This window comes from Nicrophorus vespilloides, unplaced genomic scaffold (assembly GCF_001412225.1).
Source record: "Nicrophorus vespilloides isolate i.1.1-1 unplaced genomic scaffold, Nicve_v1.0, whole genome shotgun sequence".
NCBI classification, from domain to species: Eukaryota; Metazoa; Arthropoda; class Insecta; order Coleoptera; family Silphidae; genus Nicrophorus; species Nicrophorus vespilloides.
Window position 1 is genome coordinate 1 of NW_017096282.1, and position 72089 is coordinate 72089.

Below are 72089 nucleotides of genomic sequence, written 5' to 3' on the forward strand. Positions count from 1 at the left end.
TATATATATATATATTAAATAAATTATTAGTAAATATTTGCATATTTATCTTTAATGAATGGTAATATTTGAAACGTTTTCTTACAAAATTCGATAAACGTTAATTGGTTCAAGCATTCTTTGGTTCTTAATAAAAATAAATGGTATGTAAATATCCAAATATAAATAAATGGTAATATTTTACAAAATTAGTAATAGTCCAAAAAGCTTTGTTAATTTTTCAGAAAAAAAGGTAATATTTAATACGTATTCTTTACAAACTGCGAAATGTTAATAGCATTCTTTGGTTCTTAAAATAAAATAAATGGCTAATAAAATAAAACTAAAAAAGAGAACTCAAAAACCAAAAAAAAGACTAATAACAGAATAACATTTTATTTGTTTCCTGTCTTTTTTATGTGCGTTTCGAAAAATCAATTTTAAAATATTCACGAAACGAATGTGCAATAAAACTTTTTCTTCGGTTGTGCTTCGGATTAACGGTTACAGACGGGAAGCGCAACTCTTCCTCTACCTTTAGTGGCCTTTAAAAATAAATTACTTTTTGCAAATTAACAGATATATTCGAAACGGACATAAACCATAAATGTAAATATTAATAAATAAAACTCAAATTTCGACCTTTTAATCGATTTTTTTTGCCGGTGTAACTCCCAATTAAAATGTAAATTTAGCGGAATTAAATGAAACTTAATCTAAATTCATTAATAAACATTTGAAATGTTGTTTTTCTAAATAAATATTTTTAATCGTCTTATTTCTATTATGTAATGTATTGACGGTTTTGATTTATAGTGAAACCTAAAGTTTAATCCGTTCCAAAATTTCTGAATGTTTTGAAACATATTCAAAAATACATATAATATGTGTGTATAAGTTTTAATAAAGATGAAGCAGACGCGCAATCCGTCACTCGTTATGTAAAACGTCGCTCGTTAAGCGAGGTTCAACTGTAATAGTAAACTGAGAATTTCAAAATTTTAGTGTTTTCTAGATAAGTTCTAGATAGATCTAAGCTACACTTTAAATGTAGATTGTAAATTTTCAACATAAATCGAATTATAATTAATCAAAAAAAAATAACACTAATAAATTTAAATAATTATACTTATTGAAAAAAAAGGAATTGTGTAAAAAGAAGTCGCCCAACGTGGGGCTCGAACCCACGACCCTGAGATTAAGAGTCTCATGCTCTACCGACTGAGCTAGCCGGGCTTGTATTATACTTAGTTCTAAACACCATTAAACCACACATGCATATTTATAAATAATATTTAAATTTGTGTTATATACGCGTTTGTGACAAAAAAAAAGATAATTTAAATAAACTCGCTAATTATAATAACAGCTAGAAAATTCCACCGCATTTTAAAATTCAACAACATCCTATTGCGAAATATGTGTTAACTTGCTAAAATATGTTTTTTCAATGATCTTTATTTATACATCTCATAATTAGTATTAAAAAAATTATAGAAATAAACAATATAAAAAATTGATCGCAGTCGGTAGGATTCGAACCTACGCTCCCAGAGGGAATCTGATTTCTAGTCAGACGCCTTAACCGCTCGGCCACGACTGCTTATATAATTATGTCAGATTTTCTAAAGAAAAACGAACGGACTTTTAAAGAAACACTGACATGGTAAAAAATGAAATTACATAATTTGTGTTAATAATAACTATTAGACTAGTCATTATTATTGCTGTTTAAATATTTAGAATTTAATTAAAATTATCTATCATAATATTGGTTACATATGACAGTCTAATGTCAATTTCTTAAATGTTAATTTTTAATTATGATTGAAGTTTGACGTTGTCAACTCGCAGTTATATGAAGATTTATACTTGTTACAAAGAATAAATATGTTTATTTATAATTCGTAAAGTCACTGACAATTGAATATACCTTGACCTATTTAACTATAAGTTACGGTTAAGAGTTTAAAAGTATAGTACTTAATGTCATTGTTATATTTCTTTATGACAACTCGTGTTTATGGTAGTTCGTGGTACCAACTTTAATTTGTAAATTAATGTACTAAATATGTTACTTGGTAAGTAATGCGTAACAGTGACAATTGAATATACCTAGACATAATTAACAATAAGTTAAGGTTAAGAGTTTAAAAGTATAGAATTTAATTTATAATTCTTTATAATATCTCATGGCACCAACTTAAATTTCCAAATTGATGTACTAAATATGTTACTTGGTAAGTAACGCGTAAGTGACAATTGAATATATGTTGACCTATTTAACTGTAAGTTAAGGTTAAAAGTTTAAATTATCTACATTTTAATGGTACATATACATTATTGGATAACAACAATAATAAAGACCAGTGGAAAAAGTGTCGACACTTTTTGATCGGTCTTTTTAATTGATTTGAATTGGTTTGCGCGACGTCGAGTTAAACGAACTTAGTCAATTGAGATTGATATTTTTTAATAAGGCAAAACGACGAGTCATCGATTTAGGATGCACAATGGGTGTCGGACCACACGGGTAGAAGCCATCATCCATGGAAATGAGGAACAATGAACGTAGGAACGAGCAAGCAAGACCAAACGAGAAATCAAATGTGAATAATCTTTTGGAATGATAAGTGAAAAAGAGATGGTATCACATGTATAAAGTTGATTTACGTTACAGCCAATTACTTTTATTGCCGCAGACATCGAGCGCTCTCTTTATGATTGCCCGAAGCCTCCGGCTCTGTGAGGTAACAACACCAGGTTCGCATAATTGAATTGACAACTAAAACAAATAAATTTAATTGGTTTTATTTGTTTTTATCGCCTTATTTGTGCCTATTTCTCTTTGCTATATTTAGATATGATGCAGACAATAGGTAGCCAGCATGCACATAAATAGAATCAATTAAATATTTTAATATTCACTTAAACAGATTTAATTTTATATAGACAGTGCTCACGTTATGTAACGTTTTAAACATATGTTCAGTCATACGTACTTTTCACACTAGCGTACATATATCCGTATGAACGTACTTTCTATGAAAACAAAAAGAAATGGAATAAAATAGTGAAAAACGTATACAATAATATCAAAATATAATTGTAGGGTTACACTGCAAAGTGTACGTCCATGCGAACGACAAGATACGTGTGTACCACAAAATCATAAATACGTTCATTCATAGAGGAATTGACAGTACGATTAACAAACAAAGATAGTTAGCCGAATACACTTTGTATTTACCAATTTATTATGTTATATAATATAAAAAAAAACTACAGAAAAACAAAATAATAACGTATGATCGAATACACGTAAATACTACCTAGTTGGCGACGTGCACCTGAAATTTCAAAAATTATAATTAGATTTATGATCGGTTCGAACTAATTTTAACGGCCGTTTGTTACGCAACAACGAGTATGTAGTCGAAGATCGTTAAAATTCCCTTATCTAACGGACCATAAATTCGAAGATTTTTTCTCTTGTCCTGTCACTCCTTTCCTCCCCCAAGATTGGAATGCACAATCATGTTTTGTCCCCGGATACACCAAATTAGAATTCTTCATTTGGTCCCAGGATGTTCTAGTTTCAGAAAACGAAAAATGTTATTTGCTAGAAAAGAAAATTCGACTATTCATTAGAAATTTACAAAGACTGTCCATTCATTCGGACCCTGCTTATTTCAAACACCGATGATGCAATGAAATCTAATATTGGTGTGCATCTTATATGCATTTTTTATACCATTATATAAATAAATTTTGAACAATTTCAGTACTATTTTGTAAAGAAGACACAAAACTTATGTATATTTATATTTTTGGTATATTTTAATCTATTATATTTAGAACTCGATAATTTGTAATAAAACATTTAGTGCAACTGTTTTTTGTCATTTCTTTAGAAAATAATTGTAAATATGTTGAATCATGTTAATTTATTACAATTCATTAATTTATACCAATAAATAATAATTTTCAAATATTGAGAAAAAAAATCTACTTATAAATCATCCACTTTCCTATTAAGTAATAGATTGCTATAAAATAAATTTGTAAAGTAAATTAAAGACAAAATTATTACGTTATTTTTATAAATTGAAAATAAGCTAGTATTTCCAGATTGCACCATTAATGCTAATTTAATCTAATCTTTGGGACAGTGAATTAGGTCGTTCCACATTTGTGTTTACCTAACTAATTCTTTGTTTACTTTATTTAATTGATCAATGAGAAGCACAAAATATAGAAAAAAAAACAAATATTAGTTGTTATAAAATGTTTAGAAAAATAATATATAATTTAATAACTACTTTTTACGAAGAAATTTCTGTTAATTAAATAAATTCAAATAAAAAAAAACATTACTAGAAAATTTTGCACTATTGAGAAAAAACTTCATTGGAATAAATAGACTTAAGATTATGAAATTTCCATAAACATTTTATACAATAATTAAGAAATTAATTTATCTAAAGACAATTTTAAGAAATTGTCACATAAATTACAAACGTTCTTGAGATTCTTTCATTATATGTAAAAGCTGTTAAATATACGATCAGCAATTTTACCAAATTGCATTCACGTTACCTAATTAATTATTTGTTTACTTTATTTAATTGATCGATGAGAAACACCAAATATAGAAAAAAAAAACATTGGTTTTTGTAAAATGCTTGAAATGTATAGAATATTAATATATAATTTGGTAATTACATTTTACAAATAAATTTCTGTTAATTAAAAAAAATACAATTAATAAAATATTTCCTTTAATAGAAAATTTTGCACGATTGAGAAGAAACTTGTTTGGAAGAGAAGCGTCTTAAGATTATGACATTTCCATGAAAATTTTAAACGATTTAGAACTTCTAAAGACATCATTGGAAGAGAGGGACTTAGTATTATGAAATTCAAATGAACATTTTAAACATTAAACAATTTAGATCTTTTTTGGAAGAGAAGAGGCTGATAAGTAAGAAATTATTGTATCTAAAAAGAATTTTAAGAAACTGTCACATGAATAACAGACGTTCTTCAGATTATTTCAATTTATGCAAGAGGTGTAGAATGTACGATCAGCAATTTCACCAAATTGCATACACATTAGCATAAAGCAGTTCGCATTTATTACGCGTCGCTCGTACGCATCGATGCCCATCAATTACAACCATATGATATAATCAATGTGCATACGATTACAATATTAATAGATTTCGAGTTGTGTTGTAATTTGCGAGGATTCCGTTGCACATAATGTTTGTGTGTCGAGACATTCCGATGCGTTCAAGGCCGGAATCAAGGCCGGATCTCCCTATAACATCCCAAAAGTTGCAAAGATTACGATAATAATCTCTCGAGATGATGATGAAGAGGAAAAGGAAAAACAACAAACAAAGCATAGACGTCCCCGAAACTACGGTCGATCTATAAATAAGTTTGTCGGTAAATATAAATATACATTTTTTTCTCTGACTTCAATTGAGTCGGATAGAAATAGAGATCAGCCGCAGTCGAGCGAATTACAGAATACACCTTGCCGTAATAATACACACTACGCACTCTTTTATTTTTCCTCATTTTCAATTTTTTTTGGCCGTGGCTTAAGCACATGTTGTTTGTTACGTGTTTGTTTAAAAATGCTCGATGACTTAATGGATTCGTCGCCAAAAAAAATACACCATAACGAATATTATTATTGCGGTTCATTTCGTATGCAAGACAACATAATTTCACTCTTTGAATCGATTCGCAGACGTTCAATTTCGGTCTGCTAATATTCTATTGTGTTAACGACACTCCTGCATTCTAATATACTTTTAGAAGTTCTACTAATAAATATTTACAACAAAACAACAAACATATCAGTTTATTAGTTAAGTACGAAAGGTATGCAAAGAATAAATAAACAGGCAATAGAATTATGTATACTATTACCATCAAAATATTTGTATATACAACACCTTTATAAAGTTTATTTAATATTTCTGTAAATATACTTCTTAATGATAACTGTTTACTCTACAAAGGCTTAAGTTCATAATAATATATTTGTATTTACTTATTAATAGAAATTGACTTAAGAATTAACAACTATATAAGTTATAAAATGAATACGATTCATGTCTTCTATAATCAATTTCATTAATATCTCATATTAATAATCATAACTTTATTTTTAATTCGCAGAAAGTATTTCATGGATTATTTTCTTTGTATTTTGTGATGGAGTTTTAAAATATAAAAAGTAAAACATAAAATATCTATAAAATAAATCATAATCTATTCCAAAAAAGTTTTTCAAAATCTTTTAAAATTGAAGATTTCCATTGATATTTGAAAATAATTATCTACAAGATTTTGACATAGTTTTCCCAAATTCCTCTTTTGATGCAATCCTTTCAAATCGTCAGTCTCTTCTTTTCCAAATAAGTTGAAGGAATGTCTTCATTTCATGTTTTAATCGAATGAGAATTATTTAAAATTGAAATATCGTGTTATTTGAGTCTTCGTGCAACTCAAATATCGTGTTATTCGAGGGTTGCTTTTATATAAATATTAAACTTACCAATATTAATCCCATTAAGATATATATAACACAAAAATGTCAATAAAATTGTAAAAATGCGAAATTTTCTGTCAATTTTCTATATATAAAAATATATTTCTACAAGATAAATCGAAACGACATAATCATTTAAAATATATTAAAAATATAAATAAATAATCTATGAATATCATTTTTTATGAGTAAGTAATTGATGTCTTCTCAGGTGACGAAATTTATCTTAAAATGAGTGACATAATGCTAACAGAAAAACCACAAGGAATGTATAGATAGTATAGGCGCTACATCACTATAAATACTGAACTAAAAATATATCACAAATTTATAAATAAAATACAGATACTAGAATAAATATAAATATCATTTATGCTTCAGTGATAATAATATTAGTATTTTTTTAATATAAAAAAATGAAAAATAAATTTAGTTTATTTTATACAACAAACATAAATAAATTTATTATAAATTTAAGAACTTGCTTCTAGTTGCTTTCATATAAATTTTATTACACCATATTTCCTTATTTCACAGTTGAAAAGTATTTTAATTAAGTTCATAATAATTTCTAATCTAATAGAAATTTTGATTCTTGTATTAATATGCGATGATTATATATAATATTATATAATTTTAATATACAAGACAAGCATAATTTATTTTATGCTAAATTAAAATGCAATAGTTTTATATGTAAATGAAAGTATTAGCGAAGATTTCCGTGTTTTCAAGTCATAAATAATAAACGAAATTACAATAAATATGTTTTTAAAAATTATGTTAATGACTGATAATATAACATCATCGCTATATTTAATTTATTTCTCAACTACTAAACGAAGTTGCTATTATTTTAATGATAAATTATATAATCACTTGACACGAAATTATGCTGTAATTAAATAATAATTAATAACAGGAAACGTACAAATTTTTATATATATATTTTTTTAATATTCATTAAAGTAAATAATAAGCAAAATGTATTGTACAAAGGACTATTAACTTTCCGCCTAAATAAAGTAAAGCTATGTTAGTAGTTAATGTAATATAATCATTGCTATTATTAATTACTTTATTTTAGCTTCATTTTTTTTTTCATGCATTAAAATATACATTGGAAGTTTATAAATTGTACTGTAATTAAATAATAATTAACAACAAGGAATGCAATGTATACTTTTTTTAAAGTAATAATTAAAATAATTAACTTAATTATTCTCAGGATAAAAATAACAAAATTAATTTTTGATAAATAATATTATTACATCATCGTTATATTAATCCACTACGAGATTTTATAATTATTTTTGAAATTACTTAATATAAGCGTTTAAAATGTTTGTAAAGAAAAGATTGAAAAAATATACTACAATTAAATAATAATTAACAAGTAATGTAACATTAAGTATGTAACTTAATTGATTAAATTAACACTTTGTTACCTGAACATAGTTAATTTTTTTTTTAACTTTTATTATATATTCACAACCTGCCAACATCTCTGGCTATAAGTTGAATGTTTATAGTTAAAATAAAAAAAAATATCTGGATTTTTTTTAAAACACATTAAAATTAAGTTCCCTTTTTTGTTAAAGTCAGGCAATTTTCATATATTTAATTAGTAACAATATTAGTTTATAAACTTATTTCATGGTATTCTCCTATACAATTTTTCTTTTCGTTACAATATAAAAACAATAACTTATACAGAAGTGATAAAGATTACATTAAAGTATCAACAAGTATTTAGGTCTGTTTCACGTCTCTTTATAAGTTAAATAGTGACATAAATGTGCCGGGACTTATAAGTATCGTCAGACGACAAAGGGTTAAAAATAAGAAATGATTTTGTAAAATATTGTTTGTTTCGTTAAATTAATATACTATTTCATATTAATTTGATTTACTTATTTTGTAAATTGATTTTCAAATGAAACGAGAATTGATAGTTAATATCAATCGCAGCCTTGAATATCTTAGAAAATAGTATTTATGATCAAATTGGAACGGTGTGCATTTAAAATCGCACTCTTCTGACAATTTGACATTAAGAATTCCTGCGGCATGTGATAAACATTAGCATAGCTCGAAACATAAATAATGATTCAAGTCTGCAAGTTCTTCCTATGATGCAATAACTTACGTGTAGAAGCGTTGCCAAAAGTCTTTTTGTTTAATGAATATTAATCGTTTGTGATGAATAAATGCTATCGTCTTTTTTCATTAACAGTTCAACAACACATATTTATTTCTCTTTTTTTTTTATTATTATTCTATAAAGATTATTGGTTTAACTAGAAGGTTAAGTGTCGTGGGTGTAAATCAGTCAGGGTTGCCGATAGCCTCGTAACCCATAAAAAGTCCGATATTTAAAACGCTGACGATTCCTTCGCTCGTTTAAATGCCTCATTTTTACACATTCACACCGTTTGTGTTTTATTCATAGGTTCACTTTCCACATTGAATACATTAAAACTACAGTGAGGAGATACGAACGACTCAATTATTTCGGCGCCGTTCCCTGTTCAGGTTTCTTTTTATGTATAGAATAATTTCTTGTCATCTTTCGGAACGCAACCTTAAGAATCTTAAGATTTATTGTTTCTAGTCTCGAGGGTAAAAGGCGAAATCTGTTGTTTGTTGTTTTCTATTATATATATTTTTTTAATTGGTATGCGATGACGTCTGGCCAACCTCGAATTGTCATCCTGCGGGAAACGCATAAATATTCCAATAGACTTTAAATACAAGAGTATATAAAAATTGTGTATAAAATAAAATAAAACTCGTGCCCTCGTCTTCCTGACCCAATTCATATTTTTACATGCAAGCACTTCGGAATTTAATGCTCGCTTTTCGTATTATTATTTTTACGCATCATTTCTCTCACTTCAATAACAAGGTGTCAAATGGGAAAAGAGTTCTTGCGTACTGTCTTTTTCATTTGAAATGTCTATAATTAGTAACACTGCATTTTCTTATTCCGTTTTATTTATATATGTTCTTATTTCGTTTTTCCAATTTTATAGTTTTTTTTTTATTTAAACAAAATAAACTTAATTCTATATTTAATGAAAACAATAGTGGATTTAATTTAATAAATTTAATTATATCGAAAAACATTTTATATTTTTTATGTTCTTCGTTAATTATTTTTATAAAATGTATGTTATTTCATACAATAGCTTGCTATTCTATACATTTCTTAGTTATTATATAAAATATCATTATTGTATAATAAATAGTATGAAATAAATAGGAAAAAGTCGAAATTGTTACTTGTTGAAAAGAATAAGAAATAATTATTCAAGTGTAATATTTCATTATCATTTTCACAGCTGCAAATATGGACACGAAACTTAAATATTTCCCCAATTATAAAATGCTCAGTTTTAGAAAAAGTTGTTTATTTTTTCAAATTTCGGGTTCTAAAATTAAGGTGCGTCTTATACATGAGAGCGTCTTATACTTATATAATATTTATTTTATTGTTGATAATATTGCTTTAATTGTTTGGTGTAAATATATGTACAAAACTTAGATAAGAAATATTTGCGTAAACTGACCTTACGTTTACATAATATGATAAATTAAATAAGCCTGATTTGTTGAAAATTTATTGTTATTGTGATAAATAAGATAAAAATATAATTAGTTTAGATATAAGTTTTAATAGGTAAAGTAACAAGAAATTAAGTAGGGTTTGTCGGTTTTTAAAACCGGTTTATTGAAGAAATTTATATAATTCGAATCCCGGGTTTTCTAACTTAAAAACCTAGTATAAAAATAAATTAATTATTTTATTAAAAACATAAACATTTTTACACAAAATCTCCTCTGCAATACAACGAGAATATTGTTAAATAGTAAGTTTCATGAAAATTGGAAAGGAATTAAGTCTTATTCTTGACTGCCTAACAATAACTTTAGAAAAAGAGATTCGAAACCGGTATTTTTAAAAGTAGGTTTTTGTATAAATCCTAAAACTAAGTTTCATAGTATCTTATTTTCTTAATCGAGAAAAACTAGATATTTCATGAATCTATAGTATTTATGAATAATTATGAATTTAAAACTCACAGAAAATGTATGAGATATTTTTTTTTAATTTATAATATTTTACAAATATCAATAAGTTTCTATTTAAAAAAAACTTAGGGCAATAATTTACTTTCAATATTAATTTAATACATTAATTATTAATCTTTTCATTGCGTGATACATGTCATGGACTTAATGTGTGATACGTGACAAGTAGTAAATAAGTTAGTTAATAATATCGTCTGTATTTACACTAACTTAAGTTGTTTTTTTTTTTGAAATAATTTAACATTTTTTTATTGATTCAAGAAGCTATTGACCGTCATCTTTCAGTCCATTTTAATATTTAAGTATTTTGCCACAAATTTTTTTATTACTAATCAAAGAAAAGAATACAAATATGTTATACTTCGTTCGAGTATTGTAATCGATATTTTTTGTTTAACTTTCAATTTTTTTATTTTGTGTACTTTATACTAAGTAAAGGTATTATGTAATGCAGAAATAACTGGCACAGTACAGCTTCGATCAGTCCAGATTCACTATCCGAATTCACTTGATGAAATAAAAATAAATTCCTAAAAAAAATTGTACACAAAACTATTTTTTTCTACATAAAAGTAAGTTTTTTGTTCTTTATACAATCAAGTCTCTTTTTAGATAGTTTATTAAAGTCTTTAGTAGTCTTTTTGACAAAAAAAAAGAAGTATTTCAGTTCAAACTATTACATTTTCATTAATTTTTTTATTTGTCTATCTGCATGGAATAAGATTTATAAATAATACATGTGTTAAATGATAATGTAAATACAAATAGAAAACTTAATTAATTAATTGATATTTCTTCTAATTATATTTTTTATAAATAATTAATGGATTTTTAAATGTCATTCATGTGCTGTATATGAATTACAATAATTATAATGTAATCGTATACGCGTAACAATGTGCGAATGAAAAATGATCGAAAAGACACACGTGTGTGTACTGACGGATTCTGAGTAGTGTCCCAGTAGAAATATCCGCAGAAAACGCGTAGAAAACGCCTTACCTTCACCTACATTTAAATGGAAACAATAAAACATTTCATACACATATAAGTCTTAAACGACGTTCCTTCTTCTATGCTTATTTTTTCTCTCTGCATATCGAGAGCCGCGTGTTCATTTACTTATTTATTTTAATATTTATGAGTTTGCGTTATGCAAGTATACGATATTTAAATCACTTAGGGGATACGAGACACGCGTGTTCTCGAAATGATCAATGGGATTTCTAGACTTTCATCCTTCGTCCGAGCAATAAATTCAACGTTTAATTGATTAGACAATGGCTCGAACGGAGGTCCTAATCGTAAGGAGCCGAGTAAATCATTTGGACACGTCGGTAATGAGATGGCTTCTCGTGGTATTTACGAGATACACGATACTGGTATTATTTATAAATTCAGTCAAAGGTGAATCTATTCGAGTTGATTAACTAATCGGATATTTTTATAAGCAAGGTGTCCGGTTTCATGGAAACTATTTAAATACATAAATACAAACATAAATAATCATAAATTAGTGCATTTTTTTAATCTAAATGGGTTAAATATCAGTTAAAATATAAAATAATTCGCTAATACTTAGTTATTATAGGAATAAAATGTGAAATATTTCTAATTAAATATTCTTGTAAAAAGTGTTTTTGTATAACATTAATTTAGAAATTTTACTTTATTTTAGAAAATAACCAAAAATGTGTAAAAATAACTATTATATTCTGTAAAATAATTGTTGAAGACAGGTTTTTCATGAAATAACTAAGTATTATGTAAAGCCATTAACAAATTATATACCAATAATAAGCTGTTTTGTCAATATCCCGCACTGTTTGAATCCGGACAAATCAAGTACTTTAAAGCAACATAAATATAAATTAAACTTAACTGTATAGAGATAAAACTCGATCATTTATGTATAAATAAATAAGTTTTTAAACTATTTTTTTCTAATTAATTTTTATTTTGCGGACTATATTGAATCCGACTGATCAAAACCGCACAACGTGAGGTATTGCTGTATTTATTTTGCCGCTCCATATAAATTTAGCTAAAACATTTCAAGATATAACATCTTGCTTTTATGTGATTTGGCGAAGAGAATTTGTTGATGTTTGAAGAGTTTGTTGATTATTTTGCACTCAAGTACTTAATATTAAGATGTTTTAAGTATTTTGATCCCGATTTTGTTTTTGCTTTTATGTAACAGCGCGTCAGGAGAGAAAAAAGTGTTACGAAAGAATGTGTGCGCATTTCCATGCAAAGTCAAGTGACTGCGTTTATCTACATTAAATATTTGCGCTGTTCCCCATAGATGTTTCCATCGAGCAGAAGAGTTCTGATTTCAAATGTGCGCAACGTATTTCCATTCATATTTTTTCATATACAAAGTCATCCTGCAATTATGTCCAATAAATAGGACACTTTCGTTAATTTGCTTCCAATTTTATTAACGTCTGACGTAATATTATGTTCCAGTATGAGAGGTTTATTAAATGAGGTAAATGTTGAAATAGAACGTCCTTTAAATCGTACGCTCGGCATTTGAGATTAGCTCCATATGCAAATACGTTAATTAAGACATATCATTGTGCAATATTGTAAGCAATTTAATTATGATCACAAAGAGAGAAAAATCAAAACTCTGAGAGTAATCCGCTGCATGAGGAGATTCGATTTTCAGGTTGTTCGAGTATTAAGTTCAAATAAAAATATATATATTTTGTTCTAGTTACCGAATTGTATCAAATATTGAATCTTTTAAGTGTATTTTTCATTAGAAAGTCTATTTTTGAGCTGTTTATTTCTATGCGATTCTAAAGTTCTCTATTAATCCGGTTTCAAAGAGCACTGGGCGAGGTATTGCTGTGAAATAATACTATTAACTTGGAGATCAATAAATTTTATTACATTTTGAATCCACAACGAGAATTGTATTTTATTAACATTACCACAATTTTGTAATTTCGTTAATTTTTAAAGTTTTTGAATTATATTGATATTAAGTTTGAGAATAAAAATATGATTTTTTAAATTTTTGTTGTTCGACTTTGAATTAGTTTGAATATCAAATCGTTGACTGTAGTTATTTCTTATTACTTTCAGATGGGGAAATTCAATTTAGTTGTGACAATCTTGTCATTACTGGCGATATCTCAGGCTGTGCGACACGGACTGGACATACCCAAAGGACCATACTGCTCCAAAGTCGGATGCTGCGATTCAAGACAGGATGAGTGCTCAGCGCCACTCCTAGGTCCTAATAATACTCAGTCAAATACCGAGAACCATTCTAACAATCCCGATCTGCTCATTTTAGACACCTTATGTTATTGTGACGAGTTCTGCGATCGCGATGTCTCCGAAGACTGTTGCCCTGACTTCTGGACAGTTTGCCGCCACGAATTGCCACCACCACCCGATCCGGCTCCAATTAAAACCTGCCACCACGACGGAAATTACTACCTCAAGGGAAAAGAGGTCAAATTTAACTGCAACATCTGGTAACAGAATTATTTAATCATTTCATATTAAATAACTTACTTGCATTCGGCAGCAAATGCGAGGAAGTCAATGGAAGGATGGAAATGTTGTGCGATCAAAATGAGTGCATCATCAACACGGACATCATGAGTTCCGTCAATCAGTTATCCTACGGATGGACCGCATCTAACCACTCTGAATTTTGGGGAAGGACCCTCAACGACGGTATTCGTCTTAGGTAAAGCAGTTGAATAACAATTTTATGGTGTCAAAAATCACCTAATATTTGATCATTTTTTTGGGAAAGGTTATACAATTATATTTTTATTCAGATTGGGTACATTCGAGCCCCATCGTTTCGTCTTGAACATGAATCCGGTTAAGAAGATTTACAGTTTGGATTCGATCCCGAAAACTTTCGATGCTGATGATGTATGGCCTGGAAAGATTACCAGGGTCCAAGATCAAGGCTGGTGCGGAAGCTCCTGGGCCATATCCACCGCCGCCGTTGCTTCCGATAGGTTTGCTCTTTGCAGCATCCACTAGTCCTTTTTTCTAATTGTATTATCTTCCTTCAACAGATTCGCCATCATCTCCAGAGGATTAGAGGAGCCTCACTTGAGCGCCCAACATCTCTTATCTTGTAACAATAGGGGCCAGCAGAGCTGCAACGGAGGATACTTAGACAAGGCTTGGATGTTCCTGAAGAAATTCGGGTGAGTGAAAATCGAATTCATTTTGGAGGTTCGCAGACGTTTACATTTGAGTTTGCAGCGTTGTCAATGAGGAATGCTTGCCGTACACTGGATCAACTGGAAAGTGCGGAATTCCCGTCAACGGAAATCTCCTTACAGCAAGATGCATTCCTCCGGAAAACAAATATCGCAAAGACTACTATCGCACCGCTCCAGCTTATCGCCTAGGAAACGAAACTGATATCATGTTTGAAATAATGAAATCCGGACCTGTCCAGGGTATTTCCTATATTATTTGCATAGTTTTTCGTTAACTCTAATTGATGTTTTATGATTTTTTTTATAGCCACAATGAAAGTGTTCCAAGACTTCTACATGTACAAAGGAGGCATTTACAAGAACACTCATCTTGGTGAATCTCACAGGACTGGTTACCATTCGGTGAGGATCGTCGGTTGGGGCGAGGAAAGCACTTACACCGGCCATAAGAAATTCTGGGTGAGTAGCGATATTGATTTATTGTTTGTTAACTTCATTGTACAAATAAAAGATGAACATTGTAATAGTCTTGAAGTGTATAATAATTCAATTATTACCATATTGCTTGGTATTCTCCTGGAATAAATTTTACTTAAGTGAAATGATTTGCTTGAATTGTGAATGAGGATCGTGTAGTAAATTTGCAATATCTCTTCTACGTTTCAGAAAGTGGCGAACAGCTGGGGTCACATGTGGGGTGAGAACGGATACTTCAAAATCGAACGTGGAATAAACGAATGCGAGATCGAGTCTTTCGTGTTGGCAGCTTGGCCGCGTATCGCCGACAAGAGCAACAACAAACATCGCAAACAGAACCCTTAAAAAACCGCTCTTCCTTAAATCTTCTTAAACTGTACGATTTATTACATTTATCTCATAGGTGCCATGTGTTTTAGGACGCTTAGGAAAACGATGTGTTCATCATTCTGTACTACCACAAAAAAAAATGCGAAAAAAAAAACTATATGTTCGCTTGTTTGTAAATACTTCTTCGTATAGTTTCACTAATTATCTGCATGAGTTCTTTATTCTTATCCATACTTAATTATATATAGTTAACATATTATTATACTATATTTCGCAACATGGATTTTAATACTAAGTTACCCCCATGTCTTCCGTTTTTTTGTTTGTTTTCTTCTTTTATAGTTGTACTTAAATTATACAAACACATATATATTAGATGGAAAACTGGTCGAATATGTTCCCAGTTTTATTTATTTTTATACTCTTTTTAGATTCATAATTTATTGTATATTCTATTCTCCATTGCTTTATACTTAATAAATGTTATAATATTATTATGTGTTTATTATTACTCTTCCTCTTCGATTTACTTTTTATATATTTCATATTCTAATAAAATAATAATCTTTAAAAAATCGCAAGAGAAATTTACTGTTGATAAAATGAAGATTGGTAAAATTGGAGTTAATATATTTTACAAATAATAAAATATATGTATCTGATATTATCTTATACAAGCAAAATAATCTGCTGGTATTAAGTTAATAGACAAAGTTATGTTACACATATTTATAAAACATACTTAGTTTCAAAATTAAAAACCTGACGTTCTATTCATTCGTATCGATCGATAATTACGTTGTCAGGGAAACAAAGTTTACAAACACTTGAGGAATGCAACATTGTCGTTCATAAAAGGTACACAGGTGTTGAGTGCAAAAGTTAGACGTTATGGACAAGATAATTAGGCCAGTTTTCACTTTAGAATTGAATTACAAAATTGTACCTGGCCTCACGACTATTGGGAAATACGATGGAACGCATCCGTGTCTGACTGCCGCCACCACAGCAGACAAGGTAACATTCTTAAAAACTTTGTTTTTTTTATTTCTATTGCCAACCATTAATATGCATATATTACACAATTGGTCCCAGATCTTGATTCACAGTCCGCATAGGAAGAGCGCGATTGTAACTGGAAGAGTGGTCTGGTCGGAGAGCAACCGTGAAATAGCCACACTCAATATAAATCAATCAATAACGGCTTTGGCTGCTGGACCGCTAATCCCGCAGGACGATAAGGATATCTTAATCGTCGGTGCGATATTTAGTGCACACCATTACAGAGCGAAATACCATTTAATGGGTTGTTCGTTGCAGGAACCCCGACGCACATTTTAGCTTATCACGTTCACGACAACAGAGATATTTTCTATAAGGAATGTCCGGATGGTGTGAGGGCTCTAACTGTTGGCCTCTTCCACGACTCGAAGAGTCCCATGGTCTTGTCAGGTGGTAACTCTACTGTTCATGGGTACGACGCCGTGGGCAACGAGCTGTTCTGGCTTGCGATCGGAGATGCCGTTACATCATTGATACTACATGACTACAACAAAGATCAAACGAACGAAGTAAATATTAATCTATTTGTATTTGTTCAAATCATTAATTTAAGCCGGTTTTAAGCTCATTGTAAGTTCCGAGGATTATAACATCAGAGTGTATAAAGGTGATCGTTTGTTGGCGGAGCAAACTGAAACGGAGGTGGTTACAGGACTTGCAGCACTACCTGACAACAGGTTCGCATATTCTGTTTCTAATGGAACTGTCGGTGTCTACGAGCAGGACATCAGATTGTGGAGAGTCAAGGTAAGATAAGTCGACTAAAGAGTTTTTGAAATTCGAACACTTTCTTTAATAACAAAAAAGAAAAAATAACTATACGTCATCGGTCCAATCAAAGCAACTGGTTTCTAGAATGGACCATTTGTTCAATTTCAAATTAAGCAATTATATCTGCAAGTGTCTCTTTACTTTTATAATCTGTTGTGCTTTTTCTTAAATTATATCTATTAATATTAGGCAACTTCTTGTACTCCAAAATTAGGCTACTATTAATAATATTTGAAATTATATAATTTATCGCCAATTTTGAACAATAGTTTGTGAACTTGTAGCGAATTATGAATTAATATGAGGAATTGCCATATTTTGCTAGTAATTTTAGCACAGTTTAAGAACTATCACCTTTATAGTAAAATATTTGATTTCTCACTGCCTGAAAACAATAACTACATCCACGAGGCACTAATGTGGTCCAACCTAGGCAACAGTTAAAATATAGCAACCGTCTCCTAATTATACGTTTCTAATTAATTTTATTTGCAGTCTAAGATATTTGATTTATAACTGCCAAAAGAGAATAACTCATCATTAACTAGATGCACGAGATGCTATGGTCTACTTAGACTACAATCCAACAACTTAAAATTAATAATCTTCCTTATTGATTTTCAGTCTAAAAACTTCGCAATTTCACTCTTTAGCTACGATTTGCTAGGCCAAGGACATTCACAGTTAATCACCGGTTGGTCAAATGGTAAAGTGGACTGCAGGTCGATCAAAACTGGGGAAGTACTGTTTAAAGATACGCTAGGACACGGATGCGCCGGTATCGTTGAAGGCGATTACAGATCGATCGGAAAAGCCGATCTGATCTGCACTTCGAGCGAAGGAGAAGGTAATTTTTCTACAACTTAAAAATACAAAAATTCACATTTGTATTATTCAACAGTACGTGGATACACGACTACAAAATCGTTATCAACTACTCCAAGCTCAGGATTGGAGCAGGACACAGTTCGAGACTTGTTGGCACAGAAGCAAGCGTTGCTTTTGGAATTAAAACATTACGAAAATAATTCCAAAGTTAACGAAGAATTCGATAGGAGGGAAGACAATTTAGAGAGCAATGGAGTTATACCGGCAAATACGCGTCTACAGATCGCTATATCTGCGAACGACAACCCAAAAACTAAGGTTTTTTAAAGATGTAACATCAACATTCGATAATTTTAAATTAAATTTTTAGAATCATGTCGAAATATTTATATTAACCAATAACAATACGGTAATAAAAGCTGTAATTGTATTTGCCGAAGGAATTTTCAAGGGCGAAACCCATGTAGTCCATCCTCAACAATCTAAGCTGTCAACTGAACTTAGCGTACAGCTTTATCCGCCTAAAGATAATCCAGTTGATATACATATCAAGGTTTTAACTTTAACTTAATATTATTGTTTCTTAATTTGGGTTTTACGTTCATTAACTTTTAGGCTTTAGTTGGGTATTCTGGTAGTAATCAGTTTCACGTCTTCGAAATAACCCGTCAATTACCTAGGTTCTCGATGTATGCTCTCTGCGAAACCAAAGGCGCGCAGTGTGATAGTTTCGTGGAGTTACGTATAAGCGAACGTCTGCAGAGGATGTGCATGTGGATCAATCAGAATTTTCTGTTGGCGCACGACATCGAATTCGAAACTGGGCCTGAACTGAAGATCTGCTTAAAGTGCTTACGAGATGACAGCTACCTGTCGCTTCTCTTTGACATTTCCGGTCGCGTTGTCATAAAAACGGAAAACATTTCCTTAGCAGCTGATCTTGTCCAGTCCTTGGCCAACTTCAATAATTTGGAATCTTTGGAGGTATTGGATATTAATCATATGTATTGAGAATTGTAATTTTATGATTGTGTTAGACTAAAGTAAATCTACCAAAAGAGGAAGAGAAGATTCGTATTTATATGGAGAAGCTGACGCAGATCCAAGAAGCCCGAATGAGATTAGGAACCGATGTCGCTGATAGGTTAGGTCAGATCCGTGGGTTGATAGTCCGAGCCGAAGACAGCAGAGTTAATTGCCTGTGCGTAATTAATTGTTACACCTGTGAATATTAATGGATAGTAAATTTGATTTATTGTAGGAGCGAAATGCCAAAGTATTATAATGAACTCAAAGCCTTGAATTCGGAGCTGACCAACGGATACAACATCCGCTTGGCCAATTTCAACGAAGGACAGGAAACAATGAAAAACATCAATTTCATTCTACAGAAAGCGACGAGATTAAGAGGTTTGTTCGCAATTGCAGCAACAATGAAATTCTAATATAAAATTTGTTACTAGCTGGAGCTAAATCCTCGAAAATGATCGGATATTGCCGGACTGCTATTAAAAACAACAACATCGACGGATTGATTAAGATAATCAGGACGGGGGAATTGTGAATGGAATGGAATCGTTTAAAAATAATATAATGTATTTTACAAAAAAAAAATCAACAAAATAAAATTAACTTATTGCTTAAACTCTGACTTTACCGCTGATCAAGTTCTCGTAAATATCTTTAGTGAGAGGGACGTATGATCCCTGTTTGGCATCGTAGAAGTAAACGTCATCCTCGATGACGTTGATATTGAATCCATCCTTTTGCAGCTCGAATTTCTTGAGTTTAAAAGTTCCGGTTAATGGAACCGACTGCATTACCCTAAGGAATATGGGTAAGGAGTACATAGGAAGGCTAGCTTTCAAACCTCTAGCTAATACGTTTATATCTAATGTTTTGTTACTGTCCACGATTGCAGCCATTCCTGCTTTACCGTCAGTTCCAGGAATCTGAAAATGGTTATAAATTACATTCAACATTTTCATAAACTATGTATTCAGAAAGAATAATATCAATTTGAATAATGTATTACCTCTACACCATAAACGGTGGCATCACTCAAGTCTACAACATTGCTAATCACAGCTTCAACTTCTGATGTTGCTACATTTTCTCCTTTCCACCTAAAATTATAAGAAATATTAATATTTACAAATAAATTAGTTTTGTTATGACTATCAACTTAACGTTACAACTAGTATAATTTATATACTACTATAATTCTACTTCGATTAGAAGTTTTCAACTAAAACTTGATATAACACATAAAGTATTCAAAATCATAACATACAGCAGACAGTCACACCTATGGTTGACCTTGAGTTATTCTGATAATATTAAGGTTATTTATTTCTAAATTACCTGAAAGTATCGCCAGTCCTGTCCTTGAAATAGAAATATCCTAGTTCATCCTGAACCAAAATATCACCAGAATTGAAGTATAAATCTCCCGTTTTAAACACGTTCTCCAGAACCTTCTTCTTGGTGGCTGTTTTATCCGCGTATCCAGAAAATTGGTTGACAGCTTTCTTGGGATTTATCTTTCCGATAAAAACGCCAGGTTCGCCAATTTTGCACACCGTGCATCGACCATATTTATTCCTGATTGGTTCACCGGTGATCATATCGCATTTGATTAAAGTCACTGGATAGATGGCACCAGCATATCTTGGTACAAAACCGACAGCTCCAACTGTGCTATCAATATTGACTAAAACGTGAAAATAAAAATTAATAAAATCTATTGATTATAAAAAAAAAATGGATTATTTACTCAAGTTAGAATTTCCTTCGGTTGCGCCATAAAACTCGTAGATTTTCTTAACACCGAAACGTTTTACAAACTTGTTCCAGATCTGTCCTTTCAAACCGTTTCCCATCATAATTCGCACATTATGCTTAATGGGCTCTGTTTCAGGAGTAGCTAAAAGGTATCTGCAAAGCTCTCCGATGTATTGAGCAGCGGTGCAATTGTACTTGGCGCAATCCTTCCAGAAGTTCGATGCTGAGAATTTCTTCCTGATGACCACAGTTACTCCAGAAAGTAAACACTGACCAACACCTACCATTCCACCAGCGCTGTGGTATAATGGTAAAGCGTCATAGAGGATATCGTCTTCTTTGAGCTGAGTCATAAAGTTCAAAGCAGCCGACATCATCATAAAACTGAAATAATATAAAATTTTAATGTAATTATCTGTTGTGTAAAGTAATTATTAAAGCCTACCGTATATTCGTGATTACAGCAGCTTTTGGCAGCCCTGTCGTTCCCGAAGTGAAGATGTAAAGCAACTTATCTTTAGGTCCAAACTTATCCATGATTTTCAAATAATCAGTACTGCTCTTCTTCAATTCCTCTTTTAAATCTGTACCAGGTGCAGACGTTTTTTGTTCTTCGACGAATTGGAAAAGCTTCAACGATTCCAGCTTCGGTAAAACATCACTAACCACTGTCAACAAAAAGTAAGTTAAAATCAAAATCTAATTGCTAGTTTATCGTTGTTACCAGCAGATCTGTTCGATCCGTAAATCAAGGCCACCGATTCGGATGCTTTGATGGAATGAACCAGGGGATCCAGAGTCTGATTGGTGTTGATTAGGGCTGTCACAACACCAATTTTGGATAGGCCGAACCAAATGCCAACGTATTCTGGGCAGTTCTCCAAAAGCAAGGCCACCGTTTGTCCCGGTTTCAGTCCGCATTTCAAGAAGTAATTTGCTACTCTATTGGAGTACTCATCCAACTATGAAACCAAATAAATTTAATATATCATCGTTTACATTTGAAAATCTATGAATTACTTCTTTGAAACTCAACGTGTCATCTTCGAAGTGGAACGCTATTTTGTTTGGATGCTTTTTCACAAGAGAAGCGAAAACCTTTGCCGCGGTCATATTGTTGTTCTCCCATTTCCATATCCGTATATTGAACAATGTAAACCTAAAGAGAGCTCTGAAAACAAAACAAAAACAATAATGAAAAACAATACTTCTTGATAATATTTCATTTAATACGCAATTGCATTGTATTCGCCTCTGAATAATCAAAGTAATAAAAGTGAAATCATCATTTTTTACTGTTTATACTATTTATTAAACAATCGATAAAAAAAATCCATAAATAATATATGCGCAAAACATACGTCAAAAAATGACAATCATTCAATTAGCGAATTCCAAACACAAATGCGAGTATTGATTGTATAACGCAGGTCATCTGAATTTGAACTTTATTACTTGCGTAAATGCATTTATCCTTTTTTGTTTTATATTTGCAGTAAATAACAATAGTGTTCATTTTTAAATGGAAAAAATATACTTAAGAATATGAATATTGCACAAAACTTTTGACTCAGCATAATAATATAATCAACTGTAGCTGAGGAGAATATACAAACAAAATCGAAATACATTAATTTAGTTAATTAAAATTAAAAAAAAAATATATTTATCAAATTTGATGTATGTACGTATGAGATAAAAGAGTATTAACTAGTTTCAATGCTTACGTAATAGATTTATCGGATTTTGAAATGTATGTTAAATTAATGTTATATATCGGGTTATCCGGAAAGTTCGTGCCGATTTTCGCTAAGTATCTAAATATATTAGAATTGTGAAAAACAATGAACTTGTGTATATATTCTACCAAGTCAGATTTCAACCGTCTTTAAAAAAAGTTTGGTTTGAATCCAAAGAAACTGACACATTTAGTACCCTCGTGAAAATGGAAAAAAATAATGTGCATTTTATACTTTTCTTATTTTCTGTTACTGTAATGCCAAAAATACTACTAACTAAGATATATATTCTGCTTACGGAGAAGTTGCTAAATGAACTTTATGAACATAATTCTCTAAATTTTGAGCTTATGATTTCAGCCTTAAAATTCTGTTAATAATAATGATGAATTTTTGATCGAGAGTTAAGTTTTCCACAATTTAACGGACAAAAATCACGATAATATCAGCCCTTATATATATATTTATTAGTCAACAAAAATTGTTGCAGCCGGACAGAGTTGTATTTGTCCACCCGTAGTATTCACCAGACAATGCACTTTCCGATTTCCACAAATTTGGGTCTTTGCAAAATTCTATTAACTGTAAGAATAATTAATTTTTAGTCGACATAAAAAACGCCTAAAGACGTTTTTTAACGAAAAACCTAATAAATTCTGGTGCATACATAAATAAAAATGTTTATATCTATATATAAAAGCTTTGATTTTTAATTTTCGTGAAAAATTGGCACAAAATTTCCGGACAACCCAATACTATCATTTTGAGTATCAACGAACATTCTATGTTAATTTTTTCTACGTAAAAAGATGCATATTATGTTCTGAAAAATGAAATGATTTAGAAGTTTCTAACAAAATAATATTAACAACCAAAGACTTAAAATAAGTTCTTAAATGACATTCAAACGTTTTTTTTTTAGTTTAAATTATCCCGATTTAAGAAAAAGTTTAATTATTAAACAATCCGTGATAAAACCAATAATTGTTAGATGAAAGAGAGAAAAATTACAAATAATCAAGTAATTGTATATAAGTTGACTTACATACATTTCTTCAACAAACAATTTAAATAAGTTTTTTTTTCTTGTAAATCCGAGCAAATTTCAATAGCTCTTTGTATACAATAAACAATTTTTATTTATCGAATTGATTTAACACCACAAGTATATTTATATTGCATTTAGAAAACGCTACTCTTCGTAATCTTGATACATATTTCCTGTGCCATCTCTGATAAAACTGCGATTATCAAATTTTAGGGTATAAAATTGCCATATATATAAACTATGTCAGCTTCTGTTTTTTTTATGATTAGAACAGGATCCGGTCTAGATACATTTAATTTACTTTTTTATCATCGATCTTCTTCACCCCAAAAAGCGAAAACGCACTTTGACAAGGCTGATAAATGCGGTCATGCGGGTCCAAACAAAGAGCTTGTTCTTCGTACAGATAAGAACGGTTACTGGAAAGTTGTCTAAGCACTTGATACTTTGACCAAGTCCAATTAAAGCAAACGATCCGGAAAGAAATAGTTTATAAATATGAAACGTAAATAAATCAAACAATAAGCGATAACATCTGCTTTGTAAACAACAAACATTCGCCTATCATAATCGTAAATATACTTTACTTATATTACACTTCTCCTATGTTATCATTAAATTCTCATTTATAACAAATAGTTCCAGTTAAAATGATTAATAATCGTATTGCCTTTTAATTAGTTATTTGCTAAAATGTTTATGTTTTCTTATAAAATAAAGAAAATCCTTGTTTCGTTCAAAATAAACTAAATATTAATTGAGCAAAATTAATTCTAAAAAATATATGATTGATGATTAGTTTTTGATTCGGTCTATTATTACTTTTTTATGCGTTGAAATTAATGTCTTTATATACAACATTTTATGTTATATTTGTGAGTTTTCCGTGTAATTGAGATGTTTATTCTACTTTATACTAATTGCAGGCTATTTTAAAAGATGATAGTTTATGAAATTTTATACTTTGAAGAAGTAAATAAACAATTTTTAGTTAGACAAAAACTATATCCAAGCCAAGAAGTAAAATTATAACATTTTGCTTCACTATTTCTTTTCAGTAAATATTATAAAAAATGAAACAACTACGAGGATAGATTAAGAATTGACTGAAACGATAATCTTTTTGATTTAAGTCTGAAAGATTTCTGACTATTATATATGTTACAAAGGAATGTTCCTTGAACTTTTAATAAGTTAATTCAATATGAGTTAATTATATCAATCAACTTATTCAAAATTGAATAAAACCATCAAATAATCATTACAAGTTGATTGATTGGCTTCGATCATTGAGGATTCTCATACAATACAATTTTAAGTTTACAAAAGAAACTAAATTTTAATTGACAAAACCTATTCATAAATGATCGTTTTTAAAATAGTTCAAGAACCCGTACTATGTGAGGTATAGTCATACGTATTATAAAAAAACATTGATGATATTTCCTCAGAATTGCAAGAAAATGTATAATACAAATATCATTAAATATGTTTGCAGATTCAAATATTTATTGTTTATAATAAACCTTGATTACTTACTTGAAATCTCTTGGTAAAGTCTTGTAGAGAATATAAATCCATCGATACCTCTTTTTGGTTGTAAGTAGCACAACTAGTGCAGCCACAAGGCAAGTAATGAAGATCTAAAAAAAAGCAGCAACAAAAAAATATCCCAAATTATTTCCACATCCTTTTCTCATCCAGAAGAACTACTTACCAGCATAGTTTCAGATCAAAACATGGCACGCAAACAGAATGATTACAGATATTGCAGGCTTCTGTGGACGACTGTGTACTAGATGCGCGCAGTCCAGACTGACCGTTCGTACTTAGGGCACTGATAGTCTTGCCGCATGAACGAACCGCAACTCGAGTCAAGTTTATATTTATTAGATGAAAGAACGGCGATTACTTAACTCGACCGATAGCTAACGTAAACTGTGTTATCTCCATTCACAGTTTTAATTGCTAATTGCAGTTACACAAACGCTTTCAATAATATTACAGCGAATAAAAAAACTTTCCATTCTTCATCGTTACTTAAGCACATGAAATTTACTTTTCTTTTGATAAAATGGAATGGAATTAATAACACAGGTAGTAATAATAATTTTAAACGAATATTTTATAATTGATACAAGGAATAGAATAAACAATTACTTCCATCATAGCAAGAAAACGTAATAGGAAGAAAATTAACAAATATGGAAAACTTTTAGTTAATAACAAAGTTATAAAGATTTTGTTTATAATTGATGTAAGGTATATTCATCGATTATCATTGAATGAAATATTACGTTCTATTCTATTGGACTTGGACTCATTGGAATTCTGTTATAAACGATATTGTTCAAGCAACAAAACATTGTATCATTTTCATTTGGCAATTTGATTCTGTATAGTTTTTTTTTGCTATCGCATTGACATTGGCGTGAAGCAATGAAGGCTGAGCATTGAAAGAAAACAAGCGCATCCATTGATGTTTTGCTGTGCACGGACTCGGTGTGTCCAGGATACACCATATCGGGTACAAAGTCCACGTTCCGTAAATTAGTGGGGCGATTCAAATAAAATTATTACTCAATTTAGAGCATTGTTAGAGGAAAACGAGGGAACAATTTCGGTTGCATCGAATACGCGTGCACGAGACATTTCCTTAACGCTCTTTGAGGGGAAAAACGAATTAAAAAAAAAGTGATAATCTGTAATTAATCTTCGTTTTATTGCTTTCAGTAGCGAAATTACACTGAGCGGGACCACGCAGTGCGGGCCCAAATTAAAATTTGTTTAGGGCCCACAAATAATAAAAAGTATCTGATAACTGGATCCACACTGGGCATTTAGAATTTTGTTATTTGCTTTCTAACATCTGTGGTTCAAAATATATGTTAATGATATATATGCTAAGATTATCATATCAATATTGTTTATTCTACATTCTAAGAAAATTAGTTTCTACAATCTAATCTTTACCGTTATTATACAAACAAAAGTAGCTTTAATTATAGTTTTATGGATCAAAGTACATGTTTTATTTCGTAGCTCGTATAGTATTAATTTCGTTAATGAAATAAATAGTTATAATCTAATAATTTGATTTAATTAAATATCTCGGAAAATTCTAAAAATTGAATTTCTAACATCTGTACATCAAAGTTTTTTTTTTTCAAAAAATATTGTTTTAACTTTTTCAGTATCTTAAGCAGGATTGGACCATTTAGTTTAAGGGTATTGGGCTAACGCTGTTTGTAGGCCCTACCAAGGTCCTATAAAAGTTGTTGTAGGCCCTAGGCACCAGTTTATATAAATCAAGAGAAGTGTGGTCAAGTGTCAGCATCTTATAAACCTAATAACAAAATTTGTGTTATAATTCAAATATCTTTTGCGGACATAATATATACTGATAATATAAACTGATGACGAAAATCGGTTCTTGCAGAACATTAAAGTTATCGTGGGCCCATTCAATTATGTTTAGCGATGACCAAACATTCTAGAAAGCCCTATTCCTAACATTATTTGGGTCCTACATTAAAAAAAATGTTATAATGAAATCTTTAGTTATGAAATAAGAAAATGTGTCTTATACAATTGTTAAATGAATTCATTTATTATCAAATATTATATACTATTGTAAATATCAAATAACAAATAACGTGAGTTTCACTTTTTATTTTTGCGTCAATCCGCGCTTTTGTTGTAAAATGAATATAATTCTATAACAAAATGAATTTGCGTGTCAAAATGGTAAAATACAGTAATAATAGTTGGTCTGCTAGGAAATTGCAGGGGAATAAATTGAAACGGCGAGTGTGGAGGAAGGCATGAAAACAAACACGTGTGTTCAATGGATAATTGCAATTTAGTTCATTCCATGTCTAGAATCATAAATTCAACGCATTTAGTTGATTTGTTTTCAACTTTGCTACTACCATATGTCTCCAATGGAAATAATTAATAGTCATCTGTAAAAAGACTTGATTTCTCTTTGTTGTTTAGTTAATTGTAGATCATTAAATAACTTATCAAAGTTACTAAATCTTATGCAATTAGGAAGATTTCCGATGGGAAATCGTTCAGCTCCACGCTTGTTATTTTGTTTTTCTGTCTGTGGCCAAAAAATATTCTACTTATTGCTAAGAATGTTGGCAGGTTGTGAATTTTTAAAATATATACAAAAAAAATCTTATGCATTTTGTATAGTGCTTGGTAGGCAACACAAATAACTCTGAAGTTTAAGTTCGTGCATTATTTATGTTTGTAGTCTAATACTCGAATCTTCTTCTTCTTCCTTCCCCATCTTCATTTGGCTTCCGCATTACGCGTCAATAAGCCAGTCCCTGTCTGTGTTCTTCGGATTTCCTCTTCCGTCCAAATAGTTAAGGCAGCCAGCTTCTTCCAATTACCACAAAAATTTCCCCCTTCAAAACAAATAATCAAAATAAACGACTTCTTCTAACGAAACTAAAAAATAACTATTAAATCCAACTTAAACTGACTTCTATAAAATATGTACATAGGAGAGATACGGCAAGACAGCTAAAGACAATAAAGATAACGGATCGACCACAAATATATAACGAATTTCAAACCGGGGTCTCAGCGGTTCAGTACTCAGGTTCTTGGAGAGACCTCGGAAAGGTATAAGTTAGAAAGGTTGACACATTAAAACTATATACAGGCATTGGATGTTTTAAGAAACTTTAGAATTGCTCTGGAAACGTAAACGTCCTCGGATTGAATGAGACACCGTATGGACGTGGGCTTTATTGCTCATAAAGAACCCCGGATGCCTCACTATTGTGTTCACATGCGCAGACGATGTGATGTGAATACTCGAATCAAAACCGTCGTTTGAAACCCAGGCTCGACATGTCTAATCCCATATTAACAGAACCTAGGATTTCTGAGGATTGGAGCAAGGGGACCGCGCTTACACATCAAAATTTATTTATTTAAAAATAGTACATGTTACAAATATCTAGGTATATTCATTTTAAAAATATAAGATTTTTTTTTCATTTATCAATTATGGTTAAATGGTTAAATTAATACCACATTTTTTTAATAAAATAATACACATTATATGACGCTTTTGTGGTGATATTTATCTATATTTAAATTAAATTAAATAGAATAGGATATAGTGGTTTCAGAATAAAAAAATATCATTATAATATGTTACGACGTATATTGGTTTTATTATCAATTTCTACATTTGCTATATCCTCTTTCTAATCTCTTGCTAATTCCATATATTTACAATGTTGTAATTCAGATTAATTTGTAATATTTGTTTAAATTTTATGCATTTATAAAATGTTAACTTTGTTACTAGTTAGTATTGCGTATTATTTTTTTTAGTTATAAAAAAGGAGAAACAAAATACATTTTGATTGATATTAAACTATATGCATTTTTTTTTGACGAGTACTCAGTGTTACGAACATTTTAGAAGGGGTACACAGATGTCTAAAGGATTCGGATTTAATAAACTTTATTAATTTTATAAATATTATATAGCTTACATATTAGCGGAGTCCGGTATGGTATTTAGCCTCTTGTGGCCTTCAGAAGTTTGATACACAAAAATAGAAATAATAGTATGACAAAAATACAAGATAAAACAAAATAAAAATAGAACAGATCAGAGCAGAATATAAAATAATAGAGAACACATCAAAACACTGCACAACTGAACTGAACAAAAAGTCTATGGTGTGTAGTTTAGGTCACTAAGGTCGGAGGTAAAAATTTTGGATTGATGTCTTCTAAAAGTTGGATGAAGATCGGGTCATCAGAATCAGCGTTGCGTGCCAGCACAGCAGGGGTTTAAGGGATTTTGGCTTTGATACTTTTGGAGAGGGATGAAAGAGTGTTGAGTGGTGTATTCAAGGTATGATATGCGAGTCAGCCTTAGAGTTTTTTTTAATGATGTCATAGATGTTGTGGAAGGAGACAAGTTTGCATAGGGTAGAAGAGAAGTGTTTTTGCTGAAGGCGGATGATTTTTCATCTACATTTCCGTTCAATTTTGATGATTCTTTGAATTGATAGGGGGAGCTATTGTATAAATTGTGATAGGGTACGTATGAATACATTATACGTGTGGAGTAGGGTTTCGGCGGAGCAACAGCCCCTTTTAGATTAGATTCAGAAAAGAAGGTTTAATCGTTGGTTGGCTTTCTTCAAGAAGGAGCTGATTAAAAGTTTGGTGTCAAGTGTGTGGGATAGTTGGATTCCTAGGTAGTTGGCGATTTTATCTTCCAGAATTTGGGAGTTTTACAACGAGATTGAGAGGAGCGGATTCTGGAGTGGCGGAATGTAAAGAGTTGGGATTTGGAGGGGTTGTGTTTTATCCGCCAAGATGTCTAAAGTTTGGGAAACACTGCTTTATTCATTAATATTTCATTGTGATTCATTTACTCATATTCAATAAATCTAATACTTGCATCAATGATCTTAATTAATAGTGGAAATAAAAAATATTTTATACTTTAAAAAATAATTTCATATAAAAAAAGCTTTTCTGCAGTTTTTCCACTGGACTAATAATAACTCGATTTTATACAAAAATGTGCAGTAATTTATAAAATAATACAAGAAAAAATTAAAAAAGTAGAATTAGTACAATATGTGAAATTACCAAGATATTGCAATTTTTAAAATTTGGTGAATCAATAAAAAAAATATAATTAAAATGTAATGTGATGTGATTTAAAATTAAACTTATCAAACAATCATTTGTATAACAAAAACTTTAAAAGTAATATTCATGTATATTTTTTTTGATAGTGTAAAAGTGGCGTAGAAAGCGTAATTAGATCTCTTCATTTCAGAGAGATTACAAATTACGTCTTGCCTTGAAATGTTTTGTACATTATACATATTTTGAATACAAATTTTAAAATGTATAAGTTATAAACAAGTTAAAACAAACAAATTCTCCGCAATTGTAAATATAACAACAACTCAAGTATGTACAGGTATTCCTCGTCGCTTTATGACCTACCTCCTTAACGATCACTCGTACTTACGATTAATTTCGACCTGCAACTCGGTCTTAAAGTGAGGAGTACCTGTATTAAGAAATACGACGTTTCTTTAATTTTGTTGAGTAATATTGATGATTATATATTTTAAAATGTTAATTATGAAAATGACAATAAATAGTAATAATCAAGATTTTTCTGGATTAAAATAGATTATATGGATATAGAGAACCACATTTTGTTCTCATTTTATTTAAAAAAATAGTAATTAATCAGCTCTTAATGGAACGCCCTTTGCAATTGTATTTGCAGCAGATTTAGAAATTGCTAAGAGATTCTAAGATTAATGATACATCTATTGATATTGTCAAGGAAGCAAACTTAGATGGTAATATGTTAGTCAAAGAAATGGAAGCTCTAAAATCTATTCTTTCATCATAATATTTCCAACAAAACAAACATCGAAGAAATAAAATCATAGTGGAATACCTTTGGAGTCTTAAAATTTGGTCACATCTTAAATTTATGAGCAAATCACCAGAACATGAAATATTAACTTAATCGGCTATATTCAAAATTGTGCAGCTATGTGGAATCATAGGCACCTTCTCTCTAGATGAATAAGTATTATTACGGAACATTTCTGGTGCATTCTCTTCCAATAAAAGTTGTGCATCGTCGTACGTTTCCGTATGCATAATTTTATTCACTATTTCCTCCTTTTTCATTTGTAATTTCGACAATTTTACTTTTCTTTTTGTAATTGCTTGTTTGTTGCACTTAGATACTATTGTACTAAGTGGGAAATATCTGAAAACGCACTAAATTAATTATATTTTTTGTAGGCTTGAATTATTACTTACAATACTGCAAACACTACAAATGATAAGAAAATTTTGGCATTAAATGGATATAGAATAGGATATATCAAAGATGAAATGACAGAGATGGAAAAAGTACTTTGGGCGTAATATCTCATTATTTTCTTTGGCATATTTCGCCTGGTCCTTAACGAATCTTCAATTGATTTCATCTCTTTATTTATATTTTCCAATGAGTTAATGTGAAATTTCCTTCTCTAAACAGAAACAAATCACAATTTATTCAGTTTGACCCAGTAGAACGGTTTAACTTATCTTTTTAGTTGGAGATAAAAAAAAACACAATTTCCGTTATTATAATCATTGTATGCAATTAACAACTTGTTAAAATAATTATATTGTAAAATAGAGAATATTTTCCACATTTGTAAAAATACTTACCAGTTGTTTGGGTATAATCAAACCCATGGTCGTATAGTAAATATTGAGCAGGTCACTGTTTACTTCATCTGGTCTGTCTGTAGTGCATAAGCTGAGTGAGACGAACTTTTGCAAATTAGAAGCGAGTCTGTCCTCCGATCCGTGATTATAAGTGGAGTGAATGCGCAAGCGTGGCGCGTAAATATTTGTTTATTTTAGAGAACGGCGATGACCAGCGATGACTATTTTCGACGCCATTGTTTCAGAAACGTTTGTGATCTGTGGTACAGTGTTCAATTTTTGTATTTTTGCAATTATCCTAGTTTGAAAGACGATATCTGAATGTGATAAATCATTTAGCAGTTATCCCAGTTTGATTCACGATATCTCAATGTAATAAATGCATAACCTGTTGTTTGAGTTCATGAAGTGCGCATGCGTAGAAGTGAATCCGTGAATATTTTACTCGTTTGAATTAAGGTTCCATAGAGACCACTGAAGATGGCGCCACTCGATTTTCAAATGCGAGAGCACGCCACCACACAGCGTCTTTGGTCCCCAGGGGATAACTGCTAAATGATTTATCACATTGAGATATCGTGTTTCAAAGTAGGATATTTGCAAAAATACAAAAATAGAACACTGTACCACAGATCACAGTTGTTTTTGAAACATTGGCGTCAAAAATAGTCAACGCCATCACCGCTCCCAAAAGTAAATAAAGCAATACGCGCTTGCGCATTCTCATGAATTTCAATCCATGGATCGCACAATAGATAGATCCATTGCAAATTCGCTAGTATCTGAAAAATGATTAACAATTTTACGTAGGCGCACAAATGTTGCGCGCCTGCTACATCATTTTTAAAATTGTGTACACATATTATGTGTATTTTTGAATATGTTTCACTATATGAGTAAAAATCCGGAAATTTTGGAACGGATTAAACTCGTTACACTGTATTTTATGTTACTACTATTTGATGGGAAAATAAAAAAACTAAATATGACAAAATGTCTGGGCTTTGTATAGAATTCCAGCATTATTTACATTCCTGCCAACACATATAAAAAAATATTATTTGAGAACCGCTGTTATCAAGATGGCAGCTATTAATTTATGTCCATCTATTTGTGTAAATAACAATTGATTACATTCAAGTTACGTCAATTTGAAGTTGTAAAGACAACAACTCAGCCATCATTGCGGAATTAATTACTGCTCTCGTAGCCCTCAAAGTCCCACTGCCTACCTCCATCTCTTTTTTGATGGCTTCATGGTCCAACATTTTTATCTAACGTTTGCTCTGTATAATTGGTTGCAAGACTTCTCTCCTACTCTGTCTGTCTGGTTGCGGTCCTATCTGCAAGCACACCATCATCAATTCCGAGACTCAACCTAGTCCAGGTGTACAGAACAACAGAGTCCCGGGTTGGAAATAGTTTATATTACTTTCCTATGTTATATGTTACATTTAGTCCCTACACAAACACAAGCTAAGTGAGAAAGGTGGTGGAAGGAAGAAGAAGTTGTAAAGACAACTTTGCTTAATTATTGTAGATAGCATATCGAGACGGCCAGGATCAAAGCCTGTGAAACCATCAAGCTGCTTTATCCCCTGATGAACAGGAGGAGCCCTCTAAACATTCCTAGCAAGTTGGCCATTTACAAATCAATCATAAGATCCGGCATGACTTATGCGTCCCCTGCAAGGGGTCATGCTGCACGCACTCACTTGTACAAGCTGCAAGTGATTCAGAATAAAACATTGAGAACTATCTACAATGCTCCCTGGTTCATCAGGAACGTGCAGCTGCACGGGAGGCTAACATTCCTTTCCTCTCGGAATACATGAAGAAGTCAGCTGAGAAGGCTTTTGCCAGAGCTGAGATCCATCCAAATCCTCTCCTGCGAGCGGCCGTCGACTACGATCCGGGTGATCATCACACCCATAAAAGGCCGAGAATGGCTGCTACATGACAGCACTGACATTCCCACAAGACCGAACACTCGTCATGCATCACAACATGGGCCTTCAGGCCAATGCACCAAAATCATGAGCCGAAAGGCGGAGTTTTTACTCATCCACAAATTCACTGTCATGCATTCCTATGGATAAAAGGCAACGGAATCAATTCCCTACCTAGCCACATTGAGGAAAAAAAAAAAAATTATTGTAGATAGTAAATGATTCTACCGATATGTAACTGGCAAACGGCGTCGACTAGAAGCTCATTAATGGAAGAAGAAAAACAATTGAATGATGATTCTAGTTGAGTTAGAAGAAGTTCTTTATTTTGATTAGTCGCGCTGAAGAAGGAAGTTTGTGTTCCGAATGTAGACAGACAGTGGCTGGCTTATTGGCGCGCAATGCGGAAGCCAAATGAAGAAGGGGAAGGAAGAAGAAGAATGAAGATTCGCTAATGCAGGATAAAGCATATACATGTAGATGGCGCTTGGATTTGGTTGTCAATGGCTTCGATGTTCTGCATTTAGATGGCGCCCGCAGTATCACAATATTGTGACGAATGGGTCGAAACGCAACAGATTGTGACCCACTTTCGGCGGCAGGAATCCATGCACATTCCTGCACGTGTGATTCAGAACGGTGACGTCACGTGACGTACGAGCCACCTTCGATGCATAAACGGAGACGACGCTCACTGCTTCGTATATATGTGTGCGTCCTACACATGCACGAAAGTGCGTACGTGTGAGTCCGTGTGTATGTATGTGCGATTGAGTACATAGTGCGTACACTATACTATAATCACGCCGCGCGCCAATTATTTCCTTCCTAATAATCAGCACAACAGACACACAACCATATGATTTGTGCAAATCCAGAGACACACATTTTGCGTGCGCAAATCCCGAAATCGAGACAAACCGATTTATCCTCCCGCTTGCTACAAATTCATAGAGATTGATGATTCATTTATAATTTTATAGATTACAAACTATTTTCATCAATATTATCCCGTGCTTAATAAAATTAATGAATTATTATTAATCAGTTTATAAAATAATATTATCTTAATACTATTTATTTATAATGAAAAAGATAAGTTAATACGTTTTTAAATCTCTCATTGATTCGATTTCATTCTCATCGAATTGTAAATGCTACATGAACTAACTATGAACTTTTACTATAACTAATGATGCTTTTATTTATAAGGAGCAAATAAACTCTAAACGTCAATCCTTGTTGGTTTTCTTCGGTAAATCAACGTTGATTTATCATGGAATTTGTTAATTGTACGAATCATTTTTGTTAAACAGACAACAAAGTCTTTGTAATATTCGGAAAGAGTTATACGGTTTAGATTCTATAGATTGGACAATGGATTTTATTGTTGATTCTTTACTCATACTCACAAAAAAACGAAACAATGTTCCTTTCAAATAGTATGTTTTTAATATATTAGATACTTACATAATACTCTTTTATTAAAAGGAAACATATGTAAGTAAATTAAAGAATTCGAAATTTATTGACTGTGCAAATCGAATTATTTGTATTAAGTTTCTCAATACATTTAAGTATTTGAAAATACTCAATTTAGGATTTTGAATGTTACAGGTAATTACTGAAAAGTCTCAATTAAAAAAATAAATATGAAATATGTTGGTGAAATATAATATGTGCATGTGGATCATTCAAAATACGCCTGAATGAGGGATAATAAATTTGACTTTTTTATTCTTTCTTTTTCAATTAGTTCACTTGTAATTTGACTATACACTCATACTATATTCAATTATCTCAAATTTCTCTCAGCTTCATTATATGTGACTTTACAGAAACTAGCGGTTGCATAGAATTACTGTTACAATATATTAAATTTCATGTTTTAAAAAAATATATATGAAATACAATTTCTCGCTTCTAAAACTTCTAAAATGCAGATGTGCGATTTGAATTTAACATTATTATTTATTTTAAATATTTATCTTGTCTCCATTTGGAACAAAGTATCATCTTTTCGGATTAAAGTAAATATTACTTTGTTTAAAATTATTTAAACATTGAAATTTCTAATCATAGTATTTCATACTTTAAGTATGAACTTATATATAAATACAGCAACATCTCACATAGTGCGGTTTTGATCAGAAAATTTCAGACTAAATTTGAATTGAGCGAAACAAAAATAAATTCTAAAAAAATAGTACACACAATTATTTTTCATACATAAATGATCGTTTTTCCCTTTTATACAGTATTAATGCCTTAGATTAGTGCGCTTTCAAACAGTATGGGTTATTATCGATTTTTCGCATTTTGCGAACTATTTCTGTATTGAATAGTGTATAAAGATTTATCATTTTAAAACAAGCTATTATAGTTAAACACATTGATAAACTACAGTATACAAGTTAAATAAATCCCATATTTCCGCCGATGACGCCTCTATACAGATAATACTGATAAATGCATTACTTCTAAAAAACTACATTTAGCTTTGATAACGTTATTATTATTCCGACGATTTTAATTACTTATGTTAGACGAGTTTTAAGAAAAACACGATCATCTTAGTCAGACTATTATGAGTGCCAGAAGCAAAGATCAAATGCATTCAGGAAATAATTATTCTATTTATACTAACTTAAATATAATTAATGGACTTCTATCAATGTTATTAAACAAAAAGCAAAAGAAAATCAATTATATAACACAAGTAAATTAGTCTCTTAAAAATCGCCATAATAATATTGTTTGTATATAAACATGTAAACTAAGCCAATTTTAATTAAAATTGAACAATATATAATCATCTAATAAACTATATAAAAACCTTTTATGTGTTTTTCTTAAATTTGTAGTGAAATGGATTACTTCAAAATTATCTATTATTTTTGGATGCATAACATTTTACAGTAATATAAATTTGATCCCATTCTCTAATTAAACTTTGTATTAAAGTATTTTTGTTACACAAATTAAGTTTAGTATATTTGGATGAGCAATTATACTAAAAATAAGTTCTATTAACAATGTAATTGAATATAATTGAAAAATATAATTAAAAATCATTATAATTTTATGTCAGAATATATGATTGATGGTTTATTATTTTTTGAACAGATTAATTAATTGCCTCACGTTTTTTAATTATGTTTTTAAATATTACATATGCATAAACTAAAGTACATATATAAACAAATTAAGTTTTATAATACTTCGAAAATTTACATGATTTCATTTATAATAATAAACAACTTTATTATTATAAATATACAAGAATAAAGTTATAAATAAAAATGTAAATTTTTAATGTTGTAAATGTAGAAATTAACAACTCATTCAAGTTTTAAGCTAAGATTTCCAAAATATACAATTAATTTATTTAGAAAACAAAAACATAATTCAAATCAATTGATTTTAGTAATAAATATAGAAAATTCCATGACATTTATATAAATTGTAATTATAAATATATTTAATAAGTCTAAGTTTTTTTTAAGATGAAAGTAATAATTTGCAATATTTATTACTATTGTTTACGTTTATAAAGCAATCAATTTATTGCGTTTACTTGTATTTTCTAATATTATGTTATTGAATTTTTCTTGAAAATAATTGGAGTAAAAAAACTTGTATTACGATTTAAAAATAAATATGTTTATTTTTCTAAAACTTAATGTATTTATATTTTAATTGAAAATGTTAAGTAAAATGTTAACATAAAAGCTACTAAATAACATGAATTTATTTTGTTAGTTGATTTGAGAATTGTAGAGTAATACACTTTTTCCTGAATAAAATAAATGTTTTGACTTTAAGTTAATTAATATATAAATTATTGCATTTTAAAGATATATTAGATACTTAAAATTGTTTAAAATTTTTGCTACTGCACACGTGGATTTATTATTATATGAATAAGTTATTATTAAAGTTTGTAATAAATGTTGAATTTTAGAAAAAATCGAAGCCTGCTTAAAATTGATTTTATAAATGACTTTATAGAAGATTAAGTTTTGTAAAAATAAAATAGGAAGTCTACTTTTGATGTTGGTTGTTAAGTAAAAAACTTATATGTATAAATTCAAAGCAATGCAGATAGTGTACATTGTATCTAAAAGATTGACATATTTAGATTCTTATGGGATTTTATATGCGATTGATGTTAATATTTCAATTTTTGTAAAAGTATACTTGAAATTTGTATTACTTGAAGTGTACTTAAGTCGTACGTGAAATGGAATTATTATTCTATGAGCATATTTTGTGAAATTTAAGGAATAAGCGTATATGGCATTAATTATGATTGAGTTAGTGGTGATGGTGGTGGTAGTGATGTATGTGTGTACGTGTGTGTGTGTGGCACGGAATGGTAATTTGCGTTTGTATGTGTTTTCACTTTCGAGCGCTAAACGTGCACTGCTGTCAAGTGCGCATGTCACTGCTGAGCCACTACAAACTGCAGGAATAGAGCTTAGAATCTCAGTGTATCCTAGTTAACTTGGGCAAGCGCACGCCAGTGTGGTACCCAAGCGTGGCCAGAACCAAAAAGTACCAACCAACGAAATACAAGCTCGAGAGGAAAAAACGAATATACATATAGATATATATTCAAAAACGCCTCTGCTCACTTTCGATTTTATTTGAGCGCGAGACGCGACGCCGCTCGCATCGCCAACTTCTGAAAGAAAAGAAATTCAAAAGACGCGCGCGACCTGCATTCGGCAACAACAACCAACAACATCATCAACCATCGATTGATTGAGATTGATCCATTCAGCTTTACACACCTCCGGGAGTTACATTAACAAACAAACAAAAAAAAACACACATCACAATTTTATTTAAAATTGATGGACTAGCAAACTGTGGATTTTTTTTAATTGCTGCTCTTGCACCTGGATTCTCTTGCAAACTAGACTTTTCGAACAAAATATATTTTCGTTGAATAATGTATTTTTTAAAAGTTTGTTCTGAACGGAATAGAAAATTGGAAAGTGCGTGTGCGTGAGCCGGGCTCAATTAAATTAAAAATTTCGGCGGAGGTGAAAGTGGACCAAAGTGAAAGTTTTTTTTTACAACATCATCATCATTTTTTTTTCGTATAAATAATTTTACATTGTTTCGGAGATTTTCGCCCGTTTTCTGAATCGTCGAAGAATTGTTGTATAATATCTACAGTGTGTTCCAACAAAAATATGGATTCTCCCCAAATGTACGATAACCAGCAGCAACACCAAACATCGCAATCGATGAATAATAACGAGCCCAAGAAAACCGTTATCATGAACAACAATAATCTTACGACGCTGAACAACAATACAGGAAATACTAAGCAGACGACGGCGCTGCTGAAGCAGCACCACCTGCAGCAGTACCAGCATGGAGAGCTTAGTGACCTGAATACCCCGGAGATCTCGCTGGACCTGCAGAACCTGATCGACGACTCGCACTTTAGCGATGGACTGTTCAACGATATCCTGCAGAATCAGGGCAAACATCTGCAGAGTTTGCATCCCAGGCAGCAGCAGCAGGTGATGGGCAATGTGCAGGGTACGAACTACCCGAGGACCACTTTGGCTTACATGCCACAGCCCGTGCACAGCGGCGCCACCTATTCCGGAAACCAGAACTCGAACAGCGACTCGAACAGCTCGGTTGGAAGCGACGTTCCCAGCATCAAGGAGGAGCCCATCGATCCCCAGGAGTTCCGCAGGCAGTGCACCAACGCGATGCTCCCCAACAGCTACCTGCAGAATGCAAACTACCCCAACTCGAATGGCGCTACCTTCACCAACCTCACGCCTACCTCCGTCCTGCAACATCAGCAGATGAACATGTCCGCGATGAAGAAGAACGCGGCTATGTTGAATCATCATCATGTTGCGAGGAAAACCATGAAACCCTGCGACAAGAACAGCGATGAGTACAGGAGGCGGCGTGAGCGCAACAACATCGCCGTCAGGAAGAGCAGGGAGAAGGCGAAAGTTCGCACAAGGGAAACCGAGGAGAAGGTTAAGCTACTGCTCAAGGAGAACGAGCGTCTCCAGAAGCGGATAGAACTCCTCATGGAGGAGCTGAACGTACTTAGGAACCTCTTCTCGAATGTCGGCGTCCTCCCCGAGCACGTCCATCGAGAGATCAACAAACACTTGGACGCCTTCCAACCCCAGCAGCATATGTAAGACTCATAACAAAAAAAAACCTAAAAACCCCAAACTATATATATTTTTTTCTTCTCCAACAGGTCTGAGGATAGACAGAGAATAATGGACATCGTGCACGATTACGGACCTTAGTCTACACGACCTAAACAAAGTAACAATTACAAAAAAAAACAAAACTCAGTGTTTAATATATAAATAACTTAAAGATAAATTTTCATTCTCTTAGTTTGTACAACAAATTAATATAATTAATATATTTAAAAAGAAAGAAATATTAAGTAAATAAAACGAATCGAGAGCTTTAATATACAAAAAAAATAGAAACAATGCGCGCGCGTTAAATGAAATATCGGAACAATCAAAGTGGCCTTACTTACAAAAAACCGGAAAGTTTTCTTAAACCTTTAATTCTTCATTTTCGTTTATTATCATAGATCTCCTTATATAGAAAAAAAAAGAAAAGCATTGCGGATTTTACAAATCCACAGTTACGTGAACGAGAGAGAGAGATATTATTTATTTTATAGATCGTTTTTTTTTAATTAATTATTTTTTTTGCGTCTTTGTTGTTCTATATTTTTTATTTTAACTTTAAAATATTATATATATTTTTTTGTTTAATTTTTTTTGACGGGTATTAAAAATACAATTTAGAATTTATTCCGTTCGACACTTGTGATGATTTATTGTTTTTTTAAAAACACGTACACGAAGCTGAAAGAGATGGACTGACCAGAGGCGATTTCTTCAACAATCCTAACGAAGATGAGAGGAAATTCGGTAAAATAGTACAACGGTCGATGTATTTTGTTTTTTTTTTGTTTGCTCGATCACTATGGACATTTGAGTATTATTTACACATTGATGAAGGTGATCGGTTTATTGTTTGCATTTGGCTGCAGTGACTCTGGTCGGGGTGTTTTATTGGCTTCGTTAATATTTTTTTTTGTGGTAAATCTAATTTAATGAAAGCATACTTGGATTTCTTCTACATTATATTTTGTAGACATAAAGTACCTTTGTGAAAGGATTTATGTCCGTTGTTGTAACTTATATAGTTTTTATTTTGTATAGCTAAGCTAAATAATTATTATGTATATGTATGTATATTGTATTATATATTTTATTATTATTATATATATTTTTTTTGTTTTTTTTTCTTCCAAAGAGAGTACATTTATATTTATAAATGTGAAACAAAATAAAACGAAGTGTCTAAAAAAAAATGTTTAATGTTTAAGTTTTACCTAAGGTGTACCAACTTTTTTTTTTCTTCTACAACTACTTCGAACTACAGATGGGCAAGGCCGAGTACCAGACAAGAGGATAAACTACTTCAAAAGCAGTTGATTTTTCTTTGTTTTTATTTTTTATTTAATAAATTTTTCTTTTGAAAATACATCATCATTTCCATTCTTCATCCCATCACCAACATTCAACAGATTTCTAATTATAAATCTAGAAATTTTCATGTTTCATGAATCACATAATCATTATTCATTGAAGGATGTGAAAATAATTTCTAAATATTTTCTAAAACTTCAAGGACATTACATTTTATTTAGTTTTCGATGTGAAACTTTCCTTTTTCACAACGCAACATAAATTTAATCATTTTTTTAAATATTCTTCAGTTTTTAAATAACTTTTATTTAGTTTCATTTTTTTTTAAATATATAATTTAACTAAGTGAAATAATAAAGAAATACCATACCATCAATAAAATAAATATAATCATTATAAATTTGTCTAATAAATAAATACTTTTTTTTATTTAAAAAAGTGATTGAAGAAACTAAATTCAAGATGAAACACTAAATTAAGTGCCGAAGGTTAACAAAATTCTTGTGATCTTTTGACCTTTGATATCTTTACAATTTGACTCGACTAGCAAATATCAACAATATTATATACACTTAATATAAATATATAAAACAATTATTTCTCAGTTAATTACATTTAACTTTAGTCATGGTAACTATTTATATTTTATCGTTCTAATTATTTTTTTGAAGAACAATATTTGTCTATACTATATATAGATTCTATAGTGACAATTATTTAAAAAATATATTAAAAGTTTGCTAAATGATATAAACATATTTGGGAACCATATTTTCAAAATATTTATACTTTTATGTGATATACTTTATAACTATATTATTCTGAATGAAATCGGACATATAACAATAATTCCAATATAGTAATAATTAAAATACGATTTAAAAATAATATTTAAATTTATAATTCTTGATTTGTTGACAGGAAAACCATTCACAAAACTCTTTTATTATATTCAAATAGAAATATTAAATAATGTATAGATTGTTTTTTTGCTATTTAGTATTTTATGTATACTTCGTTAAGCGAAACTTCGTTCTCAGACATAAAAATGCTATGGTTAGATTGGGGATTATTTTCTTCGTAAAAAAACATTTGGATTTATTCTATTTATCATTGATCGCTTAATAAATTAACATTTTAATGTTATTGCACCAAAAATTTAGGTTTTTAAAATTTTTTTTTCGGCAGGAACTTTTTAAATTTTGTCTTCAATTACTTTGTTATTCTTGCTGATAAATCTTCCACTGAAAACTATCATCTTCTACAGTCAATAAATTTCAAACATCGTCATTATCGAAATTTTTTAGTACTTTTGACTATATTTTGCTTAAAATTACGGATTTTGTTTCATTATCAGCGACAATCAGGTAACTGCGACAAAATGATGGTCGGCTTTTTGATCCAAACTATTCCAAATACAATACCAGTAGTTATATAGTGAAGAACGGTCTAATACTTAAGATAGTTAATTATAATTAAGTCTTAATTACTTTAGATCTTCTACTAATTTGAAATAATATATAGAAACATTACTGAATTTGATATAAAATTGAAACTGATTGAATAAATGAAACTATATTGACATATGTGATCTATACTATCGTTATTATCGATTTTTCTCCGCATTCCATGATTCTGTTACAGGTTATTAAAGTAAATGTAGGTGTGGCTCGTTATTCAGATGATTCAAAATGTAAATATGTAATGTTTTATTTGGAGGAAACGCATCGATAGTGAAACGTTATCGATTTCGATCAAAAAAAATCTATCGGAAAGAGAAAAGTAATCGAACTTTATGAATGAGAGAGGGAGAAAAAAGACTTATCCTAATTGCATACGGCAGATTCGCGGAATTGATAATAAGCGAATTGTGTTGAATAATGCTCCAAAGGTAGTGTAAATCATTTGATTTGAATCATTTATTTGTAATTTTCGTACAACGAAATATCATTAAAATTTCAACGATGCGGTACCTTTGATATTTATTTTATTGTTGCCACATATCATTTCTCATTAGTTTTTCCGCGCTAATTTAAAATATTTCATTTTTTCTTGGGAGAAATGTTAATAAATACAATTCTAGGATTTATAATTAATCGTATTTTAGTCACATTTAACGATAATCATAATTATATTTTAAAAAAATTATTCAATTTATAATTATATCAAGTGGATGTAGTGTCTATGATACAGATTTTTTTAAATGTAGATTCTTCGATAGATTAGATAATTAATAGTCAATGAATAGGTGCTCCTTATTTAAAAAAAAATTATAGATTTGGGGAATTTAGTATCATAAGTGACGTTCAGATAACATTTTTTGCATTTTTTTTTAAATAATTTTTATATAAAATATTGGACGACTAATAGCCGAATGGTTAAGTCGCCAGTTCGAATCCTGGTCAAAGCCAGGCCCTATTGTGAGCCCTCTCGGTGCTTGCAGCAATAGGGCCATCGTTCATCACAGATAGACTTGGAAATGAATAAGGTTCAGCATATGGACCTTCAGCCAAGTCGATGAACAATGAGAGTGTTAAGGATAGCAGCAAATCCACAGTGAAAGGAAATAGTGGAATCGCAGAGCATCAATATACTACTGAAGTTAACCTACAAGACGACAGCCAATCAAGAAATCTAACCATCATAATGGTAAACTATCCACCGGGAAAGATTACATACCTAATGTCAACCGCGATCATAAATTTATTCAATGTTCACATTGATGTTAATATAAAATATTGATATAAGTATTCACTTGTTTTACGCAAAAAAAATAAAGAAGACGTAAAAATATTGACTCGCTTAACTATACAAGTATATTCAAAAATACACATAATATATGTAGATGTAGCAGGAGTGTAATCCGGGACTTCTTTTCTCATCGTCTCTCGTTATGCGAAACGTCTCTCTTTATGCGAGGTGCACGTTAAACGAGGTTCCACTGTATAGCAATATCTCGCCTTTTGCGGTTTTGATCACTTTAGTTTAAAAAAAAAATATTTTTTTTAAGTTTTTTTTTATTTGCATATGTGTAATGTTTTACCAGAAATTTGTACGAAAGTTCTCAAATTATTATATTATTATATTCTAAATTTATATATTTTTCATAATAATGTTAACTTAATCCATCTTCTATTGATTAATTAGCGTTGTCATGTTTGTTAAACAATATTTAAAAATCTAAGACAATAACAATTTAAAAAAGAGGAAAAAAGGATTATACATACTTTACATAATTTATTAAAGAAATCATTAATGTATACATCTTCTTTTAAGTGATGTAAGCATATAAGTTTTTATATATTAAGACTAACACTGTCCACGTGTCAAAGTTAAATTTTATTGTAAAATTAATTTATTTTTTCTAATTTATCATTTTTTTTTTTCAAGATATTCATATTGTTTTTAAAATAGATTATTGTATTTGATATTATTGGGAGTCCTCAAAAATAATATGCTTAGGGTCTCAACCTATATAAAGAGACTTGACTTTTTTATGTACTATTGTTTTAGATAAATTCTAAAAAAAAATAGTTTAATTTGCTGCATAAAAATTTAGTTTGTTTTAAAATTTTCAATCCAGAAACCAAATTATATCATTATTTAATTATTCAATGTTAATTTCTTATAAAACCCATATTGTTTTTTATCATTAGTAATAAATTTGCTTCACTGAGGTCAAAGGTTATAATTATTATATAAATGAGATGTTATTTATTTGTGAATATAATCTCGTTTTGACAATTGTATAATAGAATAATTGTAATTTATTGATAACTTATGGTCAATAGTTTTTTTTTCTGTTTCTTGATTATTATAATAATTTTTATTTTAAATATGTAGATAATGCAACTTAATTTTAGTAAATCTAGATCAATTTCGTTACATATAATAAAACTGATTTAGATACACAATTTGGATGCACTTGTATTTCTATTATTCTATCTCCATCCGACATACATAAACCAGAATAAACCTATCTTTATCCAATTGGAATCAAACTGGCCGGTGACCAAATATCTCTGCCAAAATCCAGTTTTCGTTTCCTGCATCGAACACGTTTATTTTCAAGTTTGCAACCTAGAGCGAAAATATTTCCGCGATCGCATTATTCGCGCGGACCGAAGCGAAAAGAGACAACGAAAACTGAAAACTGCAATAAAAGCAGAAACGAAACAATACGAATACAATTGCAACGAAAAAATAAATACGAATAGAAGAATAAGCCTGTCCCTGCAAATGTGGAATCGTGATTCCGAATCATCATAGGAATAGGAATATATAAGCATAAGCATGCAAGTCGCGGTTTGGCGCAGCACAGTTTCAATTTGAATATATCAACATTTGTTTTTCACCTTTTGCATGTGGAGACGATAAGAGTCTGGAAAGAAAGCAGCAGAAGAGCGCGTAAAAATAGCCAAACACACAAACAACCTTATCTTCGTGACATTACACGATAACTTTTAATAATTAAAATATGGAGAATGAATAAAATAAAAAAATGCAATTAATAATCCAATTTAGTTTTAAATTTATCCAATTGCGACGATACATTATCTTTTTATTATTGTATAAAAATGAACGAGAAGCTTTTCTTTTAGCTTTTCACATAATATTATAGTGATGGTAATTAAATTTACTATCGAAAATTAATGCAAAAGAGTTTAGTTGTGACAAGATATTACAATTTAAATGTACTTTATTTAATAATGTTTGTTAAAATATCGAAAGTATACAACTATTATAATTTTAATGTATTCCTTCATGAATTTCTGTTCTTTATTTATAACGTAAAGTAACGTATATATATTCATAGCAACTAAAATAACATTCATAAAAAAGCATCAACTATCGCAAAGCTGATAGATAATATGTTTAACAACTGGGATGATTTCTATAAAACACAGCATCATTCTTTGAAAACATTGGGGTCTAAAAGCTGCTCAAGTTATTTTCATTTCTTTTGCATCATATTCATTGTATCATATGTTCTCTATGTGTCTGTTTAATTCATTTCATTTCTTTTGCTTGACATTCGTTGTATCATATGTTTCTATGTGTCAGCTTCTGTTTGCTTAAGTCATTTTTAATTTTTTGCATTACATGTATTTGTATCATACGTTCTATGTGTCATCTTCATTTTTCACCATAAGTCATTCTTTTCTTGTATATACGTTTCATTCTACCATTCTCAACATTCTCCATATGGATTATTTATCCATCCATCACCATTTTCTGTAATATCTGAAGCCTGAATGAGGCGAAAGCTCATACCAGTCTCTACAACATTAAAACAACCCTGTACGTATTTATATAAAAAAAACAATAAAGAATATTTTAAATTGGGTCTTAAAACTGAGTACGTTTTATACATTTCGGTCACCAACATTAAGGTGCGTCTTATACTTAGTGAAATACAGTATATTTCTTTATATACATAAACTTAATGATTAAGTAAAAACAGTATAAATATATGTTAATGTTGTTTTTCACTGTATGAATTTTTAATGCTAGTTATATCTACAACTGGAAAATAAAATAAAACAAGATTTCCCCTTTTAAATTCGTCTTGTCAAGTTGCCCAATGCATGTATGCATAGTTTAAGCTCTATCACTAAGCAGTTTTCTATATAATTACCTACAAATTTATGTACTATATTTAAGCGTTATAAACTTAGAGTTGAGATAAATATAAATTGAGATTGTAGTTAGTATTGTATCAAAATTACATTAGTTTAAATCGTAATAAGTTAATATATAATTGTAGTATTTCATTATTAAAATTAAATTTTCTTAATCGTAAACTACTGAAATTTACTTCAAGAATTACTAAAAAAAATGCTGTATCAAAATTACCTACATTAAAGATGATCCATTAGATACACTAGGTCCCTACACTTTTTTGAGGCCCTCGCGACTTTTTTGGGGCCCACATAATAAGTAGATTGATGCATAGGGCACACAACATCAATAACGCGACCCTGGTGCGACTTCGATCAATTCTTTCAATATAGTACAGTTTGGAATATTCAAAATAAACTTAAAATTTAGTTTGAGCAAAATGAAAATAAATTCTAAAAAATTAGTACACAAAATTATGTTCGTTTTTTTTTCTATACAATCAAGTCTCCTTTTGTCCGTTTATTGTTATGCAGTTTTAAAGTCCTCGATTAGTCCGGTTTGAAACAGTCCGGCGGAACCAATTTCCCACACTATGCGAGGTATTGCTGTATATTATTAATTATAGGCATCCAGAAATTATTTTTATGAACAATATTTAGATTTTTGTTACAATATGCATTATTTCCTGATGAAACGTATAAACAGGTGCGCGTCTTATGGTCGAAAAGATAAATATTAGACAAAATAATAAGTATAAGAACAAAACGTTTTTATTTAATAAACATGTGTCATTAAAATAAATCCGCACGAAAATAATAACAATTAAACGAAACGATTATATAAATAACGTTTTATGTGTCTATTGTGATTCGCATAAATCTGTTTATGAATGTCGTCGTTTATTTGGACGAAATAAAAAATGTAAGATTTTAGATAGCCGGAGATAATTGTGCATAATTTCCATACGTTTTCTGGAAACGTGGCAGAAAACAGGACGATTCAAGCGAAAAGTCAGGACGATAAACAACGAGGAGAGAGTGTTGTCGTCGATGCAACCTACGCTTCCGCGTTGTATAACAAAGGGCCGACGTTGTAGAGCGCCGTGTGCATGTTATGCAAACATCGTGTGGAGGAGCAGAGCAGATTGGATCGGAGGAATCCGTTGAAGAAATGATTAAATGCGAGATGATGGAGATGGAAGGAACGTCGTTATTGGTTCGAAGTGCACGAGGAAAACGGTCCACGGATACGTGTTGCGGTCGTCATAAGTAGGAAAAGAATAGCAGAGAAAAAAAAAGAGGAAAACAAATAAACAGATCTATGTGCATTGCATATATTGTTGTGTTTGTATGTATGCATTCTGTATGAAGTGGGTTAGCGGTATATATGGGAGCGACAAGCCGTTATTAATAGAGCGAAGGACGCGGGTTGACATTGAGTGTCTTACCCTGTTCTGCTGCTACTGCTGCTGCTCCATCTATTTCCGGACACAGATCTCTACCTCCTAACATTATTACACCGTCTCATAACTCATCCACTACCACCGAAAACTCAATTCCTGCAACCTGCTGATTCGAATAATCTATTTTCACATAACACAATTATTCCTTATTACAAGATTCCCTACCAAATTTAAATTTAAGTATAATAATAACACTGTTTGAAACAGCTACAAAATAATAGTTTTATGTACTAAGTTTTAAGTATTCAAAGACAATAGTGAATTTGGACTGATTGAAACCGTACTATGCGAGATATTGCAGTATTCAATTTCAATTTGATATAGCAATAATGTTAAGTTTATTTAGAAAAAAATAATCAGACATATTGTCTCATATTCTAAATATTCAATGTCTACTATATAATCTTATATTGTTATAATCTCTTAATTCAGGGCGACTAATAACTGGTTCGAATCCTGGTCAAGCTAGGCCCTTTGTGAGCCCTCTCAGTGCTTGCAGCAACATGACCATCGTCATCACAGATGGACAGTGTAATGAAATGAGGTTCGGCATATGGACCTTCAGTCAAGTCGATGGACAATTACAGTGTTAAGGATAGCAGCAGATTCACAGTCAAATGAAATAGTGGAATCGCAGAGCATCAATATACTCTGAAGTTATCCTACAAGATGACAGCCAACCAACAACCGCGATCTTAAATTAACATATTAACATATAACATATCTTAACATATTGTGAATAAAATAATAGGACATAAAAAAATATACTTATATCTTATTATATAATTCTTATCAAAAATAAGATTTAACAAAGTTCAGTTTACATAAATAAAATAATAATATTTCCTTAGCAAAACCAATCAAAAATGAATAAAAATATAATTGAACATTATATACATTTTTAAAAAAACTGTTGAAGTAGGAAATCAATTTTTTCAACATACAAATATTTTGTTATTGTGGGATTCCTACAAATTTAAACCTATTACTTATACAAAGTTCAGTTTACAATAATTGAATAATAGTATATAATTACGAAAACCGATCCTACATAATTTCACCAACTAAAAACTACATTAGATTATCGAGCGTAATATTCTTACAACCTGTTGATTCCAGTATATGTAAATGAATATTCCCTAATAATTTCTTATTATAAGAAAGAATATTGAATTTAAATATAGTTCCATAATTGAATAATAATAATATAAAAATTTACTTTGTTTTATTATATAATTCTTAATAATTACAGAAAATAATTACATAACGAATTTGGAAAACTGTTAAATAAAGAAATTTTTATGTAGATTTCATATTTAGCATCAGAATGACAAGTTACTGATTTTTTGTTGTTGTCATAGATACCTTTGCTCTGTTATAAACGTTATGCAGGTTCCTATGGAAATCTGCGATATCATTTGATATAGAATCTATGAATCCATTATATCATTGATAGAGTATCTTGAATATCATCATCTTACTTTAATAAAGTTCAGTTTATAATTATGATAAAATAAATAAAACATATAAATTCTTTTAAATTGTAATATTGTGTTTTGGTACCAAAGCAAATTTCACAAAATATTTTATAATAATAAAAATATATGAAATATTAACAATATAATTGCTATATTGAACTTCTACATTCTAATCTTATTGCACATTAAACTTATATATTTACCATTTAACATTATTACACATGATAATAACTCGTCCATTATAACCAATAAACCCAATTCCTGCAACCTTTAGATTCAAAAAATGGAGTTTCACATTACAACTTTTTTTCCTCAATACGCTACTATCCTGATTTACTATCGTCTTTAATTACAACAGTATCAAATGCCTACTGATCTTTAAATTTTTATAATTTTGCAAATACCAGATAATGCAATATACATCCATCACTTTAATAACTACATTGATAAATTTTAATATATTTTACAGTACAGTTTTAATTAATGAGTCATTTTTTTACAGTTTTATACTAACTCTATAAATTTGTATAATATTAAATAAAATTTAACCTATGATCATTTCGATTTACTTCAGAAGCTCCTACAATACCAAGTCGTAAATCGAGAAGTGAATTTATATATAATATATCAGTTTCTGTGTAAATTGTTTTATATATGAAATAAATTTTACTTTATATGCTATTATAAATAAATATAAATCAACAATAATAGTGATTTATAAAAAATATTTTAAGTAAATAAATTGACTTAGAGTTTTAAATTAATTTAAATCTTTTAAAAATTGTCTGATAAATTTGTTTCGTCTTATAGTCAGATGTATTCTATTATGAATAAAATATATTGAATACATTTATACTTTCGTTAACATTACCTCTGAAAACGAAGTTTTGCTTAACGAATAATTTCGTTAATCGAGGTATGACAGTATTTACAAATTATAAGAATATGTCTATAAAATTAATATAAAGGGTGTCCCAAAATTAACGCAAGATTTTAATTTGCCGCCATTTTTGTAGTAAAGTGTTGGAAACCACAAAAAAAATACGATTTGATACTTTACTGCATAAATGGCGGGAAATTCAAATTTTGCGTTAATTTTGGGACACCCTTTATAAATATTAGTACGATCAATATCAATTTGTGCGTATATTGTTTTATATTTGCAATAAATTTTACTTTATATACTATTATAAATAAATATAAACGATAAATTGATTTACATTAAGTACTTGTAAATTTATGAATTCAGTTGTTTATTTAATTCATTATTTATTGATATAAATCAACAATAACATTGATTTATAAAAAATAGCAAAAATTATGAATTTTTAATCATAAATAAATTAAAACATAATTTATTAGTAAGTCTTATAATTCTAATTTAATAAAATCAATTTTAGAATTTCAAAGTCGTATATAATATGCGATTATTCAGTAGATATCAAACGAGATTCTCCATTTGACATTGGCAACGTTTTGATAATGAGCTCTATCCAAATCAGTGCAATAATTAGTAGATGATAAACTTTGAAGCCATGTTTATAACTGTAGTATAATTACGAAGTTGAGACAAGAAAAAAAAAACGAGAGATAATCGTGCGTTACATAAGCAGCGGACAATTCACAGGCGGCGGCATTAACCGATAATTAATATTGTTATTATTTATAGATCGATGTCAGTGAGTTAACTAACAACAGCAAACAGCGAGTCTCGATATTTTTTTGTTTCTTATTCAGAAAACAATGTTGTTGTTGTTTCGGTGCACACACCCAGATGGAAATGTAAATGCACACCACCTACGCTCTCTATACGTATGTGTGGATAATTTGTGCGAAATCAATTTCATAATATTTATTAATAATACTGGGTTTAAATTTAAGTGTTATTGTTATTATTTTCAGGTCACGACCTTTCCAGTCTTATTTTTTGGATGTTCGATGGTTTCGTTTCGTTTTCTTATGCGTATATTATGACTATGTGGTGAATAACGTAGGTTTTGATGTTTTAGTAATAAATATGTGCGCAGTTCAATGGACGTGATGGAGAATCATAATATTTTTGGTTCGTCATAATTACGTTTTCGTTACAGTAGCAAAAAAACAAGTTGGTGTTGGAGTTCTAGAAATAAACAAAGTTTATTGATTTTCAAAGTAATATTTATTTATATTATATTTATTTAAGATTCAGTTTTACAGAAGAGTTGGTTTCTTTTCTGAAAGTTAATTATTATGTTAAATAGTATTTTCCTAATTATACAAAACCTAGATTATAGTAACAATAATCAGACAAATAAATTATAATTACATAACTTTACGTAAAAGAATACTATAATAACAAAAATTTTAATTCTAGAAATGATCAAAATTGATTGGTCTTGAAACTAAATAAGACAAATTTTGTTATATTTATATAAAATACATTTTTTATTATTAGGTTGAATTGAAGCTGTTTTGTTTACACTTTTTTGCTTCTTTCAATATCAATTTATTTCCTCTATATTAGTTTTAATAACAGTTACTGAACTTTTTGTACTATGTTTATAAATTCAATAATTCTGAATGTTACTTTTCCATCCTAAATTCTCTCTAGTCTGAAATTTAAAAAAGTTAATGAGATATATTGATTTTAGTTTCATCCATCGATGCATAATTTTTCAATTTTCCAAATTGTTGATATCAATTATTTTACAGGAATAAAAAAATTCTTAATCATTCCGGTTTATGGATTCTTCTTTGCTTGTACAAAGTGTGTTTGAACACATGTTTTCTACTGCCTTTATAACTATTTATATTTATTTGTTCGAAATTTATTTGTTCAATGAAAGATTAGAAATGAATAAACCGTTCTAGAATCCAAGATAATCTTGCTTATTTAAATAATTTGATATTTTTTATATTAAAATCACGTATTACTTCTTACAATTGAATTTCATAGGTTCAAATACGTATTAAAATATATTTGCAAAAGTTTAAAATCTTACATCATTGAACCAAATTTATCTTTGAACTTATTGAAATTTAATTCAGTTCTTTTTCTTTCAATTTATTTGTAGTAAAGAATCCTTGTTTCTTGGATATTTATGAAACAATATAAGAAACTAGTTGAAGATTTTAAACAAATTTAATAGAAAAAAAATACAAATACAGTAAAACCTTATTTTTTGTACATAATACGTTGTTAAAGGCTAAATTGTTCGAAAACCGAAACCATTTTCAAGAATGATAAAAAAAGGATAATTCTAGAATCCCAGATTATTACTTATTTAAATCTTTATATTTCAATAAACCAAAACAACTAAATAAACACAAATACCTCGCATAGTGTAGATCCGATCAGTCCGGATTGAAAATGTAAAAATAGACTAAATTTTAATTGACAAATCGTTCGAGAACCGATTTATTTAAGAACCTTCGTATGCACTAAGTTTTTTTTTCATTTTACAATAGAGATTTAAAAGACAGCTCTTTGTTAATAGGCCAACAGGAAAAGCTTTTAATGCCAATTTTTGGTTGTGATCTATTCTCGTATATTTATTTAATATTGAAAAAAATATATCAATATATTCAATGCATCCTTGTATAAGTTATTTTTATACAATACTATTTCGTAATTACTTTGTCTTTACATAAACAAACCAAACATTCTCTTACTAACATTAATCATAAATTATTGTAAATTTAGATTATAATCTAGGCTATAATAAAACTCAATTTAACTTATTTAAATCTTAAGTAGATGAAAAACAAATAAAGTAATCAGATTAAGTAGATTTTTTTATTACCGTACTATAATTAACGCAATTAACTTGTATGTTATTTATATTGTAATGCAAGTTTTCCATTTTGATACAAACTGTGAAAAACAGACATCGCATCGTCTGGGATTAAGGAAATCGCGAATAGATAGCGAGAAATGCAACGTAACAGGTGAGAGACAAGGTATTATGAGTGTTTGTGTTATTTTTTCTTTTGTGTATATTTAGAGTAAAATACACCTTGAGCTCCTCTTCTCGCCGAGATAAGACGAATCGTTTTGTGTATGTGTGTGCGTTTTATGAATGCGTATAAATAGAAACAACATTCGTTCCGTATGCCATTGCATGTCAACCCAATATTGGTTTCGAGCCAAACACAAATGCTCACACAATCATAAATATATATATATACGCACACACACTTATACACATGCACACGATGCAATCTTATGATCAGCAATTATCGCTCAGCAACAAAGTTACTACTTACTAAATATTTAGCCTCATTACAAACATTCTAGTTTCAATAGTTTTACATCATCTCAACAACTGTCATTTTCTCATCTTCGTAAACCTAATTATTGTGGTTTTCCGTTGCAATGCACATATCATTTTCTTGTTATCATTAAACCACACTGTATTGGTAGGACAATTAATTCAAGGCTTCACGTTTAACATCAATTTTAACTAGGGAAATCCCTTCTACAAGACTACAGAAAATGTTTAAATACAAGATATGAAAAATCTACAAAATTTGTGAGTGAAGATGTTTTTATTGAAGTAGAGAGAAACTTTACGTGAATATAGATAATTTTAACGAAATTATATAATTTTATGTATGATAACTAGGCTTCTGTAATAGAATGTGGGAAACATGGTTTCGGTTTTCGAACAAACTATGTATATTATATATAGATGTATAATCTAGATCAGAGGGTCCCAAACTTTTTTGTGTCGTAGACCCCTTGCCATGTTTTTCAGTTTTGGGTAGACCGCCTACTTGCCTGATATTGATTTTTTTGTAATTTTCTAACTGTAGTGAAGTTTAGTGTTAAAAACTTAAAGTAAAAACACATGTTGAAGATCCCATTGAAGTATAAGAGAAAACTAAAGAGAAAAAAAATCACTTTATATATCTTACAAAGTTGCTTCAATGCATTCGTTATCTAGAAACAAAAAATAAAACACTGAATTTTCCATGGACAGATAAGTTTATAAGTATTTTTGTAATTTTGGCAAAAGCAAGAAGCATATATCAAGGAAGAAAGAATGTTTATTATGTTAATATTCTCTATGATTTTATACAAATGTTTACAATATAAAAATAAACAATTTATATTTTACCAAAGTCCGATCGAAACAAATTAATACACAAATATTCTTGATAATTTGCTAAATAAAATCATTTATAATGAATAACATAATTATTTTATTAAAACATGAAAAAGAAAGAGTTTACTAATAAACATGAAGAATATGAATTCGGTTTTCGAACAACTTTAATATCGAATTCGAATTATGTTCGAAAATCGAGTATCTACAGTATGTTGATGCATCCAAAACTGATTTAAATAATGATAATATTTGTTAATGTGTAAAACTTTGTTATATTAATGACTAACATAATTATTGACATAAAAGAACAATAGGATATGTTTTATAAAACTTTTGCATTTAAAAAGATTTGAAACATGACAATTGAAAACATAATATAAACAATAAAGATTTGTTTATCAGCACTATCTTTGTATTAATAATGAAAATAGTTCTGACGCAATTCCGAGGTTTTCCTTGAAACGTCATCGGTAAATAAATTCGATTAACAAAAGCATTAAATCTACTTGAATAGAGAAAATCGATTGTTTTCGGAAAGAAACAAAAACTTGAAATAATGCGCATAAATTTATATATGCTAAATTATTATTATTTTTTGTTTACGTTTTGTATTTACGAAAATCGTGTCTACCGTCTGTCTAGCCTGACTACACGTAATTTCTGTAATTTTTTGTGAACATGTGTATAATTTGTTTTGCGTTTACTTTTTTTGTCAAAAACACGTCGATAAATAATCAATTAATATTGAAATTGGACTTGTCACAATTTCTACATGCATTTGTTTTCAAAAAACAAAAAAAAATCGTTCATGAATAAATCGGCAATAAATATTTACATAAAAATGGAAACAATTGCAATCGAGCTTAATTTTATTTTTCACTAATTAGTCGTGATAGATTACGTGCGTTTAATTGTAAATTTGCTGATTATAAATGCCATTATTTTTTACTTGAAACGTTTGTTGTTCCGACAATTTCGCAGAATAATACACAATTAGTAATGACAGGTTTGAATAATTTTAGTATTTTTTTTAGTAATTTGTTATTTTCATGTATATTAACTAACTTTAATAATATAAATAATAAATAAAAGTTGAATTACTTTAAAAGTCAAACTTATTTGTGACTTTCGTCTATTGATAAGCTACATGATTTAAACGTTTCAATTTGACATTCAAATGTCAAACTTGAAACATCAAACTTATTAGTAACATGTATTTATTGACCAGTTGTTTATATTTAAATACATACATTAGAGTTTTTTTTATAAAAAGACGTCAAACTTAATTTCATATGACTTATTAATTAAATTGCAAACTTCTAGTAAGACTCATACTAATTTTGAGCTATAAATACTTGCTATAAATAATTGAGCTACTAATTATAGATTGATTTAAACGTCAAATTTAATTTAAACTGTTAAAGTCAAACTTGTTAGTGACGTTTAAACCAATTTGACATTAAAATGTTAGATGTCAAATTTTATTCAAACTTAAAAATCAATATTATAATTAAAATATATTTATTGATTATTTATTGACATATAAATTATATATTGTTTTGATATATTTATTGACTAGTTGTTTGATTAATTCTCTACAATTTGGGTTTCGTAACACATATTTATTGATAATTAACATAACTTTTTGGAGATGCTCGTAGTATAATGTTTATTGGATTGAATCATGGCTTGTTACGATACAGTGTGATACATAGGATACAAAGGGTTCTTACAGTATAATATTACCGAGGCTCGAGAGCCAACACTCAGAGTACTCACGAGATAATACAGGGAATCTTACATGTTATTACTACACAGGCGAAGCGGAAGTGAAGACAGGAAATAAGAGAAGAGACCGGGTACAGACTTCCTTTTTTAGACTTATAATTACTTTATTTAATTTGATTTATACAGTTAGGTGATGGTTATAAGGGGGTGGCGTATATATGAGCTTTAGCTCATCTAGGCCAGATATACATTGAAAATACATGGGTGAGTAAAAAGAAAAAAAAATGGTTAAGTTTATAGGGTTACCTTATGCTAGCTAGAGTAAATTTAAAAAAAAAAAGAGAAATGATTAGTTGTTGGGGTTTGGTGGGCGGTGGTTTGGTAGGTGGAGGTTTAGGTCTGGGTGGAGGAATATGGGATTGATGGTGTTCAGGAAGTGGGTTATGTCGGGGTCGTTATCCGGGGGTGCGTTGTGGGCGAGGACTGCTTGTGGGAAGGGGATTTTGTTTTTGGATTTGCGGGTGCTGGCGGAGATCGGTGGGCGGGTGTATAGGGTGCGTGTGTGGTGGTTCAGGGCGTGGTCTTGGTCTTGGCGTGTCGACCTTGGAGTTTGTGGATGAATTCTGGGATTTTGGGGAGTGAGGCTAGGTCGTGGAGGTGCTCGCTGGGGTGGCGGTAGTGGAGTTTGAGGATTTTACGGATGACATTTCTCTCAAAGCTATGGATTCGCTGAAGGCTTGATTGGGAAGCAATTAAGAGGATGATGGAGGGGTGACCGGGTACAGATCTGTTGCAGTTTATATACCCTAACCAGATAGTACCCTTATCAGACCTTCCCGGAATAGCAGCTGCGGGCTGGAGTGGGGCGCAACGTAACGGGCTTGTAGGTGACGTCATATAAACGGGCTGGAGTGAGCACCACAACTTAAACTTTCAAATTTAACTTTTAAACGTCAAGATATCAAATTTTAATCAAACGTCAAAATTATTTGTGACACTTATTGACATGTTGTTATATTTACATGACGTCAAACTTACGAAAGTTCAAACTAAAAATTATAACTATAATATTCCATAAATGACATGAAAATATAAAAAAATCAACAAATCTCTAAATTAATATTGTTTCTGTAATCAAATATAGATATGTACACTTTTATCTCAGTTTTTAATTCATTTAAAACCTTTGGATAATTCACTATAGAAAAGTACAAAAACAATTCTTAAATGAAGTAGAAACTAAAGCTAATAGAAAATAAAATACTAATAGCACTAAATGTTCAGCAATATAAATTAATTTCTATTCAAATGAAGCTAATGGATATGACCAGAACAATCAATTTATTTTTTATTTTATGTTATCATTACGTCATTAAAAGTATTAACTTTAAAGTAATTTCCAAGTTTCAATCTATACCATTAATAATTCAACAACTATCAATACTCATGTAAAAAGAAATCTAATTATAATCAATATGCATTTTTCATAAATTGACAACTTCTAGTAAGATTAATACTAATTTTGAGCTATTATATAAGATATAATTAAAACCAGTTTATTAGAAAGATATGATTATATAACTCCAAAGAATGTTGTAAGTTATGCTGTACGTGTTTATTTACTGCTCCTTTCCGAGCAGTTATATAAGAAATATTTAAGATCTCATCAGTGATATTAATGTTATGTCACTATTTTCTTTTAGTTTCAATAAAAATTCAAATTATACCTCTTTTAAAAATAAAATCATCTCAATATACCTCGCATAGTGCGTCTTTAATCAGTACGGATTTACTAACAAATTAAAAGCAAACTAAATTCTAAGTAAAATAAACATAAATTCTACACAATATTATTTTTTTCATTATACAGTTATATTTCTTTTTGTGCAGTTTATTTTGGTATGTATTTAGTTCCTCAGTTAGTCCGGTTTCAAACAGTCCGATTGCTGAATTAGTGAAATAGTTAATTAATTATTATCAAACAATTTTAACTAAGTATGTTCAATAATTATTGATATTTAATTGGGAAAAAGGTAAAAAAAAATGGATTTATTGTTTACGTATTAAAAAATAATAGTGGTAAGAAAATAATGATGAATTTCCTGAATTTATTTGTTATTGTCGCAATTTACGTTTGGACACAGTTACTTTGTTCCTGTTTATTGATTCTGTTTTGTTCATATTATCGAGGTGAGTTTACGTTTCTGGTGATTAAACACAGTTCGTTAGTGCGAAAGTGTTTCTTGTTGAAGCGGATAAATGTCCAGGATTGTGGAAAGAAAGAAGAACAAGAAGAAAAAAAACAGAGCATTGTAACAACTGGAAGTAATGAAAACAATAAGCGGAATACTGGTGTATTGGGTACGTAGAGTGAAGTTATTAACGTAAATCGCTGCAGCCGCAATTACCGTGCGTCGAAGGCCGCGATCCGAGGAAGTCGAACGTTTCGTTCCGTTCGGACTGTAGAAACGACATTGGGGCTGTCGGTTTTCCGAAAGAAACCTAATCGAATATATGAAAGAAGAAAAGAACTAATAAAATGCAGGACGATCGAATGGATAAATAAATAAGAAGTGAAATGCGTCATGCGACTATGACAATTCCGTACTCTCGTGCATTGTTTCCTCGTGACATATGACATTTACTTTAAAGCCTAAACGAAAACCGACGCATGTCTTATACAACATGTTTTCAATTTAAGCTTTATCGGTATGTTCGATGCACGAGCTGCATTATATTTCTTGTTTCAAGTCTATTCTCAAGGAATATGATTGAGGCATCAAAAGTATATAATACTAATTTGAATGTGTAATTCAAGTAATTAGATCTTGAATGCATGTTAATTACATTAGTATGCTTGGTTAAGTAAAGCAGTTTTTGCTGCGCTTTGCTAAGCTTCAAAATAAAGCATATGTTAATAAATAGAAGTAATTACTACACTATTTATTTTTGCTTAATTGTTAAAAAACATAAATTAACTTCTTGTTAATTTTAAATAATTTAATTTATTGATAATAATAAATATATTAGACAAATCAGTAGATCCAAAATCACAGAATAATATAATAGAATTGTTAACAACTTTAAGAAAATAAATAAATAAATATAAATACAAATGAAAATTACAAATAAATAACTAAAAACCAAATATTTTTAACTAATTTATTGAATAAAACTGTATTGTTGTGTATGTGCATGTATTATTTAAATGCATATATAATACATTTTATTGTTATTTGTTAGTAAATATAATAAGAAATGTACAATATAAGAAATAAACATTATTTTAGTTTAAGAATTTTCTATTAATTTACTTTAGTAAATGTATATTCATAAAATCAAAGATGAATTGATATAAATTAAAGTGTATTATTCTTAATACACTTCGCAATGCTATAAATAAAAAAATAGGATAATTCTTATATGTGCAAGAAGATGAATCTAATTCGCATCGAACGTAATAAATGCAAATCGAATGGTAATTGTTCAGGACTTTGGTAACAGCCGGACTCTCATAATCGGAGTAATTGCAATCCAGCTCCTAATAAGTAATGCGAGTCGAAGAAATACGAGCTGCAATAAGGATAACAAGACCGAACGAAACGAAGAAGTAGAGAGAAAAAAATGGAAACAGTTAATTAAGTAATTTGTCTTTACATAAATAAATAAAATTTGCATGCAAAGATAGCGCGCGAAAGAACAGAAAAAACACTACAAAATTTAAACAAAAAACATCAATCAAAACAATGCTGAATTGAAGGTGTCCACAAACTAAAATGAAATAATGGTGGAAGATAAAAGAAGATCTTGGTTTCTTGGAGAAGAAATAAAATTAAAAAAAAAGAAACGAAGAGGACGAGAATTTGATGATGAGGAAGAGGTGGAGGAGTAGGAGGAAGAAGAAGAAGAGAAGAAAAGAAGTCTTGACTCGGGTGCCTAAAACTGATTTCTTGTTATATCACATTGTGTCTGAGTGAAAGGAGAATAGGTCGTTGATGGAGAGGGTAGAGAGCTCGCGCGCACACATACACACACGCACACACTCACACAAATATCAAAACTACATTTAAAAAGTGAAAATAATAGAAAACTTCTCTTATATAACGCTGGTAAGACTTCACATAATAAAATGAGTATACTTGAGTGTTGTGGGTACGTATCTGTGCCAAGGTAAGTCGGCCCGCGGCTGCGCCGTTCTCTCGCTTGTACGCTCGCTCGCTCACCGCGGCCCACGGAGATCGACGTTCAGGTACCCTCCTGCTTGGTACCATGTCCGAGACCTGAGGAGAGAGCGGTGCACCTCCGCCAGCTAATTGGAAGACCATAAACTGAGCCGAATCCACGAACGGAGATCGTAAAAATATTCAGTTTATCCTCTACGTTCCTCGAGAAACACAAAAAAAACAATAACAAGAAAATACCGCAAAGACACGACTTCATACCAAGAAATCTGCCTAGTTTCAATATTTGCCATTGTTTCAAACAGTCAAAATTGAGCAGATATTTAAAATTGTAACATTTTAGACATTTATAAAACATTCGATAGAAATAACAACGATTTATTCACTCAAGTTTGTATTTATTTTTCTGAAGTATAAGAAATAACAAGAAAAACAATCCATCCTTTCGTATATTTCAACGTTCACCATAGTATTACATCGTAGTATTACATATTTAAAAAGTATATTCTTCTCCGATTTAAAGCAAAATTTACTTCCAGTTTCCCCAAAAAATAAAGAATAACAAGACACATCTTGTTACCAACAAATCAATCTCTGGTCTTCTTCGATATTCATAATTATTTTCTATTGTTCCACATTTGTAAAATCGATAATACTTAACAGAAAATGAAATCAATTACATTGAATGATTCATTTAAATCATTAAAGAGAAATAAAGAATCAAGAATTCACGAATAGTGAGATCAAAACATAAGTTTGTCACTTCCATCGATAATCCATATTTTTGTTCTTGAGGTTTGAAAAATATTCGATCCTCTCGGATAGAACTAAATTCAGTTAGATCAATTTTGAATTAATCATTAGATCAAACCAAAGTATTACTCAAGAATTATACACAAAATCTGTTTATTTCCTTCTCGATTTTGAATTCATCATTCAACCACACGACTTTTTTCAATTATTATAAAAAGATAAAATATTTCAACTTTCCTCAAGAAACACACAAGAAGTACTACAAGATACGTTTTCTTATAGAGATAATCCTCTTGAATACTTCTATATTATTCATTGTTTTCCATTATTTAAAAAACAAAATCGATTTTCTTTTTCTTATCATTCATCGAAAATCGAAAATATTACTCGACAATCCGAAAATAATGTTAATCCCATCTTTTCTTAAGAAGCACACAAATAACAATAAAAACAAGAAAACACCGCAAAGACACGTCTTCTTACTAAGAAATCACCGCCTGACCAATTCCGATATTCACCATTATTTCCCATTGTTTCGTCTCTGACATTTGAAAAACGCTCGATCTTCCCCGTTCGCAATTACATAGATTGATTCATTCAAATCAAACGAAATGATTATTCAAACTAAAAAATCTTCGTTTATTCGTCTGGCATTCTCAGACGAACTTAAAATGCCAAATATCTATTACCTAATGGACTGAGAAAGTAATCGAAAAAAAAAAAAAAATAATAATAATTAACGATCAACTCATCCGACGATTCGAAATACTTTGCTTACTTAAGATCGTTTTGCGTATTTAGTTTGTTTATAAATGATACACTCATACACACTTATTGGCTATTGTCTTTAATTACTTATTGTTGTTTCTAATTCGAAGCGAAAGAGAAACTGTAATTACATACATTTCTTACTTTGGCATATATATACTTTTTTTTATTCGAATAGCTTAATTTGACATCTGTTAGCGCTGCAATTTAGCCGTCACCTCTAATTACGGTTTCCTTCGACGTTTGTATTTCTCGGTGTGAATTGGTGGTTCATCTACAATTCTGTTCAAAGAATACAATCAAATATTTGAATCGTTTTTTTAATCTATTACGTAAAAGAGTGTTTTTTTTTCTTGATTAATATAGAAAGTAAACTCGGAGTCAAAGTCTTCATTCTAAATACTGCTACCAATTTAATTATCAATCAAATAATAATTTGTTAATTATTTGTTAATAAAAAGTAGAAAGCAGATTGATTATTTTATTATCAAAGTTTACATGTTTAATATTTTTATCAGTTTTATTTAATTACCAATCAAATAATTATTCATCTATTATAAAAATACATTGCTTACTTTTGTTAAACATAGATATATGCAAATAAAGATGGATATTATAAAAAAAATATTGTTGAAACTGAGCAAAACTTGAAAATTACATACAAAATTAAGATTCTTCAAGTTATTAATTTCACATTATTAAAAACATGACCCAATATAATTAAAAACAAGAGATTAGGGAAAATTGATTATTCAATACAAAATAATTTAAAAAAAATTGTCGATACTGAGAAGAAATTGAAAATTACTTACAAAAGTAAGTCTTCTTTCATTGTTTTTTACGTTTAATTATTGATTTCATCACATATATTCAAAAATAAACAGTTTGGCATTGGTATACACGAAATACAAACTAATAGTTAAGTGAAACTAAGACTGAGATTAAATTTGAAGTGAAACCCAATTGTATCTAATGAAATTCTATAAGGTATGAAAGAGGAACGTAAATAAAAATACGGAAAAAAAAGTTTCACCTGCGTAATGTGAGTCTGTTGCACGTGTCTCGTTGAGCGCACGTAGCTTCAGAAAAGTGTACCTACTTGTTTTCGTTATATATTCGTTCTTGTTTTCATGTTCTTTCTTCTTTCTCTCATTCGTTTATTTTTTGGTGAAATCTGTGTAAAACAATATAACGCCATTTGTAGGTACGCGCTATGTGCGGTAAGAATTTTTATGGAGTAAACCTGAAAAAGAGAAGAGAATAAAATGGAAGAATATACAAAAAAAAAAACGAATTAGAAGGAAGAAAAATATATATGTAATAAAAAGAAACTGGATTAGATTTGAGCGATAAAATGCGGAGACAATGCTTGTTAGATGTGTGTGGTGGAATACAGTTCTACATAGAAACATTCCAGGTCAAATGTTTATAGCTACTCCAACATTGTACATATACATATACAAAATCATGTTAACTTATCTACTAAAATCTATAATTTAAACGTGAATTAAGGAAAGATTAATAAAATTAGAATTACATTATAATAAATTAGTATAGAATAAAAGTTAGCACTATTAAAGCATTAAATTTATATAACTGTCTAAAATTCTTACTTTTTTTGCAACTAATAATTGATACATGTTTATAACAACAAAATTTGAAAAATATTCTACAAAAAAATATTGAGATTAAAATAAAAATTAAAACCATCTCGTATATACAAAGAATAACATATTAAATAAATTTAGCAACTTCTTAGTCTTAATGTTAACAAATAATTGGTATAAAAAGAATGTGAAAAAAATATTCTATAAATATGTTTTATGTTTAAATAAAAAATGAACAAATTCCAGTAGACAATTGAAGACAAAAAATAACACATTAAATATGTTTAGCAAAGTTGGTGAAAGTCATGAAAGTAAAAGTGAACTTCAGGGTGAGCATAGATGAATGCTTTTAAGGAAAGTGAAGATCTAAATTTATTTTTATTTTATTTTCAGACTTTGAATTAATTGGTTTCTTTGTAATTTTTATTTATTCATTGAAATCATTAAGAAATTAAAAATTTCCGTTTATTTATTTACTAATGCATCAAGTTTTGCGATCATATGTATTAAATACAATCAATATAAGATGATGAAGAGTATCGATATGTAGAACATTATGTAATAAGTAAACAAAGGTGTTTCACTATAGTTCACTATAGTTTTGAGAAAAATAAAAATAAATTCTTAAAAAATAGTACATAAAATTGTGTTTTCTTATATAAATTATTGTTTTCTTTACCTTTATAGTCTCTTTTCATGTGGTAAATTTTTATATTTATTAAGTTCCTCGATTAGTCCAGTTTCAAACAGAGGTATTGATGGAACTGATTACAAATTGTTAATTTAAGAAATAGTATGGTATGTTTTTTTAAATTTTGTTTAATCATAGGAGTCAATTGAAAAACAATAGGAAACAAACGTTGATATATAATATTTAGAAAACTGAATGTGAAATTGAAACGTAGACATAAATGAAATTGAATAAAACAATGAGTTGTAATTGTTCAGACTTTTTGGTTGCGCTAGGAATTAAATTATGAAGAACTTTATGGAACGGAAATGCAAATAACTAGGTTGCATATAGCGAGGTATACAAAACTTGGATATCGGCAAAAAAAAAGTTGGATTTTCAAATTACCAATAAACCACAATGAGTACAATTATTACTGTTATAAAAATACTAGCAATACTTTAATGAACAATTTAGAAACAATATTTGTAGAAAACTATTTGCAGTTATTCTAATTTAGTTAGTTTATATATATTTTTTGTATGTGTGTATACAATAAATTTAGTTTCTTATTAAGAAGAACGTTGATTGTAGGAATCATGAAAAATAAATACTTTTTCACTATTTTTTTTTTAATTTTTGATATTTAATGATTTCAAATCCAAATTTGATATCCGGCAACTACAACTTCCTAGTTTTGACATTGCTATTATTTATATAAGCTTGCTTTACTTAATTTATCAAAGATATATGTAATTTAGTAACTATTAATCCTTTATATTTTAGTAACATTCAGTCCGTTATTAAGTTAAGTCAGTAAACATTTTATTTTAAATTTTGTAACAGTTTTGTGCTGATTATACCTAATATATCATTAATATAGACTCTATAAAGGGTATTTTTTTGTATAGTCTTAATCCAGAAAATATTTTGATCCAAATACGAATATTCATGATTTCAAAAGGTAATTATTTCATTCATTTATCAAATATATACGTAATTTAGTACTTCTTAATTATTTAAAAGATTTCTCTTTTACTTATTTGATATTTTAGTTCTTTATTATTATCTTTTTTTAGTAAAAAAAGTAAACAAAAATGTAAATAATGTTTTTTCTTATTTTTTTCTTTGTTAACATTTGTTCCTAGTCTTGACATTGCATGACTTTTCAACCTTCTTGTATTACCATCATTTATAAAAGCTTACTTTACCAAAGATAACCAACTTAATATTTTTGAATCCGTTATATTTGTTCTATAAATACTGCATGTTTCAAAAAATGTGTAATGTATAATGTTTAACAGGTCATATCTTGATTTTTGTTTCTTTTCAGGGTATATTTAATTGTAAATAATGATTGGATCAAGATTGACTTAAGAAAAAAAAAATTAAAATGCTATTGGAAGTATTAAAACGTAGCAGATCTGCTTGAAACTTCCTGCGCACAGTTTGAGAATCACTGGATTAATGAATAGTTCAGACTGAGAACAAAAAAGTTTGTATACCGAATACCTTACAGTTAACCTTAATTAAATTGTAGTCAAATACTTTATTGTACAACACATTGCAATTAATTTATGTTTTTTTAATTGATTGTACAGGAATGACACATAATCATGACACTTTTTAGTTTAAGAGAAAAAAGAAACTTCATAGTTACTAGAAAAAGTAACTATGTTTTTCATATCTATTATTATAATATAGACACACAAATTCATTACTTTAAACATAAGAAATTTATTCTATTAAATAATATCCACGTTGGCTTTACTGGTTTGAAAGCATCTTTAAATATATATACACACCAGGACATAAGAATATACGGAATAATAAGATTGCATTGCAGAGATTGTACATTCCAGTGATCTACGATGAATCTTAATTTGAATTATCTGCATCTGGAATGAAAGTATCTAAGTGCTAAATGATGATGGATAATCCGAGCAGGAATTGGGTTAAATCTGCAGCCTGCGGTCTCTCTCCGAGCGCAATTAACTCCGCTTTTGTTGTCGCTTTTATTTATTATAATTAGCAGGAAGTCCAGCAGTCTGGATTGTTCGCAATTACCAATTAATTAAGACGGTGCGTTTTGTGTCCGTATTGCGCTGCGTCATCGTCGCTGTCTCTCGCACATAAATCTACTTACAAATCGAGAAATGCATTTTTTTATATATATATACAGACTTAGTATATTAATTTATTACGACTCATTCTTGCTGGGAATCGATTCATATTCATGTGCATTTACTTGACACAACTAATTCTTATTATTTTTTTTGCTTCCGCGTTACTTTAATGCAGACGTATTCGTAGGTCTGAAACTGTTACAGGTTACGTAATGATAGACGATGAAGGTTTTTTTTTTGTGTTCACTGATTGACCTTTTCCAAAGTTAAGCGATGTTTGACCTGGAATCCATTTCCTTGTTTGCAGACAGATTTAAACTTAACTTTAACGCAACAAAATCATTCAGTCCATTAAATTTCTTTATTCTTAAAGTCATGAAATATATCAACTTATTATTGATGTGATGTACATACTTAGACAAAGTGATCAAATATTCAATGCACATAAAATGTTTAATAATTAATGAGAAATAATCTAAACTATGATCTACATATTGTATTGGAACATTGTTTAAAATTATTATAGTTTAGAATTAAATACTGAAAAATAATGTAAGTTTCGCAAATATCTCTATGTTTAAAAAAGGTTATATAAGTTGGCTATTACATAAAATAAAATATAAAGTTCGTTGTCTAGGCAATTGTTGTTTTCTCAGTTTCATATTATTAATGTCAAAGTTAGTGAACATTTTTTTAAATTTTGCTACAGTTTTGTGCTGATTTTACCTAAAATATAGTTGATATAGACTCTTTAGGAGGTGTTTTTTGTGCATAATTTTAATCCAGAGAATATTTTGATCCAAATAAGAAAATTCATGATTTCGAAAGCATTGCACCAAGAATGGTAATTATTAAATTAAAGTTATTTTTAAATTACATAATTATTTAAATTTAATTAATTAAAAGGTAATAAATACTTATTATTGATATAAAATAATTGGAAAAAAAATAAGATATCTACAGTAAATATAAAACAAATATTTTTTATTAGTTTATATTTTTATTGAATCATCATATAATGTATTCTACATTCACAGTAAACGTTCAGTAAATTATCTCGCGGTTGACAATTGTAGGAAAGTTACCGACGGCAATTTCACTTAGTTACATAATAATATTATACAATGCAGGCGTTAATCAAACGTTAACGCTATAACCATTGATTTGAAACATTTCAGTCATTGAGTTGTTAAGTTGTTGACGAGTGTATTTATAGCTTAACACATCTGTCTCCAATCAACTGTTTCTTTAGAAAACTGTTTCCTATAATCTTTCCATTTGCTACTACTTCTCATATATTTTTATTTGAATATGTGGAGTTTCTTTTAATTCCATACTAATTTTCTATGTTTTAAATGCAACCTCGCATAGTAAGGGTAATCGGTCCATCCAATTTCCCGGACTTTTTGAAACAGGACTAGAGGACTATACAACTTTAATAAAGAGCACAAAAGAGATTTGATTATAATTTGTACTTATTTTAGACAATTAAAATTTAGTTTGCTTTAAAATTTTCAGATCGTACTATAGTGAATCCGTACTGATTGAAACCGAGGTATAGCTATAGATTTCGTAGATTTATTCAAATGTTTTCATTAAATAGAAAACATAAAAGAAAGTGAAATTCTTGTCCGCAAAAATTGAGAGACATGGATTCTTGATGTTTTGACCAGCGGTCTCCAAACTATGACCCGCCATAGTTTATTTTGATTACATTGTAAAATTTACAATGAAAGTACAAAATAATAATTACATGTTTTTATTAAACTTACCAATTAAGAAACACAATAACTGACACACATAATGAAATTGAACATTTTAACTGTAATTAGTGATATAAGATTTATCCTAAGAACTTACAATAAGTGACATACATAGGTAATTTACATAATGAAATTATTATACTTATGTTTAATGAGATTTACGTAGCTGTAACTTTTCACTGACAATTATTGTTAGTTCTGGATCAAGTTAATTTGGATATGTAAATACTTTTTGAGAATGTTTTGACCCTTGGGACTTAGTGGAGAAGTCAATGTGACCCTTAGGTTAAAAAGTTTGAAGAGTCAAGTTTAACATCACCATTTGATAAGGAAAATGGCTATAAAATAATATTCATTATTTTATAATTTTAAGACAAAATTACAAAATTGTGTACACAAATAACTTCTTTAGACGATTTTAAGAAAATGTATAGTAGTTTGATAAAAAATCATACTTAATTCTTTATGTTAAAGTATGATTCTTTAAATGTGTTTAATACAATTTATGTTTACTGTTGGTATCAATAATATGTTAAAAAATAGCTTTCCAAAATAAATTGGTATATATTTTTGGATCATTTTTTTTTGTATATCGGTTATCGTTTAGTAGATCTGCATTCGCTTTCGAAGAATGGCCAATAAAACGGTATCAGATCTTCAGTGCTGTGATCACAATTGCTTTTGGAATGATTCTTCTTTCATCCTCGTCGTGTTTTATTGTTTTGTGGCCGAATACAATCGGGACTGACTTTCTAGTCCGAAAAAAATTTCGCGTCCTCTCCGAGCTTGTATTTCGTGCGTATTCTGTTACTATTAGCACGGTTAGAGCTGTGTTTTCCATTCGGGATTCGGGCGAAAGTGGATGGGATATTATGTGATCAGTTCACTTCCGGGTCCCGATGCGCCAATTGCCCAATTTTTTCGGGCAGGAAACCAAGCAGAGAACGAACACTGACCAAGGAAACGAAACGAAATTGTGTGCGGTGTCCCTCTTGCGAAATCTCTTTTGTAACAGTAAGAAAAAGACATGTTTCTTCTCTCTTCCACATACAAAACACCGATATTTAGAGAGACCGAAAAAGAGATGAAGCGAGAGAGCGAGACGCAAAAAGCGTGCGTATTATATAACGAACATTTTTTAATTAATGGTATTATAAATAACGCAAGACGGAATTGGTAGAAATGCGGAGAAAATTATTTTCTTCGCCTCTATTAAAATATAAAAAAAAAACTGATGTCCTTCGACATTTCGTTAGATTTTTTTTTATATTATTATGCGTATTTAAGAGTTACATAAGTAAACATTATATGTTTTAGTATTTTTCTGTCTGTTTTTGTAAAATGTTGTTTAATATTGAAATTGAAAATTTATAATAAGTAAGTATACACAATGATTTGATTTTCTTCTACTTATTTTCTTTATGAGAATAGAAGATTATTTTAATTTTAAAAAAAGGAAAAGAAAAGTTTTAAATCTATTGACTAAAAATTATATAAAAGTAATTTTATATTGTTCCATATTTTATTAAGTTTTATAAAATTATTGTTTTATTTCTAAGATACAATAAAAAATAATAATACACTGCTATTAATTAAAATTACAGAAATACCTCACATAGTGCGTATTAATTATTATACGGTTTGAAAATGTTGAAACAAACTAAGTTTTAGTTAATATTTTGTTTATACTTAGATTATCGTTCATCGTTTCATCTTGTATTAAAGTGCTACTTTAGTCCGGTTCCAAACAATCCGTGATATTGACAGATCCGAATACCCGCACTATGTGAGGCAGCAATACCTTCAAAAGTTGTTAAATACTGAAATTATAACAGAATTTTTCTATAAAACTATAATAGAATTTTGTTATAATATAATAATTATTGTTTGTATTTACTATCTTAGATAATGATCGACCCTAGTCTTGGATTTCATTTCAAACATTATAATCTCTATAATTATAACTAAAATAAAGTATTTAACCCAAACACCCAATCATTGAAGGTGAAATGGCACATTTTGGAGATATTTAATCTTGTTTTTATTCAAATCAATCGAGTCATACACATATGAATAAAAAAAAGTTCAACATATTCATATCAAAATCTATAAATTGGAGAAATTTCTAAATTTTATATTATTTAATAACTGTTAGAAAGGAAGACTTTAGTTTTATTTTATTGGATAATTTAGCCTATTTAAATTATTTAGTGCAAATAAAAATGTATATATAAATTTTCAATATTGTATTAGGTTTAGAAAAAAATGTTATTAGCAACGAAGACAAGGAAAATAGAGACAAAATTTAAAAAGTTCGTACCGAACAACTAATGATTTAAATAAAAGGTCCTTAAATGATATTGCTTTTGTTAAATACAATATTAGGCAATTGTCAAATGAAATAGTAAACATTCATTTTCTATACTAATGAACGTTTTCTACTAATTCTAACTATAGTATTTTTACCTCTGAAATTTCGCTTAATGAAGTAACTTATACTATTTGTAAATCGAGGTATATCTATTTATGTAAATAAATATTCTATCTTACAGGATCTACTGTTATTTAAATTCTTATGATCCTGATCCTTGTATTTTATGCTTCTTCCAAATACACAAATTTTATTACTATTGATATTCCTTACTATTCTGTAAGTAGACGAGCATCAACCATATAAAAGTTATCATTCTCTACCATAAAATATGCCTCACCTCATGTCAAGTTCTCGGGACCGATCTTTGTACTTGTGATTCTGCCGTCCAACCTTAAAATTTAAATTTCTAACCTATACTTTTATAGCAGTGTAAGTATACATATGTATATTATTCTTAGGTTTATAAATTTTCAATATGTAATAGACTTCCAACCAAAAAAATTAAGATTTCTTATTAGTATCTTCTATGATTAAGATTCTTAGGATTTGAATTATTATTATCTTAGTGAATGTGATGATTTTGTTCAAGATTTATAATATATTTGTAGATATGAAAAGTGCTGTGTTTTATTCTTGTGTTATTTACAAAATTATTAATTATGATCATATTTTTCACAATCAATTAATTCATGGTTTATAATAGTAAGAATATAACAGTTATAAATTAAGTTACTTTTTTCATAATTTCTTGTAAACCTAATGGAATGTATTGAACATTTTTATTTACTATTAACAAAATATTAGAAGAGAAAAAAAAATAGTATAATCATGTGATGATGATAAGGAGACGATT

The 72089-nt window shown here is 29.6% G+C and overlaps 5 protein-coding genes and 2 non-coding genes across 8 annotated transcripts; 3 read left to right on the forward strand and 4 right to left on the reverse strand.

Moving 5' to 3' along the window:
- Positions 1 to 1142: 1142 nt before the first annotated feature.
- Positions 1143 to 1215, reverse strand: Trnak-cuu. The gene has a single exon. It is a non-coding gene; the product is annotated as a tRNA-Lys (tRNA).
- A 285-nt stretch (positions 1216 to 1500) lies between these two features.
- On the reverse strand, positions 1501 to 1582 carry Trnas-aga. The gene has a single exon. It is a non-coding gene; the product is annotated as a tRNA-Ser (tRNA).
- A 12162-nt stretch (positions 1583 to 13744) lies between these two features.
- LOC108556522 (tubulointerstitial nephritis antigen-like) lies at positions 13745 to 15990 on the forward strand. Its single transcript, XM_017912673.1, has 8 exons — positions 13745 to 13895; positions 13959 to 14142; positions 14196 to 14360; positions 14455 to 14643; positions 14704 to 14838; positions 14897 to 15096; positions 15164 to 15315; positions 15523 to 15990. The coding sequence occupies exons 1-8, from the start codon at positions 13745 to 13747 to the stop codon at positions 15676 to 15678; spliced, it is 1332 nt and encodes a 443-aa protein (XP_017768162.1). The 3' UTR covers positions 15679 to 15990.
- Positions 15991 to 16544: 554 nt separating this feature from the next.
- On the forward strand, positions 16545 to 19961 carry LOC108556524 (Bardet-Biedl syndrome 2 protein-like). Its single transcript, XM_017912675.1, has 11 exons — positions 16545 to 16680; positions 16759 to 16921; positions 16984 to 17234; positions 17290 to 17472; positions 18121 to 18343; positions 18398 to 18642; positions 18695 to 18877; positions 18940 to 19308; positions 19362 to 19525; positions 19586 to 19734; positions 19788 to 19961. The coding sequence occupies exons 1-11, from the start codon at positions 16555 to 16557 to the stop codon at positions 19886 to 19888; spliced, it is 2157 nt and encodes a 718-aa protein (XP_017768164.1). The 5' UTR covers positions 16545 to 16554; the 3' UTR covers positions 19889 to 19961.
- On the reverse strand, positions 19903 to 25792 carry LOC108556525 (long-chain fatty acid transport protein 4). The gene is made up of 9 exons (XM_017912676.1): positions 25613 to 25792; positions 25435 to 25538; positions 22129 to 22279; positions 21833 to 22070; positions 21554 to 21776; positions 21101 to 21492; positions 20689 to 21037; positions 20360 to 20450; positions 19903 to 20276 (listed from the first exon to the last, which is right to left on the reverse strand). The coding sequence occupies exons 1-9, from the start codon at positions 25616 to 25618 to the stop codon at positions 19965 to 19967; spliced, it is 1866 nt and encodes a 621-aa protein (XP_017768165.1). The 5' UTR covers positions 25619 to 25792; the 3' UTR covers positions 19903 to 19964.
- Positions 25793 to 27634: 1842 nt separating this feature from the next.
- LOC108556526 lies at positions 27635 to 33108 on the reverse strand. 2 transcript variants are annotated; one of them, XM_017912677.1, is made up of 4 exons: positions 32149 to 33108; positions 31750 to 31964; positions 31376 to 31696; positions 27635 to 28316 (listed from the first exon to the last, which is right to left on the reverse strand). In XM_017912677.1, the coding sequence occupies exons 1-3, from the start codon at positions 32173 to 32175 to the stop codon at positions 31444 to 31446; spliced, it is 495 nt and encodes a 164-aa protein (XP_017768166.1). In that variant the 5' UTR covers positions 32176 to 33108; the 3' UTR covers positions 27635 to 28316; positions 31376 to 31443. The 2 variants fall into 2 exon arrangements, with proteins under 2 accessions (XP_017768166.1, XP_017768167.1); XM_017912678.1 differs by lacking the exon at positions 27635 to 28316 and adding an exon at positions 30690 to 30973.
- A 5471-nt stretch (positions 33109 to 38579) lies between these two features.
- LOC108556523 (CCAAT/enhancer-binding protein) lies at positions 38580 to 40821 on the forward strand. Its single transcript, XM_017912674.1, has 2 exons — positions 38580 to 40284; positions 40351 to 40821. Exons 1-2 carry the CDS (start codon positions 39302 to 39304, stop codon positions 40400 to 40402), a joined length of 1035 nt encoding a protein of 344 aa, XP_017768163.1. The 5' UTR covers positions 38580 to 39301; the 3' UTR covers positions 40403 to 40821.
- Positions 40822 to 72089: the final 31268 nt, after the last annotated feature.

Coding starts and splice junctions, on each gene's coding strand:
- LOC108556524 (XM_017912675.1), top strand. CDS start 16,555: ATGGACAAGATAATTAGGCCAGTTTTCACTTTAGAATTGAATTACAAA. Junction 16,681..16,758: donor CCGCCACCACAGCAGACAAG/GTAACATTCTTA, acceptor AATTGGTCCCAG/ATCTTGATTCACAGTCCGCA. Junction 19,526..19,585: donor GACAGCAGAGTTAATTGCCT/GTGCGTAATTAA, acceptor GATTTATTGTAG/GAGCGAAATGCCAAAGTATT.
- LOC108556525 (XM_017912676.1), bottom strand. Junction 22,280..25,434: donor ACTTTACCAAGAGATTTCAA/GTAAGTAATCAA, acceptor TTTTGTTTTCAG/AGCTCTCTTTAGGTTTACAT. Junction 20,451..20,688: donor AGGACTGGCGATACTTTCAG/GTAATTTAGAAA, acceptor TTATAATTTTAG/GTGGAAAGGAGAAAATGTAG.
- LOC108556526 (XM_017912677.1), bottom strand. CDS start 32,175: ATGGGTTTGATTATACCCAAACAACTG. Junction 31,965..32,148: donor TGATTATACCCAAACAACTG/GTAAGTATTTTT, acceptor GTTTCTGTTTAG/AGAAGGAAATTTCACATTAA. Junction 31,697..31,749: donor TTTGTAGTGTTTGCAGTATT/GTAAGTAATAAT, acceptor GTGCGTTTTCAG/ATATTTCCCACTTAGTACAA.
- LOC108556522 (XM_017912673.1), top strand. CDS start 13,745: ATGGGGAAATTCAATTTAGTTGTGACAATCTTGTCATTACTGGCGATA. Junction 13,896..13,958: donor GTGCTCAGCGCCACTCCTAG/GTCCTAATAATA, acceptor TGCTCATTTTAG/ACACCTTATGTTATTGTGAC. Junction 14,143..14,195: donor AAATTTAACTGCAACATCTG/GTAACAGAATTA, acceptor TGCATTCGGCAG/CAAATGCGAGGAAGTCAATG.
- LOC108556523 (XM_017912674.1), top strand. CDS start 39,302: ATGGATTCTCCCCAAATGTACGATAACCAGCAGCAACACCAAACATCG. Junction 40,285..40,350: donor TTCCAACCCCAGCAGCATAT/GTAAGACTCATA, acceptor CTTCTCCAACAG/GTCTGAGGATAGACAGAGAA.